Consider the following 72089-nt stretch of genomic DNA (forward strand, 5'->3'; position numbering starts at 1 on the left):
CTATATGCTTCGTGCAAGCATGAGAAACTAGGTTCCTGGCCAACTGTATACTGCTAATGTTGTCACAGAAAATGACAACTTGTCTATCCAACTTGTCTATCCACCACTGATAGACCCAAATCTGCAAGTAGCTTTCTCAACCAAGCTACCTCACATGCTGCCATAGCAGCTCCTCTGTACTCGGCCTCTGGACTGGATAGAGCAACCGTAGGCTACTTCTTGCTACTCCAAGTCACAGCAACACTCCCCAAAGAAAACATGAAGCCGCTAGTAGATCTTCTATCTGAGATACTACCAGCCCAATCAGCATCTGTGTACCCATGTACACATATCTCTGTCCCAGTCTCATAAAATAGTCCACAATGCAAAGTAGACCTCACATACCTCAGTATGCGTCTCAATGCATTCAAATGCGGTTTCCGTGGAACCTGCATAAACTGACTCACCAACCCAACAGCATAGCTCAAATCTGGTCTGGTGATCGTCATATAGATCAAACTTCCTACTATGCATCTATACATAGTAGGATCCTCCAAGATCTCTCCTGAATCTGCACTCAACTTGCCATTCTGATCCAATGGCACGGAAATAGGCTTACAGCTTGTCATACCATACTTGGACAACATGTCCAAGCCATACTCTCTCTGCAGTAATCCAATACCATGTGGTGACCTAATCCTCATTGCCCAAGAAATATCTGAGCTCCCCCAGATCCTTCATCTCGAACTTCTGTCTAAGCAAGATCTTTATATCAAAGATCTCTGCATCATGGTCCCCCGTAATGATCAAGTCATCTACATAGATGACAACAAGCACAACCCCTCTATCACCATGTCTCACATATAGCGAGAAATTTGCATTGGCTACATGAAAGCCAATAGTGACAAGATATTCAAAAATCTTGTCAAACCATGCTCTTGGTGCTTGTTTTAAGCCATACAAGGCTTTCTTCAACCTGCAAACATGCTCAGGGTGACTCACATCCTCATAACTAGGTGGCTGCAACATATAAACCTCTTCTTGCAAATCCCCATGCAAGAATGCATTCTTTACATCCATCTGATGTAAAGACCATTGCTTTGATGCAACCACTGCTATCACAACTCTCAGTGTTGCCATCTTGGCAACTGGGCTGAAAGTTTCCTCATAATCAATGCCATATGTCTGTGCATATCCTTTGGCTACCAACCTAGCCTTATACTTGTTTATGCTTCCATCACTGTTATGTTTTACTTTGTACACCCACTTGCATCCAATGGCTTTCTTGCCTTCAGGAAATTGCACTAAATCCCAAGTTTCATTTCCATATAGTGCATCCATCTCCTCATCCATAGCTTTCTCCCAACACACATTTCCAACAGCCTCATCAATGCATGTGGGCTCTACAACCTACACAACCTTTGCCATATATGCATAGTGATGTGCCACATAACCATCATAGGTAAACCTCTGCACAAGATTCTTCACTCTCCCAGATCTTCGTAGCTTTGCATTCATGGCTTCCATAGCCTTCTTTACACCAGGTGTTCTCATAGCTGGTATCCCAAGATCCTCATCAAGGCTCATCTCTGAGCCACTAGACTCTCCATCAACATGAGAATGCCCTGCAGAAATCTCAGGCATACCAAGGGGCTCAACCACTTTCTCTTTTCCTTTACGTGATGTACTAATCACATTTGTAGGACTGGTATTATGACGCAGCCTACCACTCCATGGTCTATCAATAGACGCACTAGATGAGGACTCTCCTGGTCCACTCAAAGACTGTGATTGCTCTGACCTGCATTCTGTGCAACCACACTTCCACTCACATCAGCCCCAACATCTTCTTTTTCAGCAGTATACCAGGCTGCTCATCTCATCAAAGACAACATCCCTTCTTACCCTCAACTCACGTGTAGCAGGGTTATAACACCTGTATCGCTTTTGCTCAAGGGAATATCCAATAAACACACATTTTTTAGCTTTTGGATCCAGCTTAGTTCTCAGCTCATCTGACACATGCACATATGCAATGCATCCAAAGACTTTCAGATGAGACAAATCAGGTTTTCTGCCAGTAAACCTCTCCTCTGGAGTTACATCATGTATGGCTGCAGTTGGAGTCCTGTTCATGATGTATACTGCTATAGAAACAGCCTCAGCCCAATAGCTATGTGGCATATTCTTCTCTTCCATCAATGCTCATGCAATCTTAGCAATGTGCATGTTTTTCCGCTCAGCAACTCCATTTTGTTGCGGAGTGTATCTGCATGTAAACTGTCTTCGAATACCATTGTTCATCAAAAATTCAGAGAACTCATTGGAGAAGTACTCTCCCCCTCCATCTGACCTTAGGCACTTTACATATTTCCCTGTTTACTTTTCAACCAAAACTCTGAAATTCTGAAAGTGAGTGAATACCTCACTCTTCTCCTTCATGAAATATACCCACACTTTCCTTGTATGGTCATCAATGAATGTCACATAATAATACGTGCAGCCTCCCATAGACATGGTCTTCGTAGGACCCCATACATTTGAATGCACAACATCTAGTGTATTTCTTCTCACATATCTGTTATGTGGAAATACATGCTTTGTTTGCTTTCCAAATTGGCATGCTTCACATATTCTCTGCATACCTTCCACTTTAAACTTTGGCAGCCCTGTCACAATTCCTTTAGTCTGCATAGACTTCATTCTCTGCATATTCACATGTCCAATTCTTTTAGGCCAAATGTCCGTGTCTGCAACAATTCCTGAACCATTTGCAAACATCGCAGCACTCATTTCAGGCATGTCTACATTTAACGTAAACATTCTGCCCACTCTGTTGCCTTTTGTAACCAATCTGCACTTGTCTTTAAAGTCTTCAACATAACAACCATCAGGGTTAAACCGAACCTGCAAACCCTACTCAATCATCTGGCCAACTGAAACCAAATTCTTTGTTATGTTCAGAACATGAAGTACATCTGCAAGGTACTTCACTTTGCCATCCTGCATAGACAATGGCACATCTCCAACATGGGCAATCGGATGAGCAGTGTTATCTCCTGTTTCCACAAAACCTGGTCTTTCAAGGTTTTTCATCTCCTTGAACCACTCCCCATGACTTGTCATGTGGTTCGAAGCACCTAAATCCACATACCATACATCATCTTTTTGTGCTGCTTCAACATTTTCAGACATGGCATTCACAACATGCTGCATAACAAACAACCTTTCATTATCCTAATTGTTTCTGCTTGAGGATGCATAGTTGTTCTGCTGCACTTTCCCATTTTGCATGTCACCTGCTTCTTATAACATTCAGCTTGCACACATGTCCAGGCTTACCACAATAAAAGCATTCACGTGCATCATTATATTGCCTTTGCCAATTTCCAGGTCCTCTTTGACTCCTCCTGCCTCTGAATTTGCCTCTTCCAGCTGTGTGTTGTTGATGTTATTGTTGTGTATTTTGGGACTGTTGTTGTTGCTGCTGCTGCTGGCCATAATTCTGATTACTTGTTTGGCCACCTCCTTGACCGCATCCACGGCCTCCTCTACCTCGTCCTCTACCTGAACTTGTGTAGAAGGCCTGTTGTTCTGAACTGTTTTTGTTTTGTGAAGACTGTTGGTCTTCACCCAAGCTCTTCTCTTCTATTATTAGCATAGACACCAAATCTGTAAAGTTGGGAATGTTTCCCCGAGTCTGAATAGACATCTTGAACGCCTTGTATTGTGGCCCGAGACCACGTAGACAGACTTCCACCTTATCATCATCATCTACTACTAACACACCAATAGATGCAAGGGATTCCACAATACCCTTTATCTTCAATGCATAGTCATTCACAGACATGCTCTTTTTCTCTACAGTATGAAGTTCATTCTTTAACTGTATCTTACGTGCCTTGGTATTTGTTTTATAGAGTTTTACCAAGGTCTCCCATGCCTCCTTGGGGGATTTGGCATCCTGAATGTACCCAATCATGGTGTCCTGTATACTAATGGAGAGCCAATACATAACTATCATGGCTCCTTGGTTCCAGTCTTTAAACTCTTTCACATCTGCAGCAGTCGGATTTATGTCCGGTATCTCCGGTGCCTCTTCATGCTCACCTTCTATGTAGTCCCAATAGCCCTTTCCCATCAGGAAATTCATTAACCTGAACCTCCAAGCATGGAAGTTATTCTTATCAAGCTTCTCGGCCACAATCTGTGTTATGCCATCATTTAACATCTTGCCAGACACACAATTTTACCAGAAACAGCACTCTGGTTTGTCCTGCACAAACTGCTATATTTCTGCAGCGGTATTGTAGTACTCTCAAATGTCACAATCAGTGACCTCAATGTGCATACATACACCCAATGGCAACTGTTGACCTCTTTGCAACACCCACAGTGTCTGCACAGCCAATTTGTCTTCCTGCAGTTCTTAAAACAGATATCTGTAGAGAATCGATGACTTACCCACAGCGCTCGAAATTGCCTGCTTTTTGAAAAACGGACGTCCAGATGCGCTTGAAATGCGTTTTCGGCCTAGAAAATATGGTCCGATAGGATAGTATAGTTGCCTTATAGCTTTACTCCCACGAAGAAAGCTCCTCAATCAGAAATCGTTTGCCGGTGCCTCCCGTAGAGCTCCCGGCAAGGGTGTAGTCACCAACACAAGTAGGGAAGAGTAGTTGAAGCTCTTATCCTCGTACCGCTTCCTGTGGTTCTCTTGTTTGCAGCTCAGCCCTTAGCACGAACCAGGCTCTGATACCATGAAAAGATGCAGGGGGAAGAGAGCTTAAGCTCTTGCAAGTACACACTCACTCACAAAACCCTAATAGAGAACACACAAGGTGAGAGGCTGAAAATCTTCTTCTTCTTCACTCAACACTCAACACACCATATACAAGATAAGAGTACACATAATATGAAAGGTACAACAAAATACATACAAGGGTTCTCTATAGTGTGAACCCAACTAAAATGAGCTGGCGCTATAGCTATGCCAGTCTCTAGAATGGCTGTCACACAGCTTGTCATCCCACTGGCCACATATCACCCAAGATCTCACCAACCATGCCAGTGGTGTAAGTGTGGGGCCTATCCTCTAGGCGGGTCATCAGTGTCCACCGCCTCACTAGACGAGCTCGATATCTCAACAGGAACATATATACATTGCCTAAAATTTCCTCAAATTGTAATACTTCACGCTAGCTTCTCCAAGGACAATGCAAGTTTTCCTCTGATGGCAATAAAGACTCTATCCAGGTATCTAGGTGGCTATCACCTAAGGCTGAATGCAAACAAGGCAATACTTCTAGAGCGGTAAGCAACTGTTCGATTTTTTGGGGAGGGACTAGGATTATATTCATTGAGATGTAAATATTATTTAACATATGCTGCTTACGGCTTGGCATGTGGAATCACAGATCCTAATCTGTTGAGTGATTGTGGGAAGAAGCATCTTCTTAGAATAGCAAGGCCAATGGTCCCTGTTGTGCCATTGATAGAGGAAGAAGAAGATGTAGAAACTTCATCAAAAAGGGCTTGGGGATATCTCTGCTCCACAACAATAGATTTAGATTGTTCCAGTTGTTAAGAAGTTTCTTCAAATTTCTCGATACTCTTCTTGCTTACCATTAAAAACTATGAAATGTATATATATTGAAAACATTTGTATGGGACATAGATGAAAGCTCTTGTTCTTTTAAAATCTTTTGAAGTTACATCATTGTTTTATAATATGTATTTCAGTGATCAATTTTCTTCCACAGCCTGCCTTGTCTTTGTCATTGTCTTAGCCATTCAGCATGATTCTGCCTCCCCTGTGAGGAGACATATATTGATCGTCTCTGTTCCCTGCATCTCTCTTATTGCACATGACACAGCTGATTTAGACTGTTTGATCTTCACACGAGCCCTCACTTGAATCTGCCTATACCACCACTGACATAGTTGCTTCATGGGATTACTTTTCTTCACTCCTCCTCCATATTGAGTGGCCCTTTGATAGGCACAACGTGCTTGCCAATGAGATCTTTCCATGCCTTGGGTAGACCAAATCCCAAGGCTTCCACACTCTTCCACAAAAAAGGGTCCATGTGCATGCAAAATGTGCTACAAATGCTCAACAACAACAAGACATTTAGTATCATGTTAAGGCTATGCCTTAACAAGGAATACACAAAGGAACACAAGCGACTCTCATTGGAGCATTACGCATAGAGACGAGAGAGAGAGAGAGAGAGAGAGAGAGAGACAAAAGTGAAACTGATTTCTTGATTCTTGATTTCTCACACACATTACAAGAAGACTCTGGCCGTTTAAAATACTCCTAGGCGACTCTTTCCATAACAACTAACAGTCTAACCGACTCCTTAGTGACTCTTCATATTCAAAATGACCCTTCATATTCCAACCTAATGACACTTCCGACAACAACTTAAATGACATCTTTAATGACACTTCTAATGACAACTTTTTGGACAAATGACACTTCTAATGACACTCTCTACACTTGGCACGCCCGAGGGAACAATTGCTGTGAGATCCCTGTTCCCACCGAGCAACCGATTCGGGGTACTAGCAGCGGAAGTAGCACTTCTCGCGCGGGACAGGGGTCCCACACTCGGGGCCTCGCCCACGGATATCCGGACAAGAGACTAATCCGTCGGTTTGTCCAAAACCGAAACCGGAAAAACTTCCTTTACCCGGAAAGCACGGGCGATTCCACCAGGATAACTCTTTACTCTAACGTAGTCAAGATCATTACTGATCAAACTGATCTGACTGCACCTTTAACGGTACTTGGTCAAATCAAGGAAGAACTTGCACTTGGATCATTGGGATCAACGCTTCTTTCCCCATCAAGAGGCACAGCCGTTGATTCCTATCCATAGAACAATTTCTATCCGGGATTTACTTCATCTATCGTAATAATAGAAATTAAATCTCGATTTACGGATCCATCAGTCCAGCCTAACCCCATCCGATCCCATGGGTTAGCCAACCGCCCAACCACTGTAGTGATGGGATCCAATTTGGAAATTGGTTAGGTTTTGTCCCGGGTACCAAGGAAAAGAGTTCCAAGGCCCCCTAGCCGGAAGTTCATGCAAACATAAAACTAGCCACACCACTTACACACCCAATATGAAATTGCCTTTTTCTTAGCATCAGCTAACTTTAAAACAATCCTTTAATAAAACCATAGTACTACTGATCACAATCTTCCAATTTATCCGGTTGATTCATAATTTCCCATCATTCCTTCATCAGAGTATCTATGGCATCATTGGTAACTAGAACGCTCACCACCTGTCCACATAGGGGCCTTTTCAATAGTTCCTAGCCCATAATACTCGACAATATAATCACTTATAAAAATCAGGATGGACTCTCGTTGAAGATCAGCAAGATCAACCAACAGATCCATATAAAGAGCCATGGACTCATCCATTGAAGACCAGCAAGGTCAATCAACCAGATCCATGCCCGGTTTCACAAAACAACTCTTACTCCTTGTTCCAATATCTTCCACGACGCACGTGTGGGTATCTTCGGCGACCCAGAGCCCGAGCACTGTATGGTCAGCACCCTCTAGGATCCTTCGCAGGTGACCTAGCGCTTCACTCATAGGCCGCTTCCTTGGTCCCTCATCCACCGTACCGGAAGCTCACCATTTAAATCGAGCCGAGGCTGGTCAAGACCTCGATCGACCTTGCTACGCGAGATGTCCTCCATTGACTCTCCGTCAGCAGTTGCAACTTTATCAGTTCAGTCTTCATGACCTTAATCCTCAAGACGGTCAAAATGCTTCTCCAGCATTCTTGACATAAAACAGTCATTTACAAACAGTCACAAATACAATTTCTATAACGACCACATTACTTATTCCACATTCCATTCACTCTCGTTCTCATCCATTCACTCATATAGACTACATTATCTCACATACATCTTCATATTCATTATTCTACATACATATCCATGTTCGTACGTCCACATCATACATCCAATTTCACATTCATACATACGCATCTACATGCATACATCCACATCTACATTCATACATCCATACCTCCATTTCCACATCCACACATCCACATTCATATTCATACATCCACATCTACATACATACATCCACATCTACATACATACATCCATACATCCACATCTACATACATACATCCATTTTCACATCCTCATTCATACATACACATCCACATACATACATACACATCCGTATCTACATCCATACATCCACATCCACATCAACATTCACATTCATACATATACATCTACATGTATACATCCACATCACATTCATACAACCATATTACATCCATTCTCGTCCTAACACATCCCATATACATCTTAACACATCCTAACTCATCTTAACACATTCTATCACATCTCATACACATCTTATCACATCTTTTTACATCTCATACACCTCTTATCACATCCTATCACTTTCCATACGCATCTTTATCAAATCTTATCACATCTCATACACATCTTATCACATCTTTTTACATCTCATACACCTCTTATCACCTCTTATCACTTTCCATACGCATCTTATCAATTCTTATCACATCTCATACACCTCTTATCACATCCTATCACTTTCCATACGCATCTTATCAATTCTTATCACTTCTCATACACCTCTTATCACATCCTATCACTTTCCATACGCATCTTATCAATTCTTATCACATCTCATACACCTCTTATCACATTTCATATTTTTTTTTAAAGAGAATTCTTATATTTGATATAAGATTTCTCTACACATTTATTTATACATAAATTCCATTTAAGGAAACTAACACTTTCAAATTTAAAATCAATCTTTTATGCATCTTCTTATGCATAAATTCAATTTGGTAGGAAATTACACTTTTAGAATAAAAGAATTTCTCTTATGCATCTAAGTTAAGCATAAAATCCATTTATGAGGAAAATCACACTTTTAGTATAAAAAGAATATCTTTTATGCATACCTATATGCATGAATTCCAATATGATAAAAGTAACACTCTTACAATAAAATAATCAACTTTTATGCATACCTCTATGCATGAAATTCAATTATGATAAAAGTCACACTTTTATAATAAAATAATCAACTTTTATGCATACCTCTATGCATGAAATTCAATATGATAAAAGTAACACTTTTGATATAAAAAATTTTCCTTTATGCATACTTCTATGCATGAAAATTAAAAATGATAAAAGTAACACTTTTGATATAAAAAATTTTCCTTTATGCATACTTCTATGCATGAAAATTAAAAATGATAAAAGTAACACTTTTGATATAAAAAATTTTCTTTTATGCATACTTCTATGCATGAAAATTAAAAATGATAAAAGTAACACTTTTGATATAAAATTTTTTCCTTTATGCATACTTCTATGCATGAAAATTAAAAATGATAAAAGTAAGACTTTTGATATAAAAATTTTTCCTTTATGCATACTTCTATGCATGAAAATTAAAAATGATAAAAATAACACTTTTGATATAAAAATTTATCCATTATGCATACTTCTATGCATGAAATAAAAATGGTAAAAATAACACTTTTGATATAAAAATTTATCCATTATGCATACTTCTATGCATGAAATAAAAATGGTAAAAATAACACTTTTGATATAAAAATTTATCCATTATGCATACTTCTATGCATGAAATAAAAATGGTAAAAATAACACTTTTGATATAAAAACTTATCCTTTATGCATGATATTAAAATTCAATTTCTCCATGATTGTAATGAAATTCTTTCAATTAATCTAGGATGATAATTCCTAGAATATGGTAGGAAGTCCTCTTTTTATGCTTTGAATGAGATTATTTTATGCATAATTTTTATAAAAATTTTGCCATAGCTCCGCTGCTATGACTGATAAATCTCAATTTTTCTAAGGGATAATGCTTATCATTAAGGAAATAAATAAAATGATCTCTAATTGGATTATTAATCCATAATGGATTGAATCATCAATATACATAAACTAAAAGCATAGAAAAAAGCCATTAATTTGGCCTCAAGCATAGCTTAATCTTGGGTTAAGAAAAAGCTTTATGAAAAGCTTGATTTGGATTGAGAACGGGTCATGAGTATGACCATTTCTTGAGTGAGAGAGAGAATTTACATAAAAATCATTAGAATTTAAACATAAATGAAAATTAACTTCAATAGCATTTATTAAATTATGTAACTCTTCACTACTATTCAAACTTCAATAGCATTTAAAAAAAAACCATACCAATTAAACTTCTCAAGCTTGAGAGGGGTTGAGAAGAGAGAAACATTGAGAAATTATAGAAAGATCAATATTCACTAATTACCTTACAACTTGCTTGATTCTTTGTTCACGGTAGAGGCCCCCAACCAATCAATTGGTTAAGTATGTTGATGGAGCCACTAATGGGGATTGAAGAAAGAGGGAAGCTCCAAAAACTAGTGAATTATTAAATGAATTCACAGTTCTTGGCTTAGGTGGAGTAGAGTAACGATGCATAAACACTATATATTTTTCAACAAGGGGGAGGCTTCTATTTATAGGAAAAATTGAGCTCCTAACCAAACAAACTCATTCTAGAATTTTCTAAATCAATTTGGTCAATATTTGACCATTTTTAGGTCAGTTAAGCTAACTTTTTGGAACTGGACTTAAATGAGGAGAGAGGAGAGATGAAATATCTCAATTTTTATGAGTTTAAAACTCATTCAAGCATGTGAAATATGCACCTCTTTTAAAGAACTCCCCTTCCTTACATATGTGTCATAATGAAATCATTTTAATATTGCTCATAGTTTTTTTACTAATAAATCTTGTACATTTTCAACTCTTCATCTTATGTGAAATATGCACCTCCTTTAAAGAACTCCCCTTCCTTACATATGTGTCATAATGGAATCATTTTAATATTGCTCATAGTTTTTTTACTAATAAACCTTGTACATTTTCAACTCTTCATCTTATGTGAAATATGCACCTCCTTTAAAGAACTCCCCTTCCTTACATATGTGTCATAATGGAATCATTTTAATATTGCTCATAGTTTTTTACTAATAAACCTTGTACATTTTCAACTCTTCATCTTATGTGAGCATTTACTCATTTTTGGATACCCAAAATATCTCATATTTTTAATATGGCTCATAGTTTTTTACTAATAAACCTTGTACATTTTCAACTCTTCATCTTATGTGAGCATTTACTCATTTTTGGGTATCTTCTTTTACAAATTGGATTTATCTCCTCCCTACACATGGATTGATGCTATTGGCCCATAGGAACCTTAATTGGACCATAATCCAAAAATTTCTGAAAATCTAGACCCTTAGGCTAAGGTCCTGTATACCCATTTCCAATTAATTCCAATTGCACATTGGAAAGTTCTTTTTGAATTTCTGTTTCAGGGGAACTTATTTTAATAAGATGAGATAATTTTCTATCCAAAAATATTAAAAATTTGAATATTCTCTCTCTAGAATATTTTCTCTCTCTAGGTTAAAACAGTTAGAAACAAGTCTTTTATATTTCTGAAGAGGGATTGATTACAGGGGAAGATACTAGACATCAAAAAGGGGTTGGGGGAGGAATCTTACATTCTACCCCACTTAAAAAATGCGAGATGTCCTCATCTCGCAACTTGTGATAATTTCGCAAGATTCACGAATATGAGACTTAGAGAAAAATTTTAATCAAGATTAACCACCAAGATAAGTCTTAAAGAGAGCAAGATTCAAAATACGAATAAGATTTAAACTTTATTCATTCTCGGAACTTATACAGTAAAGATAGAGGAACTCTTTACACTTCCATAAGCCCGTCCATCATATGGTCACAAAAGCAGTCCTCACAAGCTGCACAAGTATAAGGTAACTCATCTATGGGAATGATTCTGTGGGTTATTGCTGCGCCTATCTCAGTGGTATGAGGTGTTCTAACAAAAGGACCTCTGAGAGGCAAGCCAAAAACGGGGTAAAGGCATATCTTCTCATGAGGAAGAAAACACGCCAGTAAGAAGACCCGCTCAGAAAACCCAAGATGTCTTGATCTCATGACGCAGTAGTATCGAGGACCCAAACCCAAGGCTTCGATAACCATGGCCAAGCGGACATTGTTACGAAAGTGCTGCTGACCCCAGGGTGTTACCCTAGTTATGTCTTGATAGGTCCGCCATTTTGTCTGCGCTACAGAAGTTCCCAAGTGAGGGAAAAGTGAGCGCTCATACTGCTCTATAAAATCTTTCTTCACAGACTCCCTTGCGTCTTGAAGGTGAGAAATCATCATGGATAAAACTAATTCTTGTTGCCAAGCCATGAAGGAGATTAAGAAAGAAAGAAGATCGATGGAAGTAAGATTACTGTGAACGACAAGTAAAAGTTACGACTTATATAAAGGAAGGAGCTAGCGTAACTTAGAAGCCAACGGTAACTTGCCACTGAAGTTTTACCGTCTTTCCATGATTTGGGTTTGGCACATTTTTCTATAGAAGGCATTCAGAACTTTGAGATGAGGAGATAAAAGAAGTTCGTAAGCTAAATCACCTACTTTCTTTGGTCCACAATATCTGGGAGATAACTTCTTATACTTCCCAAGAGATAAAGAACTTCTTTTGGGCCGTACTCGAGACCAAAACCTTGATATCCAAAACATCGATTCTCACTTCTGAACTCATTGTTCTGAATCCTTAAAACAGGTGGGACTCTTGAGAAGTATTCAGGAAAAAGGTTCTTCCTTTTTTAAACAGAATCTTTCTTTTATTTTAGAGAGAGAATAATTATAAGATCAGAAAGGGAGATTCTTACTCCTGTATACCTCTAAGGCTGGGGGAGGAATCTTACATTCTACCCCACTTAAAAGGTGCAAGATGTCCTCATCTCGCAAGTAGAGGACAACTTTTTTGCTTAAGATCCAATTTATTCTGGGGTTCCTTATATTCCGGTCAACCCAACAGAATATGGGGATAAATATCCCTTATATAGAATTCATCATTAAATAACAATTCATTCAAATCATATCATTCATATCTTTAACACGATAATGGTCCATTAGACCGAAAATTTCCTTCTGAACATTCCTCCACGGAATTTAAGTTAAGCAAGTTCTCAATTTGTCATCCCTTAACTTGATCTACCGTCTCAAGTATTAACAGTAGCAATTTGACAACATAATCACTAATCTCATAGTGATTTGCTGAATCATTTTCATCATTTATCATTACAGGGACTCGTCCCAATCATCCACATTGTGATTTCGCTCAGCTTATTACATTTCAACCCATTTTCAAGGATCATCATTTTTCAATCAGAATCCAAATCAATTCATCAGTTCCCAAACAGAATTAAAAATCATATCAACCACATTCAAAATCATCATCTGGATAGCATTAACGCTTATAATTTCAAGTCTTAGATTTACTCGTATATACTGTCGGTAAAGAGCTACAGTTATACCCTCGGTATATACGGATAGTCATGATACTCGAAACTATAAGGTAAATACCATCATGTCTAGGTCTCAAGCAAGTCAGGGTTCCATACAATTGCGGTACTTCCAATTGAAGACCCAATTACTAATTTACGGATTTCAATTTGAATTAACAATTTGTATGAATTATATCAAACAATTACAACCTTTTTGTGCGTCTTGATAAACTTTTGACATAATTTGCTCCTCAATTGATCATATTGGAGATCTATGACTTAAGTCTGATAAATAGATTTTTCTTTATCCGATCGTACGTTTAAAAAAAACATTTGTATATTTATATACAAGTTGCAATAATTACATAGAGTGGCTCGGCTCCAAAATTCAAAATCTCTTCGAGAGACGCATAAGACGACGGTACTGGGCCATAGTCATGCCCTGTTACATAAGTTCTCTAACTGCGAAGGGAGTTACTATTTTCTCCTTAGGGATAAATCGACTAAGGAGTCTATAAATTCGACATGAAAGTCTGAAATTTCGAGGTGTCGAATGATATAGAATGACACCACGCACCATTTTCAGCTTTAACAGGATCATAGTCAATGAGAGATTCTGCCACAGCATTGTACGGCGATTGCAATGGGCGTGGACATATTGCCCTGCAAACCACTTATGTTGTATTCTCTCCGCTGGGGTAGGAAAATATAAATCCGCGAAATGACGTGCGAGTCTTGCTCGGCTTGTTTGAGTTGAAGCGGAAGAGATGAGATGCTCGAAGGCAAATGCAATCGTATCTTGAGACTGGGTGAGGTCGGGAATACCAGATAAATGGGGAACTTCCATCTATAAAAACAATTTCTTTGATTAAAATTTCTTCATTAAAGAAGCTTACGGAATGAAAATACATTATGAAAATGCTGTTTCTGAATTCTTATTACCAATTTCAGATAAGAATTTAATTATCTTTATTAGCTTTCAAAACCGGCTCTGATACCAACTGTGAGATCCCTGTTCCCACCGAGCAACGGATTCGGGGTACTAGCAGCGGAAGTAGCACTTCTCGTGCGGGACAGGGGTCCCACACTCGGGGCCTCGCCCATGGATATCCGGACAAGAGACTAATCCGTCGGTTTGTCCAAAACCGAAACCGGAAAAACTTCCTTTACCCGGAAAGCACGGGCGATTCCACCAGGATAACTCTTTACTCTAACGTAGTCAAGATCATTACTGATCAAACTGATCTGATTGCACCTTTAACGGTACTTGGTCAAATCAAGGAAGAACTTGCACTTGGATCATTGGGATCAACGTTTTTTTCCCCATCAAGAGGCACAGCCGTTGATTCCTATCCATAGAACAATTTCTATCCGGGATTTACTTCATCTATCGTAATAATAGAAATTAAATCTTGATTTACGGATCCATCAGTCCAGCCTAACCCCATCCGATCCCATGGGTTAGCCAACCGCCCAACCACTGTAGTGATGGGATCCAATTTGGAAATTGGTTAGGTTTTGTCCCGGGTACCAAGGAAAAGAGTTCCAAGGCCCCCTAGCCGGAAGTTCATGCAAACATAAAACTAGCCACAGCACTTACACACCCAATATGAAATTGCCTTTTTCTTAGCATCAGCTAACTTTAAAACAATCCTTTAATAAAACCATAGTACTACTGATCACAATCTTCCAATTTATCCGGTTGATTCATAATTTTCCATCATTCCTTCATCAGAGTATCTATGGCATCATTGGTAACTAGAACGCTCACCACCTGTCCACATAGGGGCCTTTTCAATAGATCCTAGCCCATAATACTCGACAATATAATCACTTATAAAAATCAGGATGGACTCTCGTTGAAGATCAGCAAGATCAACCAACAGATCCATATAAAGAGCCATGGACTCATCCATTGAAGACCAGCAAGGTCAATCAACCAGATCCATGCCCGGTTTCACAAAACAACTCTTACTCCTTGTTCCAATATCTTCCACGACGCACGTGTGGGTATCTTCGGCGACCCAGAGCCCGAGCACTGTATGGTCAGCACCCTCTAGGATCCTTCGCAGGTGACCTAGCGCTTCACTCATAGGCCGCTTCCTTGGTCCCTCATCCACCGTACCGGAAGCTCACCATTTAAATCGAGCCGAGGCTGGTCAAGACCTCGATCGACCTTGCTACGCGAGATGTCCTCCATTGACTCTCCGTCAGCAGTTGTAACTTTATTAGTTCAGTCTTCATGACCTTAATCCTCAAGACGGTCAAAATGCTTCTCCAGCATTCTTGACATAAAACAGTCATTTACAAACAGTCACAAATACAATTTCTATAACGACCACATTACTTATTCCACATTCCATTCACTCTCGTTCTCATCCATTCACTCATATAGACTACATTATCTCACATACATCTTCATATTCATTATTCTACATACATATCCATGTTCGTACGTCCACATCATACATCCAATTTCACATTCATACATATGCATCTACATGCATACATCCACATCTACATTCATACATCCATACCTCCATTTCCACATCCACACATCCACATTCATATTCATACATCCACATCTACATACATACATCCACATCTACATACATACATCCATACATCCACATCTACATACATACATCCATTTTCACATCCTCATTCATACATACACATCCACATACATACATACACATCCGTATCTACATCCATACATCCACATCCACATCAACATTCACATTCATACATATACATCTACATGTATACATCCACATCACATTCATACAACCATATTACATCCATTCTCGTCCTAACACATCCCATATACATCTTAACACATCCTAACTCATCTTAACACATTCTATCACATCTCATACACATCTTATCACATCTTTTTACATCTCATACACCTCTTATCACATCCTATCACTTTCCATACGCATCTTTATCAAATCTTATCACATCTCATACACATCTTATCACATCTTTTTACATCTCATACACCTCTTATCACCTCTTATCACTTTCCATACGCATCTTATCAATTCTTATCACATCTCATACACCTCTTATCACATCCTATCACTTTCCATACGCATCTTATCAATTCTTATCACTTCTCATACACCTCTTATCACATCCTATCACTTTCCATACGCATCTTATCAATTCTTATCACATCTCATACACCTCTTATCACCTCTTATCACATTTCATATTTTTTTTAAGAGAATTCTTATATTTGATATAAGATTTCTCTACACATTTATTTATACATAAATTCCATTTAAGGAGACTAACACTTTCAAATTTAAAATCAATCTTTTATGCATCTTCTTATGCATAAATTCAATTTGGTAGGAAATTACACTTTTAGAATAAAAGAATTTCTCTTATGCATCTAAGTTAAGCATAAAATCCATTTATGAGGAAAATCACACTTTTAGTATAAAAAGAATATCTTTTATGCATACCTATATGCATGAATTCCAATATGATAAAAGTAACACTCTTACAATAAAATAATCAACTTTTATGCATACCTCTATGCATGAAATTCAATTATGATAAAAGTCACACTTTTATAATAAAATAATCAACTTTTATGCATACCTCTATGCATGAAATCCAATATGATAAAAGTAACACTTTTGATATAAAAAATTTTCCTTTATGCATACTTCTATGCATGAAAATTAAAAATGATAAAAGTAACACTTTTGATATAAAAAATTTTCCTTTATGCATACTTCTATGCATGAAAATTAAAAATGATAAAAGTAACACTTTTGATATAAAAAATTTTCTTTTATGCATACTTCTATGCATGAAAATTAAAAATGATAAAAGTAACACTTTTGATATAAAATTTTTTCCTTTATGCATACTTCTATGCATGAGAATTAAAAATGATAAAAGTAAGACTTTTGATATAAAAATTTTTCCTTTATGCATACTTCTATGCATGAAAATTAAAAATGATAAAAATAACACTTTTGATATAAAAATTTATCCATTATGCATACTTCTATGCATGAAATAAAAATGGTAAAAATAACACTTTTGATATAAAAATTTATCCATTATGCATACTTCTATGCATGAAATAAAAATGGTAAAAATAACACTTTTGATATAAAAATTTATCCATTATGCATACTTCTATGCATGAAATAAAAATGGTAAAAATAACACTTTTGATATAAAAACTTATCCTTTATGCATGATATTAAAATTCAATTTCTCCTTGATTGTAATGAAATTCTTTCAATTAATCTAGGATGATAATTCCTAGAATATGGTAGGAAGTCCTCTTTTTATGCTTTGAATGAGATTATTTTATGCATAATTTTTATAAAAATTTTGCCATAGCTCCGCTGCTATGACTGATAAATCTCAATTTTTCTAAGGGATAATGCTTATCATTAAGGAAATAATTAAAATGAGCTCTAATTGGATTATTAATCCATAATGGATTGAATCATCAATATACATAAACTAAAAGCATAGAAAAAAGCCATTAATTTGGCCTCAAGCATAGCTTAATCTTGGGTTAAGAAAAAGCTTTATGAAAAGCTTGATTTGGATTGAGAACGGGTCATGAGTATGATCATTTCTTGAGTGAGAGAGAGAATTTACATAAAAATCATTAGAATTTAAACATAAATGAAAATTAACTTCAATAGCATTTATTAAATTATGTAACTCTTCACTACTATTCAAACTTCAATAGCATTTAAAAAAAAACCATACCAATTAAACTTCTCAAGCTTGAGAGGGGTTGAGAAGAGAGAAACATTGAGAAATTATAGAAAGATCAATATTCACTAATTACCTTACAACTTGCTTGATTCTTTGTTCACGGTAGAGGCCCCCAACCAATCAATTGGTTAAGTATGTTGATGGAGCCACTAATGGGGATTGAAGAAAGAGGGAAGCTCCAAAAACTAGTGAATTATTAAATGAATTCACAGTTCTTGGCTTAGGTGGAGTAGAGTAACGATGCATAAACACTATATATTTTTCAACAAGGGGGAGGCTTCTATTTATAGGAAAAATTGAGCTCCTAACCAAACAAACTCATTCTAGAATTTTCTAAATCAGTTTGGTCAATATTTGACCATTTTTAGGTCAGTTAAGCTAACTTTTTGGAACTGGACTTAAATGAGGAGAGAGGAGAGATGAAATATCTCAATTTTTATGAGTTTAAAACTCATTCAAGCATGTGAAATATGCACCTCTTTTAAAGAACTCCCCTTCCTTACATATGTGTCATAATGAAATCATTTTAATATTGCTCATAGTTTTTTTACTAATAAATCTTGTACATTTTCAACTCTTCATCTTATGTGAAATATGCACCTCCTTTAAAGAACTCCCCTTCCTTACATATGTGTCATAATGGAATCATTTTAATATTGCTCATAGTTTTTTTACTAATAAACCTTGTACATTTTCAACTCTTCATCTTATGTGAAATATGCACCTCCTTTAAAGAACTCCCCTTCCTTACATATGTGTCATAATGGAATCATTTTAATATTGCTCATAGTTTTTTACTAATAAACCTTGTACATTTTCAACTCTTCATCTTATGTGAGCATTTACTCATTTTTGGATACCCAAAATATCTCATATTTTTAATATGGCTCATAGTTTTTTACTAATAAACCTTGTACATTTTCAACTCTTCATCTTATGTGAGCATTTACTCATTTTTGGGTATCTTCTTTTACAAATTGGATTTATCTCCTCCCTACACATGGATTGATGCTATTGGCCCATAGGAACCTTAATTGGACCATAATCCAAAAATTTCTGAAAATCTAGACCCTTAGGCTAAGGTCCTTTATACCCATTTCCAATTAATTCCAATTGCACATTGGAAAGTTCTTTTTGAATTTCTGTTTCAGGGGAACTTATTTTAATAAGATGAGATAATTTTCTATCCAAAAATATTAAAAATTTGAATATTCTCTCTCTAGAATATTTTTCTCTCTCTAGGTTAAAACAGTTAGAAACAAGTCTTTTATATTTCTGAAGAGGGATTGATTACAGGGGAAGATACTAGACATCAAAAAGGGGTTGGGGGAGGAATCTTACAATTGCAAAGCTATTGAGAACCCACTTCTCCCTTGATAGAGAATCAGATGCCTTGTCCATCGTCCTCCAAGATTGTGCTTGTTGCCAGTTCCGCATCTCCCGGTAGTACATCCGATTCTTTGCCGGTATGCCTCCATCAGATTGCGTCAACCTTGCTAGAAGTCATCTACCTAAATCTGCCTCAAACAATCCACCTTGCGCTTCCATCCCCGAAGAAGAGTAATCCTCCTTTATGATACTCGACTCCCTTCCACAAGTTCATTTGTGCATGAGCGTCTTCTTGAATAACTGAAGAAAACAAACAGCCACCAAAACATTAATTGCATCTCTGAATAAGGCTTCTGCAACCATCCGAATCCTTGCTCTAATCATGCTTTCGGCAATTCCTATGTCTAGTCCCTTCTAAAACCTAGCAGCGTGAACCCTCTCCTGTTTAACCATAGCATATGGCATTAAAATAAACGAAGCTTCTTCTGCGTATACAGTTGAACCTCTGACAGTAAGTGATGCGCCGAGATTGAACCATTGATAATTGCCGTTATACAATTATGTGCTTCCCTTGCGTGACATCGGCCTTCATCTGCCCGTTGCGAGCCATGCGCTTCAGCATTCATGTTAAATTCGGCCAACAACGCCTGCCGTTCCTTTGCCTTCTATGTGAGACAGCCAATTCGCTATGATACCCCCACCGCGCAATGAATTTAGGGGTTCTAGCAGTGGAAGTAGCACTTTTACGTGGGGCAGGGTCTCACACTCGGGGCCTCGTCCACGCATATCCGGACAAGAGATTAATCCATTGGTTCTTCCAAAATCGATCCCGAAAAGACTTCCCTTGCCCGAAAAGCACGGGCGACTCCTCCAGGATAACTTTTTTCTAACGTAGTCAAAAGCTTTAACTAACTGAACTGATCTGACCGAACCCGTAAGTCTCAAGTCAGATCAGGGAAAAGATTGCACTTGGATCATAGAGACCAACGCTTTTTTCCTCATTGAGAGGCACAGTCGTTTGATTCTTTTCCATAGAACAATTTTTGTCCGGGATTTACTTCATCTATCGTACCATAACAGAATTGAGTCTCAATTTAAGGATCCATCAGTCTAGCCTAACCTCATCCAGTCTCGTGGGTTACCAACCACTGTAGTGATGGGATCCAATTAAGAATTTAGTTAGGTTTTGTCCCGGGTACCGAGGAAAAGAGTTCCCAGGCCCCCTAGCCGGATATTCATGCAAACCTAAATCTAGTCACACCACTTACACACCCAATATGAAATTGCCTTTTTTTTTAGCAGCATCAGCTATCTTTAAAACAATCATTTAATGAAACCATTGTGTCACTGATCACAATTCTCAAAATCTCTAGTTGAATCCTTATTTCCAATCATTCCTTTATCAGTGTACCTATGGCATCATTCGCAACCAGAACGCTCACCACCTATTCACTTAGGGGCCTTTTCGATAGTTCCTAGCTCATAGTAACTGGCAATATATACACATATCAAAATGGAATCTCCGTTTTGAAGATCAGCAAGATCAACCAATGGATCCATATAAAAGAGCCATGGACTCATTTGTTGAGGACCAGCAAGGTCAAATTCATGCCCGAATTCTGAAAACAACTCTTACTCCTTGTTCCAATATCTTCCCCGACGTACGTGTGGGTATCTTTAGCGTGACCCAAAGACCGAGCACCGTATAGTTAGCACACTTTAGGATCCTTCGTAGGTCACCTAGCGCTTCACTCATAGGCCGCACCCTTGGTCCCTCATCCACTGTACCGGAAGCTCACCATTTAAATCAAGCCGAGGCTGGTCAAGACCTCGACCGACCTTGCTACGCGAGACGTCCTCCGTTGGCTCTTCAATAGCAGTTGCAACTTTATCAAATAGGTCTCCACGACCTCATTCACAAGACGATCAAAATGCTTCCCCAGCATTCTTGACATAAAATAGTAAAAACAGATTTCACATACAAATACAGTTCCAACAATATTTCCATCTTTTCTCATCACTCCACATCCTTTCACATTAGTCCCTATCTTTTCTCATCTTCCCACAAATTTTTTTCCTTCATCGATCCCTATCACATCACATCATTCCCACATCAAATCACATCCAATCGCATCATCCACACATCAATCCACATCATCCATACATCCATCCACATCATAAACACCAATCCACATCATCCATACATCAATCCACATTATCCACACATCTTCCATACATCCATCCACATCAATCCAAACGTCAATCCACATCATCCATACATCCATCCACATCAATCCACATTATCCACACATCAATCCACATCATCTATACATCCATTCACATCAATCCACATTACCCACACATCAATCCATATCATCCATACATCCATCCACATCAATCCACATTATCCACTCATCCATCCACATCAATCCACATTACCCACACATCAATCCACATCAATCCACATTACCCACACATCAATCCACATTCATTTCATAAGTATTCCCATTATCATCTAATCACATCTTTTTCTAACTCATCACTTATTTCCTCATTTATCCTCATCAGATCACATCTACTTGCATCTACCCATACATCTCATCACTTGACATACATTAACATCTATCCATGTTACATTGCATCTTATCACATTCATTTCACATCACATCTCATTCATTCACATCCCAATTCACATGCTAACACATTTATTCACGTCCCTTATCGTTCATTCACATCCCGATTCACATGTTATCACATTCATTCACATCCTATATCATTCATTTACATCCTGATTCACATGACACCACATCTCATCTATTCATTCACATTTATCTAATTCGCATCACATATCATCACATCTATTTACCTTCCATTCTTATCACATCCATCCATCCATTCTTTCCCATCTATCTGATTCGCATCCCATCTCATCACATCTATTTACCTCTCATTATCATCACATCCATCCATCCATTCATTCCCATCTATCTGATTCGCATCACATATCATCACATATATTTATCTTTCATTCTCATCACATCCATCCTCTATTCATTCTCATCTATCTGATTCATATCACATCTTATCACATCTATTTACCTCTCATTCTCATCGCTTCTATTCTCATCACATCCATCCATCCATTCATTCCCATCTATCTGATTCGCATCACATATCATCACATCTATTTACCTTTCATTCTCATCACTTCTATTCTCATCATCCATCCTCTATTCATTCTCATCTATCTGATTCATATCACATCTTATCACATCTATTTATAGAATGAAAGAGAACTCTTATTTTTTATATAAATATTCTTTACGCAGCTATTTATGCATAAGATTAACTTTAGTGGAAAATACCACTTTTATAAAAATCCGTTTATGCATCTATTTGTGTATAAATTCAATTTTAAGGAGAATAACACTTTCAAAATAAAAATAAATCTTTTATGCATCTTTCTATGTATAAATTCCATTTTAATGAGAATAACTCCTTTGAAATAAAAATAAATTTCTTTATGCATCTTTCTATGCATAAAATCAAAATTGACGAGAATAACTCTTTTGAAATAAAAATAAATTTCTTTATGTATCTTTCTATATGCATAAAATTAAAATTGACGAGAATAACTCTTTTGAAATAAAAATAAATTACTTTATGCATCTTTTTATGCATAAAATCAAAATTGATGAGAATAACTCTTTTGAAATAAAAATAAATTTCTTTATGCATCTTTCTATGCATAAAATCAAAATTTGATGAAAGTAACGCTTTTATTTAAAAAAATTCTTTTATGCATCTATTTATGCATAAATTTAATTTTAATGAAAGTAACACTTTTATAATAGAAAAAATTCTTTTATGCATCTATTTATGCATAAAAATCAATTTTGATGAAAGTAACACTTTTATAATAAAAAATTTCTTTTATGCATAAAAATCAATTTTGATGAAAGTAACACTTTTATAATAAAAAAATCTTTTATGCATCTATTTATGCATAAAAATCAATTTTGATGAAAGTAACACTTTTATAATAAAAAAATTCTTTTATGTATCTATTTATGCATAAAAATCAATTTTGATGAAAGTAAGACTTTTATAACAAAAAAACTCTTTTATGCATCTATTTATGCATAAAAATCAATTTTGATGAAAGTAACACTTTTATAATAAGAAAATTCTTTTATGCACCTATTTATGCATAAAAATCAATTTTGATGAAAGTAACATTTTTGTACTCAAAATATTTCCAATATGCATCTTTCTATGCATAGAAATTAATTCTAATGAAAATAACACTTTTATTATAAAAAATATTTTTAATATGCATTTTTCTATGCATAGAATAAAAATAACACTTTTAGAATACACAAACAGTGGGGATTACTCTTTTTGAATAATAAAAGAAAAAACTTATTTCACAAAATTTAATAAAATTTTGCCATAACCTCCTTTGTATGGCTGACCATTTTTCAATTTTTTTCATTCTCAAGTTACTTAGAAATTTTTCCAAATGGTTAAAAGTATTCTAAACTCATCAAATTCCACTTTTTAAAGAGAAACAATATGAAAAGTTTAATTCTAGCAATTTGATTACACATCTAGGATAAAGAAAGGTTGAATTCAAGAATGAAGAGAGGAGGAAAGCCTTTCCAACAAGGCATAGCATCATTTTTCATTTTAAAGAAAACAAAAATTAGAAAACCATTAAATGGAATAAAGAAAAAGTAGGATTTCTAGCTTACATGAATTTTTGTGAGCTTTCCTTTGGCTTGATGGTTTGATGGATCTACTCTTGTTTGCAACAAGAGTGGCCACCAATTCTTTTGAAGAGAAAATGGTAAAAAACTAATGAATTATCAATAAATTCACTATTTTTGGCTCTGGGGGGAGGAGTAGAGTAGCAGTGCATAAAACACTATTAACCATTTACAAATGGGGAGGCTTCATTTATAGGAAAAAGTGAGCCTCTAACCAAGCAAACTGATTCCAAAATTTTTCAGATCAGTTTGAACAATTTTTGACCATTTTTAGGTCAAATTAGCTTACTTTTTGGATCTAGTTGAAGCAAGAGAGAGGAGAGATGAAAATATCTCATTATTTGTGAGTTTAAAACTCAACCACACATGTGAAATAGGTGCCTCCTTCATGAGGGGAATTCCCCCACACTGAGGTGTCAAAAATGCATCATTTCTTCTAAATATCTCTTCTTTTTTTAACTAATAACCAAGTGTTCTTAGTCAACTCTTCATCTTATGTGAGTATTAACTCATTTTTGGGGGGATTTCCTTTTATTCTTCAATTTATCTCCTCCCTACATTTGGATTAATCTAATTGGTCCATAGGAACCTTAATTCAAAAATTTCAGAAAATCTAGTTTATTCCAATTGCACATTGGAAATTTCTTTTTGAATATCTGTTTTAGGGGAAACCATTTTAGACACTAGGAATATTTTTATATCTGAAAATATCTCAATTTTGAATTACCTCCCTCTAGACATTTTCTCTCTCTAGGCCAAAACAGGGTAAAACAGTATCTTTCTTTTATTTCAGAGAGGGGAATAATTATAAGATCAGAAGGGGAGGTTTTTACACCTGCACACCTCAAAAACCGGAGGGAGGAATCTTATATCCTACCCCACTTAAAAAATACGAGATGTCCTCATCTCATAAAGTTAGAGGAGAACTCTTTTCCTTAAGATCCAATTGGTTCTAGGGTTCTTTATAGTCTGGTGGTGAACCCACCAGAATCTTGGGATAAAGATCCCTTATATAAAACTCATCATCAGATAATAATTCACTCAGATCGTATCATTCAAATCCTTATCACAATAATGGTCTATTAGACCGAATTTTCTATTTGAACAGTCCTTCATGGAAATTTTCAATTATATAGATTTTTAATTTGACATCCCTTAACTTGATCCACTGGGTCAAGTGTTAATAGCAGCAATCTGCCAGCACAATCCAGTAATCTCATAGTGATTTGTTGAAGTCATTAACATCATTCCAGGGACTCGTCCCATTCATCGTCATTGTGGTTTTGCTTAGTTTATTACATTTCAGCCAAAATTCAGGAATCTTTATTTTTCAATCAGAATCCAAATCAACTCATCAGTTCTCAACCAGAGTTTAAAATCATATCAACCACATTCGAATTCATCATCTAGATAGTATTAATGCTTATAATTTCAAGTCTTAGATTTACTCGTATATACTGCCAGTAGTAAAGAGCTGCAGTTATACCCTCGGTATATACGGGTAGTCACGATCCTTGGAACTATAACGTAAATACCATCAGGCCTCAAGCAAGTCAGGGATTCCATACAATTGCGATACTTCCATCTGAAGACCCAATTACCAATTTATGAATTTCAGTTTGAATATCAATTTGTATGAATTTTTCCACACAATTACAACCTTTTACTGCTTCTTCATAAATTTTTGACATTTTTGGCTTCTTGGTTGATCCTCATTAGCCAATTCGCTATATGATACCAGCTGTGAGGTCCCTATCCCCACCGCGCAACGAATTTAGGGATTCTAGTAGCGAAAGTAGCACTTTTGCGTGGGGCAGGGTCTCACACTCGGGGCCTCGCCCACGGATATTTGGACAAGAGACTAATCCATTGGTTCTTCCAAAACCAATCCCGAAAAAACTTCCCTTACCCAAAAAGCACGGGCGATTCCTCCAGGATAACTTTTCTCTAACGTAGTCAAAATTCTTAACTAACTGAACTGATTTGACCAAACCCGTAAGTCCCAAGTCAAATCAGGGAAAAGATTGCACTTGGATCATAGAGACCAACGCTTTTTTCCTCATTGAGAGGCACAGCTGTTGATTCTTTTCCATAGAACAACTTTTGTCCGGGATTTACTTCATCTTTCATTTAAGCTCATTGAATGATGGATGTATCAAATATTCTGCTATGATTGCCAAGCCAACGACATCGTAACAAAAAACCAGCTACTAAGAGTCAGTACATGGGCCTTTAAATTCTCATAATGTGCAATAATTAATATTTCATTTATGTTCATTCAGTAAAAAAGGTCGTCCCAAATATTAGTTGTTTTGTTATGATTTCCAGAACATGTAATATCAATTTGAGTTCAGCTAGCTAAATTGCAATTTGCATTTTGAGTACTATACAAATTGCTAACTTATTTCATGAATTATTAAAGTATTTACTATAGCATTATTATATTTTGAGTAAAGATATGGCATAAATATAATCACAATTTGGAAAAGGTATTTACTAAGGCTTTATTATATTTTGTGTAACATTACAGGCTTCATTACATACAACAAAAAATATTTTGCATCTTATGCATAAAAGGTTATTATACTAGGAAATTAAACAGCTCTACTAGGCGTGCTCATAATTCTTTATTTATGCAGTCTTAAACTTGCTTCCCCTAACTTCATCATAATTTTATGTTTTATATTTTCTCTTATACCCTACGACACCGAGAGAGAGAGAGAGAGAGAGAGAGAGAGAGAGAGAGAGAGAGAGAGAGAGAGAGAGAGAGAGAGAGAGAGAGAGAGAGAGAGAGAGAGAGCTACTAGCAAAGTGGTTCCTCCACTTTTTGCTTGCCTGCGTGCATGCCCTAATCATCACTTGCCCTAACCTGGAAAGAGGGGACAAATCCAAGCGCCATCTCCTTCTTCTTTGAGATTTCAGTCAGTCCGTCGCCCATTGCCTTGTAACTAGGTTGACATTGAATTTTGGTTCGCATTGAATTTTGATTGGCGTTTTATTATGTTGTGGGGCTTGGACACTAAGAGTAATATTGGGAAGTAGCCCACGTCGACATGGGATTCTTCTCAACAGTATTGGGCCAGCCAATGGTTTTAATTCTTATTATGTGTTATGTGCTATGTCAATTATGCTTTCAATTATGTCAATTATGCTTGTTATCGTTTGTGTTGCATATGTGATGGTCTTCATGGACACCTTCTTGTTGCATATCCTGGAGTCCATGTGTAATTAATTTCAAGATGGCATATTGGGCTTGGCCATGTGTTGGCCCCAGTATAGTAAGAGATCAAAGCCCTTGTTTTATCCCATAATGAAGGCTACCATCGGCTTGATAGGGATGAAGGTTTGCCCACTACAACTCCCAAACTAGATAGGGGTGCCACTAAGAGGGTATGATATCAGCTAAGCTATGTAGCACTTTATGTAGGTAAAACCCTATGTGTGCAGAGGATAGTAGCTTATGTAGGTAAAACCCTATGTGTGCAGAGGATAGTAGCTTCAATTGGCCTAAACTCACTGCTACCTCCTGTTAATAGCATGGTAAGAAACTTGGTGTGTGCTTCCATGGTCAATAGCATGGTAAGAGAGTGGATCATAAGGATAATCATGTGTAATTTATTTAAAGATGGGATATGGGGCTTGGCCATGGCCAAGCCCCAAATGCTATTGGGAAGCTGCCCGCATTGACGTGGGCTACTTTCGAACAATATTGGCCTTTGCCAAGCCATGGCCAAGCCATGTGTTGGCTAGTATATTGGCCTTTGCCAAAATCCATGGCCCTTAAAGAAATATATTTTATAAAACCTTTGCTTACTTGCTATTTTGAAGCTTTTTACTTTTTTCATAAATCTAGCACCAAAATCATCATCCAATTTCTGATTTTTAAATTAATTCTCGATTGCACTGAATCAATCTTCCTCGCGTTTTAGTTTTCAAGTTGTCCAAACTATTATTTTCTATAAGTTGAATATTCCTAACTTTTATAATCACAAGTATAATACAAGAAGCTTTTACCAAGCATGCATGATATCTTGAAATACTATTGTCCATGCAACACAATGCCCTCCATGCAATGGCCAATAGTGTTGGGAAGCAGCCCACGTCAATGCGGGCTTCTTCCCAACACTACTGGACATTTCTTGGAGATAATTGTAAAGCTTGCTCATGTATAGTTTACACATTGAGTTGGAGGGCATTATGTTTCTTGCTCTTATGTGGCTTGCACATATGCACATTGCATATGTGGTTTTCTAGTGTTGCTTGCTCAGTGTGGCTTACGTTTTTTAGGTCCACCAAGGTTAATGCCAAGGCCAAGCCACAGTCACTTCTACGAGCATTAAGTCTTGAAATAATACTGTCCATACAACATAATGCCCTCCAAGCAATGGCCAATAGCATTGGGAAGCAGCCCGCGTTGACGCGGGCTGCTTCCCAGCGCTATTGGCCATTGCTTGGAGAGCATCGTAAAGCTTGCTCATGTATGTCTTGACGCGGGGTGCTTCCCAACACTATTGGCCATTGCTTGGAGAGCATTGTAAAGCTTGCTCATGTATGTCATCTTGCACATTGAGTTGGTTGCACATTGAGTTGGAGGGAATTGTGTTGCTTGCTCATATGTGGTTTACACATATGCACATTTCATATGTGGTTTTCTAGTGTGGCTTGAGTTTTTTAGGTCCACCAAGGTGAATGCCAAGACCATTCCACAGTCACTTCTATGCTTGTTAATCACTTCTATATGAGTATGTGATGTTAATCTTTAAACATGCTTACAATTACTTATATTCCCAAGCCATGGTCAAGAAATGGCCAATACTGTGAATTGTTTTGTCATCATGACTTTTTTTTTTGTATGGAGTCTCTTTTAGGTTCTTATGTTGTAGTTGTTTTGATGCGGAAGGTGGGTTTCATGTTCTCCATGCGTCATTGAGTCATTGAGTGGTATTTTTGTTTTGTGTTCATAGGATGGAGAGAAACATTGGTAGGAAACAAAAACAAACGGTAAGAAGAAAGAGAAATCGAGTGTTGCTCAAGGATCACAACAAAGAAATTGTGGAGAAAGTTAGTCCTTTGACTATTGATGAGTTGAAAGAGGCTTCTAGAGATGGGAGTGGGATGGATGAAGCAGGGGCGGAAGAGCAAGTTGATGAGACTAAAATTGTAATGGAGGCTTTCCTTCAAATCGTGCCATATGTATCCACCTCTGATGAGAATGAGCCAGGGGCCAGTGAGGAAGGTGACATGACCATGATTTGTGTGGTGAGGAAATCATAAGGAGGACAAAAATTATGAGCTCTACAGTCTATCCACCTATTCCTTTATGTTGCCTGATTCCACATGCCAAAGTCTATGGACTGCGAGATGATGTTTCTTCTCTTAAAAGGTAGCCTTTCAACATGATGGTTACATGGAGGAGAAGGGGGTTTTTATAGTGTCCTTGTGTACATCACTTGGGGAGGAGAGCATGGCCATTGATGACATTGAGCAGAGTTGGGATGAGCACTGGAGGGTTGTCAATACATAGTTTGAAAATGACATCGCGCATAGTGACGAGCTAAAAATCTTATCTAAACACATGTTTTATGTCTAGGAGGGAAATCATAGGACACTGGCATGGTCATCAATCATAATAAAGAAGTTATCTAACAAAAAGAGTGAGTAGTTTTTTGTACAATCATTGATCCTAGGAAGGTTAGTGAGATTGCTTTATTGATGGGACTTCAAAGAATGAATATGTAAGTCTCTTGGCATAATATTTTTTTTGTTTTGAAATATTTTGAGAGTGTGATCTATTTTCAGGTTGCTTGTCAGAATTTTACCTTCCTTTCTTGTTTTTAGATGTAGTCTCTCAGTGCATGCCATTGTGGTGCCCTCTCTCGGAGACAAGATTGTCAACACTGCAAATATTTGCTTGGCTAACTCTCAGGGTTTTTTGAAAGAGCTTCCCGATTTAGATGTGAAGACAATAGATGCCATCCATTGGAGAAACACCAAGGGAGTCGAGCCATGGTTCCCCTTCACATGGGGATACCTTGGAAGGCCTGTTTATAATGTAGGTTTCCATGTACATGTTGGATAGCTAATGTAGTGTTGTGCTTTTTTTGAGTGTGTATGTGTGGTCTAAATATCTCTCTTTGACTTTCCCTATTCTGAGGCAGAGGTCTTGCATTACTTTGTATTGAAGTTGATGAGGGTTGATTAGGGGGTCTACCTTTGGGGTTTCCTTGATGTTGACGGGAAGGACCTTGGCCCCAAAAACCTTGATCCAAAAAGAGTTGGGCAATCCATACTGTGATATCCGTATCCTTGACTGTTATAGCATTTGACTTCTTTGTTCAAGGGTGGAACTTATGAATTTGAATTCGAGGGGATTGTGTTCCGAGAAAAAGACCTTTCTTCCATTCTGGAACTTCCCATATCCTGAGTTTGACCTTGTTGTCTCTTAGGCGGTGGAAAGTTAGAATCACCTTCCGGAGCTAGCAATCTTTTGAAAGATAATGGTGCTGGCTTTGGCGGGATCTTAACAACAAAGGCCTTGGCAAAATCCTTCACCATCCGTACGGCTTCAGCCATAGAAACTGGCTTGGCATTCTTCGCCATCCGTACGGCTTCAGCCATAGAAACTGGCTTGGCATTCTTCACCAGGGTATTCAAGGGTTCGTTCATTCCCCGAATGAACCTAGCCGCCAGCTGTTCTTCATCCAGCGGTGTGGCGAGTAATTGAGGAGGAGAGTGAATGCTTGATGATACACTTCAATAGTTCTACTCCCATGGGTTAACTCTAAGAATTCGTTCATCTTGGTTTCCAAAAAGCCGGGAGGACAAAATCTCTTCCTTAGGTAAATTTTATGATCATTCCATGTTTGGGTGTTCCGATCTAGATGGTTTGTCTCGTAGTGGTTTCTCCATGCCATGCTGGTTGTTTCTACTATCTTCAACCTTGCAAGAGCCACTTTATTCTTCTCGCGTTATACCCGATGACATCAAATTATTCTTTCATTGCTTTGATCCACTTCTCCATAGCCTCACCCAAGTTTTTCCCTTCACCTTTGAAAGGTCCAGGCTAAGCTCTATGAAGAGCTTTACGAACATCTGGGTCGAGCTCTTCCTCTTCAAGTTGGGGGTTAACATTCCTACCACGAGACGACCTCAACCCATGATCCTATCAATACGAAATTTTTGTTAAATCCCTTTTTCCAAATTAACCAAGGCGCTCGAGTGAAAAGACCACTTTATTTAAAATTCGAATCCGACTTTAGATCCAACTGATTCTAGGGTTCCTTATAGTCTGGTCAACCCTCACAGAATCCTGGGATAAAGATCCCTTCTACAAGAAGAACATACACAACTCATTATCAGAGAATAATTCATTCATATTCTTAACACAATAATGGTCCATCAGACCGGAAATTCCACCTACACATTCCTCACGGGAATTTCAGTTATGCAGGTTGAAAGATCCATGTCCCCTCCATGCAACGAATTCAAGGGTGCTAGCAGTAGAAGTAGCACTTCTTATGCGGGGCAGGGTCCCTCACTCGGGGCCTCGCCCACGGATATCCGGACAAGAGACTAATCCATCGGTTCTTCCAAAACCGAGCCCGAAAAAACTTCCCTCACCCGAGGCGATTCCTCCAGGATAAATTTACTCTAATGTAGTCAAGAGTCTTAATTAATTGAACTGATATGACCGAACCTGTAAGCCCCCTAGCCAGATCAAGGAAAAGACTTGCACTTGGATCATAGAGACCAATGCTTTTTTCCTCATTGAGAGGCACAACCGTTGATTCTTTTTAATAGAACAATTTTTATCCGGGATTTACTTCATCTATCATACCATAATAGAATTGAGTCTCATTTTAGGGATCCATCAGTCCAGCCTAACCCCATCCAGTCTCGTGGGTTAGCCCAACCACTGCAGTGATGGGATCAATTTAAGAATTTGGTTAGGTTTGTTTCTTGGGTACCAGGGAAAAGAGTTCCCAGCCCCCTAGCCAGATATTCATACAAATTTAAAACTAGTCACACCACTTACATACCCAATATGAAATTGCCTTTTTGACAGATTCAGCTGTCTTTAAAACAATCATTTAATGAAACTATAGTATCACTGATTATAATCCTCCAAAATATCTGGTTGAATCCTAATTTCTAATTTTTCCTTCATCAGTGTACCTATGGCATCATTGGCAACCAGAACGCTCACCACCTGTCCACTTAGGGGCCTTTTCAATAGTTCCTAGCTCATAGTACCCGGCAATATATTTACTTATAAAAATCAAAATGGAATCTCCGTTGAAGATCAGCAAGATCAACCAACTGATCCATATAAAAGAGCCATTGACTCATCCGTTGAGGACCAGCAAGGTCAATCAACCAGATCCATACCCGACTTCAGAAAACAACTCTTACTTCTTGTTCCAATATCTTCCAGACGACGTGTGGGTATCTTCGGTGACCCAGAGCCCGAGCACCGAATGGTCAGCACCCTCTAGGATCCTTCGCTCGCAGGTCACCTACCACTTCACTCATAGGCCGCTTCCTTAGTCCCTCATCACCGTACCGGAAGCTCACCATTTAAATCAAACCGAGGCTGGTCAAGACCTCGGCCGACCTTGCTACGCGAGACATCCTCCATTGACTCTCTGTCAGCTGTTGCAACTTTATCAGTTAGGTCTCCACCAGGACCTCATTCACAAGATGGTCAAAATGCTTCCCCAGCATTCTTGACATAAAATAATCATTTAAAAACAGGTCATAAATACAGTTTCTATAACGAACTCTCGTCTTTCCACATTGTTCCACATCAATCCACATCCATTTCATATGTATTTCCATTCTCATCCAATCACATCATTTTCATCTCATCACATCTTTCCTCATTTATCCTCATCAGATCTCATCCACTCGTATCTACCCATATCCACATCCTCATCAGATCTCATCCACTCGTATCTACCCATATCCACATCTCATCACATCACATTCATTCACATCTCAGCCATTCCTATCTACCCCGATCCACATCACATCACATCACATCCATTTCACCTCATATCTCATTCATTCACATCTATCCCGATTCACATCACATTCATTCATATCCATGACATTCATTCTCATAACCATCCCATCACATACATTCTATCCACATAACATAACATCACATTCTTCACATACACATTCACATCCATTTTCACATACACATTCACATCCGTTCTTTCACTTACACATTTTCCATTTTCACATACACATTCACATCCGTTCTTTCACATACATCCACATCCATTCTTTCACATACACATTCATATCCATTTGCACACACATTCACATCCATTCTTTCACATATATATCCACATCCATTCTTTCACATACACATTCACACCCATTTTCACATCTATTCTTTCAGATACATCCACATCCATTCTTTCAAATACATATCCACATCCATTCTTTCACATACACGTTCACATCCATTCTTCACATACACATTCACATTCATTCTTTCACATACACATACTACAATAATTAATTAGCATATCAAAAGTCAAGGGGTACGCGAGCTTAGATATATATGTACATGAAACACATTAGTAAAAAAATGCATACCTGCTCACATTGTTGTGGCAATACGAGCCTATCTTTCTTTGTTTGCCAAAACTTTGTAGAGTCAATAGTTACATAGCCACTTGCATGGCGTTTTATCGTTGCATCAGGCCCTTTTTCCACCACGTTCATTTGCCATTTGACATCCAAAACATACACAAAGAAGCGACGAAAGTCAAGCCTAAATATGTCTTGGATTGTGCCACAATAATCATCCATTTTTCCATTAGCTCCCTCAAAGCTACTAATGACACTGCAATCTTGTGTATTCCTCTTTTCATCAATTCTTTGTGTTCAAAAATGCTTGCCTTCACACCATATAGCATTGAACATAGTGCACTGGACCAAAATAGAAGCAATATTTGTGTAAGCAATGTGAATAAATATTAAAAGCAAATCACTTACAACTAATGCAAAACATTAGTTCTATGTACCTTTAACATGCATCCTCGTGCATACTCCCATTCTTCCGCCATGATATGAAGTTAGAATGCTTACTTCAATAATGCATCAAGACTTGCATTGCTCCATCCATAAACTGTTTGTAAATTGAGTAGTTCAAGTGAAGCACGTAAAATAGAGAATGTGCACCCTTCAAAAACCGGTGTCGATGAAGCCTTGTAAAGATGCTCTTGTTCCATATCATCTTCGTCCATACCTTTGGGATCATCCTTAAAAAGATTCCGCACCATATCATCAAACACTTCCTCTTCCACAACTTCGTGGGGTGCAGGGCTATTGTCATCCCTTTCCCACTCATCTCTGACAATAGATCCCAAAGCTCCAGCATCATCTCGTCGACGCTTTGCATGCTCTCGTCGCGCGTAGGGCACCATGTTAGGGTGTGGTACTGCATCTTGCTTCAATTAGAGTTTATATATTACAACTCTATTAATTTAATTTGGATACCATGAGTCATTTGAATACCATCAATTTACATCTACTCACCTCTAAACCTGTTTGATTCCATTCTCCATACATGGAGATGTGATTCAAGGTAATTCGACGTGCTCGTACAATGCATCCTTGACATCGATTACACATACATTTGATCCGTTGTCCCAACCACACATCGCGATTACGATGACGCATTGTCTCATCTTCCCCAGAACTGCTTGAGGAGGTTGATAACATCCTATGTACAAACCAGAAAACACAAAATCATAATATGTTTTTAATGAAAGTATAAAAATCGCGTGTATTAACGCGGCTATTTCCTAAAAATTGCGTGTATTAACGCGGCTATTTCTTAAAAATTGCGTGTATTAACGCGGGTAATTCTTGCAAAATGCGTGTATAAACGTAGCTAAGTTATGATACACGCGAACATACACGCGTCTATAAACGCGACGATCTGTTTAAACTAAAAATAGCCCGCCTTCCCCAAATAAAGATTTTGAACTAACATATCTGTTCTTTTTCGTTTTCGCCTCTTCCAACAGAAACGAAACCTAAGTGCAAGGAGGGAGCAGAGAAGAAGCACACACGGGAGGAAACCGACCAAGAAAGAAGACTCACTTTTTCAGAGGTGAGTCAGTTTGTCCTTTGCCTTGTCTCCTTCCTCAGATTTGTTTATGCTATTTTCTCTTTGCTTTTTGGGTTTGCCTCCGTCCTTTTGCTTCTGTGCACACGATTTTGGGTGAACGATTCTGACAGGGGCGACAGTGGGCCTTTTATAAGGACACATTGTCGGAGGTCGGTCGCTTTCAAAAATTTTTTTGTGCAGGTCGCGTGTAGAAACGCGTGTATAAACGCGTGTATCCTGTCTGCACAGACTGTTCACGCGAATATACACGCGTTTCTGGACGGGTGTATACACGCGTTTTTTGACGGGTGTATACACGCGTTTTTGGACGGGTGTATACACGAGACTGCGTTTCCTGTTTCTATGGTTTGTAGGCTGATAGGTGACTTGAATGATGATATTTGTGTGAGTCAAGAGACAACCCATGATGTACATGAGGATTATTTTTGCAGATTCTTTATGGATATTCCAGGTTCTTCATCTGATCCATTTGAGTACAGCAATTGGCTGATGGAGATGCTAAATCATTTTGGGCGCCATCCTGGTCCAGTTGAGCTTACAGAGTACATGTATGCCCATACCCCTCCTTCCATGCCTGGTGTCTATACCCCTACCGCGAGTATCCAGGGCACTCCAGTGCCGTCTATGCCTACGAGATGGCATGCAGCTTCTCCTCTTCCACGTCCACCGAGGAGACATACCTCGTCCCAGACACACTCATGCACACCCTCACAGCCACCGTCACGTCAGGGCTCACAGCCACCGTCACGTAGACAATCCCCCAGTCGTGACTCCACCCGCAGCAGTAGGAAGAGTGGGAGTGGAGGATGCGGCGGGTGCTTTGGTGGGGGAGGTGGAGGAGGTAGTAGGGCACGCGGTGAGAGAGGAGATAGAGGGAGAAGAGTTAGAGGAGACAGTTCGGAAGAGGAGGAGATGAGAGAGGTGGAGGGAGTGATCTGCTATGATGTGACAGATAGGGGCGGGATAGTGATGGATGCGAGGGGGAGGGAGGTAATGGAGTACATGCGTGGGGTAGTATCAAACTTGTATAGAAATTATTTTATTAAATTTAAAGATCAAAATAGCCGATTAGTTGGGAAGGTGATAGAGGCTGTACATAGTCGGTACCCCAATCCCCCACATGCTACATTCTCGGATGTATGGGGAAGGACGCGAATAAGGGAGATCTTAAGTAATAAAAGATCTCACCTTAAAAAACTCGCGTACGATGATGGGCTAAATGTAGCTGCGGGTGGCTATCCTGCCGAGAAACCTGCCACCACTGCGCACAAACGTGAGTGGAAGGAGGCAAAGAAACGAGCAAAGGGTGGCGTGAAGAGCACGCAGCATGTGGAGGCACGACGGATCCAGATGGAGATCATTGGATCTTCGCATTTCGGATCTGGCGACGTCGAGTCATGGGAGGCAGAGTTCGTAAAGTATCTTGCCACTTTATTTGATTGTTTACTTAATTCATTGATTCTATGATTGTTTTAATCTTACAAATTGTGTTGATTATGATACAGCGACGGGTTACGGGGAGGAAGCCCGCAACCCACGATACTGTGTATGCTCGCCGGCATAGCAGACGTGACACGTGGGCCATCTTCAGAGCCGAGGGACGTATTACGGACGCACAGTTTGAGATGGCCATGAGACCATACGGTCAACAGGTACTTGAAAACTCTAAACGAATGATTTTGGTTTATTGAATTACATATATATATACTTATATACTATATATTACTTGAACAGGCACAAGCTGGTGATGATTCACCCGCCGCCACTGCAGAGGGTGGACGTGAGTACTACTCATCGGACATTCCGACCGATGTGAGCTCATCTGAGCATGGAGGGAGCACCGAGTCATCATCTGGGTCTGAGTAGTACTCAGACTTATAGTATCACATTCCATATCGAGGATGTGGTTGTATATATTTTTTTGTAAACTGAAGCCATGGGCTTATAGTAGTACTCAGACTTACAATATCACATTCCATATCGAGGATGTGGTTGTATATATTTTTTTGTAAACTGAAGCCATGGGCTACTTCGAGATATGGACTCCCTTGTATATATGTGTGAAATTTTGATAGTAATATTGAATCGTGAATTGATAGTATTACATTCATGATTGTCTTGAATCGTGTATTGACAATGTATGCATTCATGTCGTTCTTGTCTTAATCTTCCTCGTGGATATGTTCTTCGTGGATGGTCTAATGCACCAAAAAAAAAAATCCAGAGAGTGTTATTGGGTGCTGGAATGCTGGAACAGCATTCAGGTATCAAATAGCACTCTTTGGATTTTTTTTTTTGCTCTCTGTTCGCGTGTATAAACGCGTCAGAACTGCTAAAAGTCGCATGCATATACGCGGAAAATCTATAAAACACGCGTGTATAAACGCGTCAAATCTGAGAAATACGCGTGTATAAGCGCATCTAAAGTAACAAAACACGTGTATAGACGCTTGTATCAACGCGTCTAAATGCATCTGAACTAACAGAATGCGTGTATACGCCCGTGTATGAGCGCGTCTGAGCAGTCCTATACACGCGCTTTTACACGCATGTCTCTGGCCACGATGATACACGCGCTGATACACAGGCCCGCTACTTTTTTTCACAAGAATGTTATGGGCTACCACACCTCCCAAGAAGGAACTCTAAGCATTCACCTTTGGAAGAAGTAATATATCACAACCGTCGTAGTAGGGAACTTACCAATGCTCTGAGCTTGTGTCCCTTGAGGCCTCCAAGCTCACTTCAAGAAGCTCCAATCCTCCAAGCTTCACCTCCATGCTATCATCGTAGCGTCACTCACACCACCACACAACGAAATCTCTCTCTCTCTCACTCCTCTACACATGCATACAAGCAGAGAGAAGGCACATGTACTAGAGTACACTCTCACACTCTCTCTCAAGAAAAGACAAGGCAAGAGCTCTCATAGAACAAAGGGGGATTGTGTCCATTCATTATGAAAAAATGACTTGTATACAACTAGCCCTTATTCACACTTGGACGCCCAAAACTTACTAAGGCCTTGGGTGGCCATTGTCTCATAATGTTACAACTTTTATAGTGCCTTTACATGACACCTATTAACGTCCTCAAAATGGATGAGCATACTTGTTAATCCAAGCTGGGTTTCACATTCCTAAAGATCATTTATATCATCGGTGGTTATATAAGGATATTCTATATGCTCTTTATCAAAATTAAACATCACAGTAGTGAGCATAGCCTCCAAATGTTTATGGATATTTAGGTAAAGCTTTATAATACCAAAAGAATGATATAAATTAGATTTGGAGAGATTTAAATGCTAATGGGTATTATATACTTCAGTTCATCCATCGCCAATAACCCATTGATAACTTTGTGTAACCACCTCATAATTGGCCAATGTCATTGGGATATCATCTGCTGGGATAAACAAGTTAAGTTTATGGACACTATCATCCAAGATGTCTGATTGTTGGAGCACCCGACACCAACTATGGAGGTTTATCACTATGGGATGTAAGGGAAAGAAAAAGATATTATCTGGGACAGTAAGCACTATATCCCCCCTGATTCCAATTATGATTGTGGGATGTGCATCTCTCTCCATGTTCTGATAAATGAATCAATGTAAGGTCTCCTAGATTGAGCTATTATGTGAGGTTAATTTCATATTGAAGGAGATAGAGGGTTAGTGTAGATAAAAACAATGTTAGTGTTTGAGGAGGGGGTGTTTGAGGAGGGGCCCAAGGAGACACTGGCAATGAACCTATCTCCGAGGCACGTTCAATGAGGAATCCTAATTGATCAGTTTATTCTATCCTCTGAGATCTTTCTTGAAGGGAAAGCTGGTGTTCCAATTCGTGGATCCTTAAGTCTTTGGTGGTGAGTGTAATGAAGTAGATTTTGTTGCACATGCACATGGGGAGTGGGGCCGAGGCACTTGGGATAAGGGACATTTACATGTGTTGGGCCTTGGGCTATATTAGTTATAGGGCTCATGGGAATTGTACCTTTTGGATCATATACATTTTCATGAGTACACTTACTCTTTGGAGCTCCTTGGGCTATATTAGATATAGGGCTCATGGGAATTGTACCTTTTGGATCATATACATTTTCATGAGTACACTTGGAGCTCTAAGTTTCCATGGTGAACTTCTCTCTTGAGAAGCTATGTGTATACTCCATTATGAATGCAATAGGTTCTACTCCCTCTGATGAGTGAGACATGTATGTACTCCATGATGCTAATGAGTGCAACCCTCAGGTTTCCTTCATTGCATTGGTATCAAAGCTCTTGACTTAGATCCTTTCTTAGGAAGTGATTAGTGGTAATTATTTTTGGATTATACTTAATCTAATTTTGAGAATGTATTTTCTTGATCTTGGTTAATGATAATTATTTTCGGATTACTATTAATCCAATTATTGGAAATGTATTTTCTTAATCTTGATTAGTGTGTGCCAATCATTTTTAAAATTGATTTTTACATAGTTTTTAGATTTGCTAATTTCTTGTTTTGATAAGATTAGCAAATGAAATTTGTGTTAATCATTTTTAAATTTGTACATTAATCCCTATTTTTAAAACCCTAATCCTTACTATTTGATTTCTTGAACTTCTTGATCTTCTTGATCTAATTTTCTTGAAAATTTTCTTGATTTTTAAAATTAGGGTTTGCAAAGATTTTAGCAACCAATTTTGATTGATTTTCTTACATTATCTTGATTAGAGACCCTATAGTTTCAAATATCAATCCTCAAAGCCCTTATTTCTTCAAGATCAAACCTTAGATTGCCAAATCTTATTCTTAGAGAAAGATTGCAAGAAGAAAATTATGGTGTAGAAAATCAAGGTTGCTATGTTGAGTTTTGAGATTGCTGTATAGATTTCAGATTGCTATTTAGAAATTTGGTGCATTTTCAAGAAAGTGTGCAGAAATTTGATGCAGTTTGTGTGCAGAAGTGTACAAAATATAGTTTACCATGTAGATTCAAGAACAGTGTTGAAGATAACAGTGTAGACTACAATTCTATTGCAGATCTACAGTGCAGATTTAAAGATTATGCAAAGTTTATTGTGCTAAAATCAAATCTTGATGTGAAATAGAGCAGTAAGTGATTCTTGATCAAATCTTTCAATTCTTATCACTTTCTTGCAAAGAAGTTAGACAAAGATTATAAACCTATTATAGCAATACAAATCTACATAGATTAGTATAAATCTTGATATATTACAAGTAAAGACAGCAAGATAAGTGCTAAAGAAGACATTGTTTTGCAAGCACATATCTTGGAATACAACATTTTAACACATTTTCATCAAGAAATGTATAGCATGTTGTTCTATTACAAATCTGAGCAGCATCAGTATTATGCAGAGAGCATGTTGATGAATAGTTTATACAAAATTGTAAAAGCTTTACAATTTTGAGTGTAGAAATTTAAAAAAAATTATTGGTTAACACTGTGTTTGCAAGTATGGCCACTAGTGTGAACCAATGTGCCCCATACACCATAGGGTTCTACTAACTTGCATACAAGACTCCTTGAGTGTGAAGATCTTGCAGATTATTATAGATCTTCAATCTACAAACTTGGTGTACAAGCTATAGTGCAGAGATTCAAAGAGAAGACAAACAGTTGGAAACTTGGATCTTGGTATCATAGAGCCTTAAATGGCCAACTCTGCAGAACATTATCATGCACAAGACTGAGCAGTCTACTTAACACCAGAGCAGCAACAAGTTCTCATATAATCTCTTCATTGAGTGCTATAAAAACTCTCAAAAATAGTGGTTTATAGCACCATTTGAGTGCAACAAGAGCAAGCATCATAGCCTTGTGGGGCTCAGCAAAAGCAAGCAAGAGATGTTGAATAGTAGTTAAGGACAGACATGGCATGCATCTCATGTTAATTTGACACTCAACGAAATCAGGATGAGAATTAATACTATGTATGAAGACTTAAAGACCTTGTTATAGACAATACAAGCTTCTCAAAAGTAGCCAATTGTGAAGCACATGCTATTGTGCAAAGGAGAAGAAGCTAGCAGCAAAGAAAGATGAGAAACTCGCAACCTCTACAGTTGTTGTGGTGAAGACAGCAAAGGTTGACCCCCCTCCACTGACAGAGGAGGAGAAACGGAAGTCAAAATGTCATTGGAGTTGCAAAGAGTAGTATGTAAGAGTGTGGGGAAATTTCTTGGTGTACCTCTTACAGTGGGCGAATCGGCTACTATAAGGAAGCAGCAGATGTCATAGGGTCTGGAGGGAAACTAGAGGTAGCCAAAAAGCCTGAAGAAGCTTAGAAGCCTGAAACTTTGAGTTTGCTGAAGAAGAGAAGGAACTTGAAGAGAAAGGGTTAAAGTCCTTCTCTAAGCTTCTTGAAGAAAACCAGGGTCTTCGCAAGCTGTATGTTGACAAGTTGTAATGGGTGACCTGGTCTGTACAAATTAACGCCGCGAAGAGTCACAACCAGTCATATTGGAATGTCAAGCGGTGCTTGTAAGCTTGCTATAAATTGTATGGAATACATGAATAAATCATTGAGAAGTTATCTTGTCTATGCGTTTTATCTGTGCAATCTTTGCCATGTTCTGTGTTTACAGCACTTCATTTTCAGTGCAGGACAACCTGTGTATGGGAGTTAGTCCAAGAATATAATTAATTCAAGACTAGATGGGCTCATTGGAGTTCAAATTTGTATCTAATCTTAGTAGGAGAATCCCATACATGTTTTTAGAAGAATATTATCACTTAGCCTCGCTGGCCAATTGTGGCCTCATTTCCATTCTTGATGCTCATATTAATACAATGATGAAGGATTTCTCTCTCTCTATTACTCTCATTCTCGTTCTTATCCTTGTTGATTATATTAAGTTCTTGCTTATGTGTATGTGTAAAACTTGAGAACCCTAAAAGCTTCTCCCTCTTTCTTTAAGCTTGCTTGAATAGTTTATGTGTACAATGATGAGCTTGTATGTGTGTATGCAATGCTAGTTTGAGTATAGTCCTTGCCAATCAATGGTTTGAATGTTAACATGGAGGGGTCACGAAGCAAGGGTGTGAACTATTCAGTCACGATTTCGGAGTTCCCTTGTTGCACTTGTGATGAATTTCAAAAGAGAGAGAGAAAACACCTTACTTATGTACCTTGTAAACACATATACTTTGTGTTCCTGGAAGGTGCTAAATTTAGATGCACGGACTCATTCCTTCATGCATCAGGCTGCTCTAAGGTGGAGCTATTCCAAGCGTTGTGTCAAGATGTAGGTCTCACATGAAACCTTAACAATATCTCTTGATGCTGGATTTGGCTTCATAATCTCTTGTTGTGGAGAAGGTTATTAGGACAAATGAGTCCAACTTTGTGGTGTTGGATGGAAAGTAAGTTTTGGTTTTTGGTTGTTTGTCCGTGGATTGGTTGTTTGAAATCCTCCTAGACTATTTATGCAGTGTATTGAGGTTGAATGTAGTAGGTTTTGAGGTGTTCCACAAGAGTGGATTTTTATTTATATCAATGAATCTTTGGCTAATATGGAGCTATAAAAAGCTACTTCTAGATGATATTTTTTTATGCTTTCTTAATGGTGGAGTTGAGCTCCGTTGGGTTCTTGTATATTTAACACAGAGAGAATGTATGCTTTGATATCATCATTGGCAAAAAAGTTTGCCAGATTTTTTGCACTCACGCAGAGATAGTGCCTGCTTTGGCTTCGGTCGCGCTCGAAGTGTGTTAACCCCCCAATATATGGAGAAGCTTCCAAAATTTGGCCACATATCCCTCCACCATTAGGTTTTTGTGATTCATCCAACACAGCTTATCAAGCACATTCATGGAGGCCTTGTCATCCTTAAATCTTTGAAGGAAGGCATCTTTGATGGTATCATAGGTGGGAAAGTGGGCATACTCATATTAAGCAACCCAGATAGCGGAACTCTTTTGTAGTGTCAAGACAAAGTCTGCTTTTTTGAGATTTTAGTCCATCGAGCTGGGCACGTTCACATGCCAAGCATTGTCAAAAAGAAGAATGTGAGCATCCATATCCTCTGAGGATTTCCTGGAGAACTTGGGATACTTCATGGTGATGGTGGTTGGTCGGTGAAATCGTGTTGTAGTTTAGAAGGCATGGTTAGGGTGTTGGGGGCATGAACAACGGCGGTGGGGTTGGGGTTGTGGGGGGGGACGGTGGGGTTGGGGTTGTGGGGGGGGAAGGTGGGGTGGGGGTTGTGGTATGAATAGTTGTGGGGGTGGGGTTACCAGTTCTTCTTCAAATTTGGATTCCAGGTCTTCGGGTTCAGGTGATGTGGGGGCTTCTGGTGTGGCAAACTGGAGTTACTGAGCTTCAAGCCGCGCCAAGTAGCGCAATTCACGTGTAGACATGAATGATTGATTTGAACATAAAAACAATTAAGCCGCAAGCAAAATAGCACAATCAAGAGGCATCAAGATGCATCATGGTTGCCAAAGTGTTGTCAGGTACTAACCACTATCCCGAGCAACCTGCTGAGCGGCTTTGGTTAAGCACGTAGCATACACCAATCAGATACAGATTAGGCACAAGACAAACGGTCCATACCCTATCGGCGACTATAGGAAACTGTGCAACGGAACCGACAAACTACTTGACTTGTGCAGATGATCCCAATCATTGCGTAAAAGAATACCGAAAGACTTAATAGATAGAATCACCAAAAAGTTAAATTGCGATAATGTGATGAGCTATGGTGGATCAAATGCAAGGATCAACATGATTAGTACATAATTAGGAGGTGATTAAGATGAGATTAGTGTACAATTAATCTAATAGCTTAATGTAGGCATGGATACTCAAAAACTAGTAATTTCTCATTAGGCCAATGCCTCAATTTATAGGTTTTACATCCACAAGATGCCAAGCATCTAATTCCACTGATTTCTCCTTGATTTGTGCCACCTCCCCTACATCTGGGGGCATCTTTTCCTAGAAGCTTTCCATACCCCTATATTCACTCATGCTACCCTTGATTCTCTCATCAGTAGATTCTTCTCACCTTTTCATTGCTACCCACTTAATTAAAGACTCCCTTTTACGATCTCTAGCTAAGGGCTTGTTTCCGCACATACCCATTCACTTACATATTTTAACACCTCCCCTCAAGTGAATAACTCTAACACACCTGGGCCCGCGACCAGTGCCTCAAGTCCCTAACTCATAGTCCTTGACACTCTCTCTCTATGTGTCTGAGGCTACTACAAGTGCCCGTGACCTTGACTAAAGTGCTCACACATACATCTACCACATGGCCTACATCATCGATGGCTCTTAGAGGTGGTTTTACTCTATTGGGGAAGGTTACATTGGGTTGTGGGGATTTCTCTCTCTTTCTCTCTCAAAAAAGATGTCCTAATTCCTCTGCCTTAGCAATCTCCATGAAGTTTGCCAATGTTGATCCTTCTTCATTTGGTTTGTTGTAACAGTCTCTAGCCATATGTCCTGGCTTCCCACAGTTGTGGGTGAAGGTCCTTCCTCCTCCCCTGCCTCTTCCTCGTCCTCGTCCTCGTGCGAGTCCTCCTTGGTGTAGAGTGCTTTCTCCTCTCCAGTTATTGGTTCCAATCCTTTCTTCTCTTTGACCTTGTTCTCTTGCGCTAGTAGAGCTCCTTCTATCTCATGCAGCTTCAAATCTAGTGCATTCTTTAAGGTTGCCACAATGTTCTCATACTCTCCCTTGTCCACACTCTTTAGAAGCACTGCTAGTGCCTTGTCATCTTCTACTTTCTTCCCAATGGTGGCTGCCAGTTATTGCTTAATGCGTTTGTATTTGTTCAAGTGTGTGGTTAGAGGTTCACTTTCCTTCATGTCAAGTTTGTAGAATTGAAATTGCAGATTTATCTTTGAATTCTTTGCTTGAGTGCCAAATAATTTGTTAAGTTCATCCCATGCATCTTTAGCTTGTTGTATCCCTACAATGTGGTGAATGATTTCATTATTTAAACTAAGTGCAATGAGCCCTAATGCTTTCTAATTTCTATGTAAAAGGTTAACAGTGTTTATGCACTGTTACTCAACTCCTCCCCAGAGTCAAATACATTGAATTCACTTGATAATTCAATTATTTTTGACTAAATCCTCTCCAAAAGAATTGGTGGCTACTCTTGTTGCAAACAAGAGTAGAACCTCTTCATCATCTTTGGATGCGGGGTTACCAAATCTCGACATAGTGGTTGCACCGCTAATGTCCACATCTAAATTTTTCTCTGTCATTCCTCCTGGACCTCTTCTGTTAACACCGCCACTAGTCCATATTTATTGCCACTGCCTCCGCACCTGGATTCTAGCTGAGAACCTTGCATTCTGCACCTGGTAGACCCCAATTTCTTGAGTAATCCCAGTTGCAAAATCTTCCTATGGTGTGGTTTGCTAGGGCTGACTGCAAAATCTTCCTATGGTGTGGTTTGCTAGAGCTGATTGCAAAATCTTCCTATGGTGTGGTCTGTTGGGGCCGACTACAAAATCTTCCTGTGGTGCGGTCTACTGGGGCCGACTGCAAGTTGATCCGGGCCACCCACAAGGCTTGTGCCCTTCTGTTCTAAACTTTGATATGTACCCGTACTCGGACCAGTTCAGCCTCGAGCTCTTGAATTCTTTGATTGGCCGTCTTTGTAGGCCATTGTTCTGCCACTCTGAATAGGAACTAGGCGCATGCCCAAAAATGTTTTGCCTAAACCATAAAGTCTGGGGCTTCCCACTAAAATTCCTTGCGGGTTGTTTGGTTGTTGTCCCCATCCGCACACCGAAACTTTTGCCACTGACAACTGGCAAGGCCTCCACCCTTGGCTAAATACTTGGTGCCGGCACTACTGCAGGTACAAACCCACCATCCAGCATAACACTTGATTAATCAGATGTCCTCTATACTTCATTGTAGTTACCGGAGTACAAGTGTCGAATAGCGGTACCACATCCACCGGACCTCTCATCTACTGAACTACATGGCTTGCGGGTTCTTCCGTATGTTGTTTCCTTTGGTTAGTAATCTGATCTCTGAATGCGGGTACCAGCTCCAAGAGCTACCCCAGTGGTATAGTGATGGGATACTACAATAAAGATGGGATTTTTAGAGTCAAGTCGTCAGACTCAGTACCCTGATAGTCTCATTGCTCAATCCCCTTTGTTGGCTAATGTTTTCTAGATGTCCACTCCCGTTGGTGGTACTTTGTCTACTAGTATTACTTTCTCCAATCTTCGGACAGGAATCATACTTCGCCCCACTTCAAAATATACTGGCAGTTGGTTAGCAAACAAGCTGACAATTCATGCCTCATCGCCTCCTACTGTGGCCAATCGATAGGATCCTTGTCTATGACATCTTGTGCCTTCACCTTATTAGCACTGGATCTGGTTATAATATGGACCGTCGGGGCTTCATCTAATGCAACCAACTGCACCATATTGACACTCAGTGCCCTTCCTGCTAACTTTGATTCCTTTTCGACCTTGTGGTCATCGTACGTTGTTGCCTCCGGACATTCTGACTGCCTATGGCTCTCCTCCAAGAAAAACAGACAAGTTTTAGGGCGTGCAGTGGCACCACAACCTCGGCCTCTTCCACCACCTCTTCCGCCCCTCCTGAACGAGCTGCCCTAGAATTCCTGCTTTGTTTGGGCAAAAGATATGGTCAGGTTAGATGATTTTGTACCATGCCATCCACCTCTGCCCGCCTTCCGTGCTCTACCATTATAATGGAAATCTTTCATATTATGGGTAGAAGATTTACAAATCTCACACCAGCGCTGATTCAAGGCACATTCGTGTGCAGGGTGCCCCAGATTCTTGCATGTAACTCACCAAAGACCCTTATCTGTGTTCTTTCCAGTCTCACTTTGACTCAAGGAGCTTTGCGAGTGCTCCGCATGGTGCTCATGTGTATGGTCTTTCCCCTTCTTCGACCCTTTTTTGTAATTGTGGGTTTCTTCATCCCTCTGAGTCCTCACGGTCATCATAATCTGCCTCCAAACCATCATCAAAATCTTCACTATCACTTTCCTTACCGTTTCCTTTTCCAGTCTTCCTCCGTGTTTTACTACCCTTGCCTTTCCCATATGTGTCTAATGAGCGACCCACTTGCATAGCTTGCTCAATGAGATCTTCCAAGAGTACAATTTCCATATCCACTGTTGCCATTGCCATCCGCAGATCCTTTGTGAGACCTGTCACAAAGTATGAATTCAGCGCCTCCGAGGCTGGTCGTTGTTGAGAAAAACAGGTAGAGGGAGAGGAGACACACACACAGGAGCAAACCCTAATGTATATTACAAACCCTAACCATAGAGGGAAGCCATCTCCATTCTCACACAATGCAAAAGCCATCATCCATAATACACAACACACACTATGTGTCGTGTCCACACACAGCTAACCCTAGCTAATGTCCACACTATGACTAGCTGGACGCGGTCATTTATGTCTTGCTACTTAACATGCCAGCACATAGCACGGCTGGCACAAGCTGACATCGAGCTTGAATCTCAACAGTCCCTCTCAAGCTCATGATGTACTGCCATAGATGAAGATGTAGATGAGCTTGGGCTATCAAAGCTCTCAACACTCCCCCTCAAGCTCATCCCACGTACTCCCAACATAGTACGGAAGTATTCAAACTTCTCCCTGCTAAGTGGCTTTGTAAAGATGTCGGCCACCTACTCTTTAGTCTTCACATACTGCAAATCCACTGTACCATCCAGCACTTTCTCTCTAACAAAATGATAGTGGACCTCTATGTGTTTGGTCCGCGCATGAAAAATTGGATTCTTGGCCAATTGTATGCTGCTCATGTTGTCACAATGAATGACAACCTTGCCATCAATAGGCTCACCCAAATCAGCCAAGAGACTCTTTAACCATACTCCTTCACATGTAGCAATGGCTGCACCCTTGTATTTAGCCTACGTACTAGATAAAGCAACAGTAGGTTGCTTCTTGCTACTCCAACTCACCACTGCACTTCCAAATGTAAAGGCATAACCACTAGTAGACCTCCTGTCATACGAGCCACCTACCCAATCTGCATTTGTGTAGCCATGTACGTCCAAGCCTTTAGCCTAAGGGTCTAAATTTTTTGAAATTTTTGAATTAAGGTTCCTATGGACCAATTAGATTAATCCAAATGTAGGGAGGAGATAAATTGAAGAATAAAAGAAAATCCCCCCAAAAATGAGTAAATACTCACATAAGATGAAGAGACTAAAGACAAGGTTATTAGTTAAAAAAGAAGAAATAATGCTTTTTTGACACCTCTCAGTGTGGAGGAATTCCCCTCATGAAGGAGGCACCTATTTCACATGTGTGGTTGAGTTTTAAACTCACAAATAATGAGATATTTTCATCTCTCCTGCTTTAACTAGATCCAAAAAGTAAGCTAAATTGACCTAAAAATGGTCAAAAATTGGCCAATCTGATCTGGCTAGATGGATTATGAGAATGAGAGGTAAATAGATGTGATGAGATGGGATGCAAATCAGATAGATGGGAAAGAATGTATGGATGGATGTGATGAGAATAGAAGTGATGAGAATGAGAGGTAAATAGATGTAATGATATGTGATGCAAATCATATAGATGGGAATGAATGGATGGATGGATGCGATGAGAATAGGAGTGACGAGAATGTGATGTGAATAGATGTGATGAGATGTAATGCGAATTAGATAGATGGGAAAGAATGGATGGATGGATGTGATGAGAATAGAAGTGATGAGAATGAAAGGTAAATAGATGTGATGATATGTGATGCGAATCAGATAAATGTGAATGAATAGATGGGATGTGATGTCATGTGAATCAAGATGTAAATGAGTGATATAGGATGTGAATGAATGTGATAACATGTGAATTAGGATGTGAATGAACAATAAGTGACGTGAATAAATGTGATAACATGTGAATCGGGATGTGAATGAACGATAAGGGACGTGAATGAATGTGTTAGCATGTGAATCGGGATGTGAATGAATGAGATGTCAAGTGAAATGGATGTGATAAAATGAGATGTAAATTGGATAGATGTTAATGTATGTGAAGTGATGAGATGTATGGGTAGATGCAAGTAGAGGATAAATGAGGAAATAAGTGATGATTTAGAAAAAGATGTGATTATATGAGAATGGGAATACTTATGAAATGAATGTGGATTGATGTGTGGGTAATGTGGATTGATGTGGATGGATGAGTGGATAATGTGGATTGATGTGGATGATGTGGATAGATGTATGGATGATATGGATTGATGTGTGGGTAATGTGGATTAACGTGAATGGATATATGGATGATGTGGATTGGTGTGTGGATAATGTGGATTGATGTGGATGAATATATGGATGATGTGGATTGACGTGTGGATTGATGTGGATGGATGTATGGAAGATGTGGATGGATATGTGGATAATGTGGATTGATGTGGATGGTTGTGTGGATGATGTGATTAGATGTGATTTAATGTGGGAATGATATGATGTGATAGGGATCGATGAAGAAAAAAAAATTGTGGAAAGATGAGAAAAGATGGGAACTAATGTGTAAGGATGTGGAGTGATGAGAAAAAAATGAAAATATTGTTGGAACTGTATTTGTATGTGAAATCTGTTTTTAAATGACTATTTTATGTCAAGAATGTTGGGGAAGCATTTTGACCGTCTTGTGAATGAGGTCGTGGTGGAGACCTATCTGTTAAAGTTACAATTGTTGACGGAGAGTCAACGGAGGACATCTCGCATAGCAAGGTCGGCCGAGGTCTTGACCAGCCTCGGTTTAATTTAAATGGTGAGCTTCCAGTATAGTGGATGAGGGACCAGTCTGGTTGGTTGACCTTGTTGGTCCTCAACGGATGAGTCCATGGCTCTTTTATATGGATCCGTTTGGTTGATCTTGCTGATCTTCAATGGAGATTCCATTTTGATATGTGAATATATTGCCGGTTACTATGAGCTAAGAACTATCAAAAAGGCCCCTGAGTGAACAGGTGGTGAGCGTTCTGGTTGCCAATGATGCCATAGGTACACCGATGAAGGAATGATTGGAAATAAGGATTCAACCGGAGATTTTGAGGATTGTGATCAGTGACACAATGGTTTCATTAAATGATTGTTTTAAAGAGTGTGATCAGTGACACAATGGTTTCATTAAATGATTGTTTTAAAGATAACTGATGCTAAGAAAAAGGCAATTTCATATTGGGTGTGTAAGTGGTGTGACTAGTTTTAAGTTTGCATGAATATCCAGCTAGGGGGCCTGGGAACTCTTTTCCCTAGTACCCAAGACAAAACCTAACCAAATTCTTAATTGGATCCCATCACTACAGTGGTTGGGCGGTTGGCTAACCCACGGACTGGAGGCTGGACTGATGGATCCTTAAATTGAGACTCAATTTTGTTATGGTACGATAGATGAAGTAAATCTCGGACAAAAATTGTTCTATGGAAAAGAATCAACGGCTGTGCCTCTCAATGAGGAAAAAGCATTGGTCTCTATGATCTTTTTCCTGATCTGACTTGGGACTTATGGGTTTGGTCAGATCAGTCCAGTTAGTTAAGGCTTTTGACTATGTTAGAGAACAGTTATCTTGGAGGAATCGCCCATGCTTTCCGGGTAAGGGAAGTTTTTCCGGGATCGGTTTTGGAAGAACCGATGGATTAGTCTCTTGTCCGGATATCCTGGGCGAGGCCCCGAGTGTGAGACCCTGCCCCGCACAAGAAGTGCTACTTCCACTGCTGCTAGAACCCCAGAATTGGTTGCACAGTGGGGATAGGTGCCTCACAGCACCCATATTGCACAGTGGGGATAGGGGCCTCACAGCACCCATATTGTCATATTGCCCCAGTAATAGCCTTATGCAACTAGAAAATCTTTTTGAACCCATTGCTTTTGAGTGCTTTGTGGATGATGGCCTCGTTTGTAATACTGCTGTGGCTAACATTGGAGGGCCATCTCTATCCCTTGTCTATAGCTCAAACATTTTTCCTTGATCCCCCAATTACTCCTTTTTCTTCATAGTATTTCCGGGCTCGAAGTTGGTTCTTAGTGACCCACTGCTAAATTACTAGAGACTTTGGTTGTTTTTGTGTAGGGGTTGTGATGTTGATGCCTTCTTTGATACGACAGCTACTTTCTTTGGCATTGGTGTTTCCATGTCATCTATGATAGCCTACTTTCCCTTGTTTATTGGGCTCCATAATGGCACGTTAATGATATCCTTGTCCTCGTCGAGTTGTGTAGCTCTCTTTTCCCACCGGATATTATAATTACTGGCACAAATCGAGGATTATCTAAGGATAATTTCTTTCTTCATTGATCCTACAGGCATAACAAACACCTTTCCAACCAAGGGATTATCTCTGATGGAAATATTAACACTTCAAAATCCCACAGCTTTGGTAGTTGACAAATGCACACTTCGTATTTGTGCATTGGTGGCCTCAAGGTGAGGTTAGTCTAGAGCTCCCCATGTTTCACAAGAGATTAGATTATCACTTGATCTATATTCTTCTTTTGAGTAAAAGGTTCATGGGATTTACAAAAATCAATTCTACCTATACTTCCCAATAAAATTAATAATGCTCAAAATTTCACTTTTGATAAATACTCATAATTTGAATTATGCCAAAAATTACTCTTTTACCATTTAATTACTTGGATATCAAATATCATGGGAATTCCTCTTTTTGCATAAAAATAAATTTACCTTAAATTCCTCTTTTACCATTTAATTACTTGGATCTCAATTATCATGGGAATTCCTCTTTTTGCATAAAAATAAATTTACCAAAAATTTCTCTTTTATCATTTAATTACTTGGATCTCAATTATCATGGGAATTCCTCTTTTTGCTAAAAAAATAAATTTACCTTAAATTCCTCTTTTACCATTTAATTACTTGGATCTCAATTATCATGGAAATTCCTCTTTTTGCATAAAAATAAATTTACCAAAAATTTCTCTTTTACCGTTTAATTACTTGGATCTCAATTATCATGGGAATTCCTCTTTTTGCATAAAAATAAATTTACCAGAATTTATGCTTTTCTCATAATCAATTAATTATGCATAATTATAAAAAAATTTCTCATGAATATGATGAAAATCATTCTTTTTGCATAGGATGTCCAATCCTAGAATATGGTAGGAAGTCCTCTTTTAGTATTTTACATAAAAAAAAGATATGTATTATTTTCTAAAAATTTTACCATAGCTTCGCTGCCATTACTGATAATTTTTATTTTTCTCTTAAAGAATAAAACATTGTAATGCAAATATGATAGAAGATCTATTCTTAAGCTTAAATATAAACTATGAATTTAAATCATAATTTTAATCATAATCATAAACTTAATTATGATTATTCTACTAGATTAAGCTATTTCCATGATTCCTCTTTTCCCAAATTGATAAGATTATCTCTTTCCCATTTTAGAATCAATTAAAGTAGTTTTTAACTACTTATAAATAATTTAAAAGAATTAACCATTATTTTGTTAACATAAAAGCATAAAATACCATTTTCTTATTCTCTAGCTTAACAAGCTTAGAGTTTTGAATTAAGAATTTATCAATGAGAAGCATTCTTTTGCTAGAGAATTAGTCATAGGAATGACTATTCTTTTTGAGAGAGATATATACATAAGAAAGCATTCTAAATAAGCATAAAGATTAACTTTTTCCTGAATACACATTAAAATTCTTAGGAAAATCTTGATTTGGATTTAAAACAACCAATTAGAAACTTCTCAAGCTTGAGAGGGGTTGAGAAGAGAAGTCATTTGAGAATATTAACAAAAAAACCTTAAAATTCATTCTTACCTCAAGGATTAGCTTGCTTCTTTTTGTAGAAGTGAAACCCCCAACCAATCAATTGGTTTAGCAAGTGGAGAAGAGAGCTCCAAGAGTTTTTAAAGTGAGAGAGAAGCTCCAAGCTCCCCAAAAGTAGAAGATTTTTAAGGGATAACAGAAAATATGATTATTTTAATGTAATACTAGCATGGTATAGCTCACAAATTTTTTACAAGGTGACAGAGGCCACTAACCAAGTCCAACTAGGTTCTAGAATTTTTCAGGTTCAGTTTGACTCAATTTGGACCAATTTGGCTCCCTTTTTGATTTAGTTTGATCCAGGAGAGAGGAGAGATAATAAATATCACAATTTTTTTGAATTAAAAACCCTTTCACACTTGTGAAATAGATGCCTACCTCAAGAGTCCCCCTCTCCTTTACCAAGGTGTCAAAAATGCATCATTATTCTAAAATATCTCATTTGTTTAGTAATATCTCATAATTTTTAACTAATAAACCTTGTACTCAGTCAACTCTTCATCTTATGTGAGCATTTACTCATTTTTGGGTATTTTCTTTTATTCTTTGGATTTATCTCATCCCAATACTTGGATTAATCCAATTGGCCCATTGGAACCTTAATTGGACCATAGTCCAAAAATTTCTGAAAATGTAGACCCTTAGGCTAAGGTCCCTTATACCATTTTCAATTAATTCCTAATGCACATTGGAAAGTTCATTTTGAACTTCTATTTTAGAGGAATCCATTTTAGACACTAGGAGGATTTTTATATCCAAAGATATCTAAATTTTAGATTATCTCTCTAGATATTTTCTCTCTCTAGGCCAAAATAGGTACCTAAAACAAGATCTTTCTCCTATTTTAGAGAGGGGAATAATTTCAAGAATAGAAGGGGAGGTTCGTACACCTTTACACCTCAAACGCTGGTGGGAGGAATCTTACAATATTTGGGCCTTCATCACTTCCCATTGAGTTAATTTGAGGCTATGATGACTTGTAGATATCTTATATTGAGGACAAAATCTTTGGGAAGGGATGGTTTGTAATGTGGCAATGCTAAGGTCCAAAAATATGTAAGTAGTGGACCATGGGCAAGGCTACTATAAATAGGTCCTTGGGTGTATTTTAGGAACCTTTTGTCATTTTGATATATTGGACATTACATGTACCTTGGCTTCTTTATTGGAGATTTCCTTCCATGGTCTAGAGCTTATGGCTAGCTTGAAGCCATCCTCATGGGTGAGAGGTTAAATCAATTGGCCGAGATATGGATGGATGTGAATGGATGTTATGTGGTGTGAATGGATGTGACGTGATGTGGATGGATGTGATGAGATGTGAATGGACATGATGTGATGTGATGTGATGTGAATGGATGTGATGTGATGTGGATGGATGTGAATGGATGTGATGAGATATGGATGGATGTGAATAGATGTGATGTGATGTGATGTGGATGTGATGTGATGTGGATGGATGTGAAGAATGGCTATGATGAGATATGGATGGATGTGATGTGGATGTGGATGGATGTGATGTGATGTGAATAAATCTGAATGGATATGAATAGATGTGATGTGAGGTGAATAGATCTAAATGGATGTGAATAGATGTGATGTGAGATGAATGGATCTGAATGGATGTGATATGATGTGATGTGATGTGAATGGATCTGAATGGATGTGATGTGAGATGAATGGATCTGAATGGATGTGAATAGATGTGATGTGAGATGAATGGATCTGAATGGATGTGATATGATGTGATGTGATGTGAATGGATCTGAATGGATGTGATATGATGTGATGTGATGTGATGTGATGTGATGTGAATGGATCTGAATGGATGTGATGTGAATAGATCTGAATGGATGTGATGTGAATAGATTTGAATGGATGTGATGTGAATAGATCTGAATGGATGTGAAGAGATGTGATGTGAGATAAATGGATGTGATGTGAATAGATCTAAATGGATGTGAATAGATGTGATGTGAGATAAATGGATCTAAATGGATGTGATATGATATGAGTGGATGTAAATGGATGAGAATGGATGTAGGACGATGGGAATGGATATGAATGGATGTGGAATGTGCGATGTGAATTAATGTAAAAGAATGTGGAATAATGAGAAATGACCTAGAACGATGTGGAAAGATGGGAGTTGTTGGAAACTATAATTTTTAAAAGATTGTTTTATGTCAAGAATGCTGGGAAGCATTTTGACTATCTTGTAGATTAAGGTCATAATTGAGGACCTACGTGATAAGGTTGCAGCTAGCTGATAGAGAGTCAATGAAGGATGTCTCGCATGGCACGGTCAGCCGAGGTCTTGACTAGCCTCGGTTCGATTAAAATGGTGAGCTTCCGGTACGGTGGATGAGGGACCAAGGAAGCGGCCTATGAGTGAAGCGCTAGGGGACCTGCGAAGGATCTTAGAGGGTATGGTGCTTGGGATCTAGGTCACTGAAGATACTCATGAGTGCGTCGGGGAAGAAAAATGAGCTGGAGTTGTTTTCTAACCACGGGCATGGATCTGGTTGATTGGCCTTGCTGGTCTTCACAACGGATGAGTCCACGGCTCTTTTATATGGATCTTGTTGGTTGATCTTGCTGATCTTCAACGGAGAGCCCATCTGGATTTTCTTATATGATTTTACTCGTGGGTATTATGAGCTAGGAACTATTGAAAATGGCCTGAGTGAGCAGGTGGTGGGCGTTTTGGTTGTTGCCAATGATGCCATAGGAATATCGATGAAGGAATGATTGGAAATTGGATTTCAAGCTAGATATTTTGGAGGATTATGATTAGTGATACTATGGTTTCATTAAAAGATTGTTTTAAAGATAGCTGAATCTGTTTTAAAGATAGCTGAATCTGTGAAAAAGGCGATTCATATTGGGTGTGTAAGTGGTGTGACTATCTTGAATTTTGCATGAAGAGCTGGCTAGGGTGTTAGAATTTCGTGGTGCTCATGCTAGATCAAATATGTGGAGGAGAGAGACTCACAAAATACAAGAAAAGATCTTGCTTATTAAGTTGCTCAAAATACAACTAAGCTTCATGCTTCATACAATGTCTTCTAGCTCCACCTTTAAATAGGTGAGCTGGTGGACCATAAATCCATTCACACACACACCCTTCTCCTCCCGTTTTACAAAACCTTAGTCTCTTAAGACCCCCCCCCTCAATACCAACTATAAAAGAAAATTAGAATAGGTGGTATTGGACATAGGTTGCCTTTATAACATTAGGCATACAAGGTAGGAATATAGGTGTGGCCCTGCATTGAGATTTAAAACAATTTCTCAATGGAGTTAGAGGCTAATACAAAGTTAGCCTTTGACTCTTTGTTAGGACATTGAGAAGTGATATTTCCCATTTGTTTACACTTGTTATATTTCATTTTGTTGGAATATTTGATCCAACAATTATTTGCCAAATGACCCACCTTTTTGCAATGGACACATCTTACTTTGATCACTTGATGTGACAAAGCTTGTTCGATATTCGATGAAGTTGTTGCATTTGAAGATTCAGCTCCTCCCTTTGGCCTCTTTTCTTCATCAAGACAAGATTGAATGACTCCTTCAAGGGTGGGATTAGATATGTTCTTCAAGGTGGTGACTAAGGTGGGGTACACCTTCTTGACTGCTTTTAGCAAAACAGCCAAACTGCATCATCTTCATCCATTCTTGCATTCACTGATGCAAGTTGAGCCATAAGGCCCTTCAAGTGAGAGATGAAAGTTCCAATGCCATCTCCCTCTTTCAGTTCCAAGCTGAAAAATTCAATTTTAAGTGAGATCTTGGAATTCTTACCACGAGCTCCATAGAGCTTATCAAGCTCATCCCATTTCTCCTTTGTAGTTGGAAGCTGGTCTACATGGTGAATGAGAGCCTCATCAAGATGAAGCATGATGATAGCTTGTGCCCTCTCATCATCTTCAATATCTTCAGCCTTAGTTCGATCAATAACCTTAGTGCCGAAGATGAATGGCCAAAAACCTTTAGACATCATCTTGTACTTGACAAGAACTTGCCAAGTGTGGAAGTCCTCTCCTGAGAACTTCTTAATTTGGGTGTTGTCCTTTGACATTGGGTATTGAAGGAGATTACTAGAGAGTAATGGGCTGATTTATGAAGAAGAAAAAAACCAAAAATTTTGATATTTTGGCTTAAGTAGAAAGAGAAAGGCTTATGAGAGTGCAACAACCCTTAATCAAGTTAAGGATGTTGCATAAAAAAGGAGATTAAGATGGTAAATTTTATGGTTTAGCACTTAGGGTTTTTGCCCAACTACTAATTCTAATGGAGATTAGCTTCATTAGTGTCAAAGAACACTTTGTTTGGTGATTAAGATTACCATTAGTGTTTAAAAATATGATTAGTGCTTAAGAGCACATTTCTAGCATCTAATGACACTTGCATTGGTAATTAGATTCACCATTAGTGTTTAAGAACACTCTTAGTGTTTAGAAACACTTTGGAATGACTCCCCTTTTCTAGATTAGAAGCCTCATTAGTGTTAACACTATTAGTGCTTATAAGCATACTTTGAGAAGCTTTGTGCACTTGAAGATGTTGATGAAGCTTGATGACGTTTTGAGATGAATGAGACTTATGAGCACCTCATAGTGTATGCCAACAACTTTAGAGGATCTGGAGCAAAGCCCTTGCAAGAGGCACTTGAAGAGATTTAGAGCTAAGAAGAGGAGATTAGTGAAAAAAACATTATTGTGAAGCTTTTATGCAAGCTTCCATGGCTTCCTCACAAGGGCAGCTTGGCTTTTTTTGCTGTAGCGTGCACGTCAGGCTGCCATTAGGGCTGAGATCCTAACTGTAGACTCTTGAGACCATGGGCTTCAAAAGCCCTAAGCCCCCTTAGCCTACAATTGCCTATACACAGCGTATGGCTATATGAAATACTGCGTTGCAAAAACAAGCGCCGTCTTTGAGCCAGGTGCAATGCCACGGCCAGGAGAAGAGAAATCGTCTAATTAGCTGTACGTTCCTGAGCGCCCGGACCTCTTCTACACTTTCCCAGTTGAGAGCACACCAAGTTCTTGCCTCCACAAGCTCCTAGAGCTGCTCCACTGGCAGCAGGAGGTTTAGCTCCACAAAGAAAAAGAGAATAAAGTTGACCTATTCTACACCACAAAAAATGACCTAATCTTGCCAAGCTCTAGATACCATGTTAGAATTTCATGGTGCTCATGCTAGATCAAAGTGGAGGAGAGAGACTCACAAAATACAAGAAAAGATCTTGCTTATTAAGTTGCTCAAAATACAACTAAGCTTCATGCTCCATACAATGCCTTCTAGCTCCACCTTTAAATAGGTGAGCTAGTGGACCATAAGTCCATTCACACACACACCCTTCTCCTCCCCTTTTACAAAATCTTAGTCTCTTAATATAGGGGGCCTGGGAATGCTTTTCCCTAGTACCTGGGGCAAAACATAACCAAATTTTTAAATGGATCCTATCAATACAGTGGTTGGGCGGTTGGCTAACCCATGGGATTGGATGGGGTTAGGTTGGACTGATGGATCCCTAAAATAAGACTCAATTCTGTTAAGTTACGATAGTTGAAGTAAATCATAGATAAACCTTGTTCTATGGAAAAGAATCAACGGTTGTGCCTCTTAACGGGGAAAAAAGCATTGGTCTCTATGATCCAAGTGCAAGCTCCTCCCTTGACCTGGCCATGTGACCTGTGGGTTTGGTTGGAAAGAAAAAGGGTAATTTAAAACTCTTGATGACTACATTAGAATAATTTTGCCTGGAGGAATCACCTATGCCTTCTGGGCATGGGAAGTTTTTTCGGGTTCAATTTTGGAAGAACCGAGAGATTAGTCTCTTATCCAGATATTTATGGGTAAGGCCCCGAGTGGGAGACTCTATCCTGCACAAGAAGTGCTACTTCTGCTACTAGCATCCCTGAATTCGTTGCGTGGAGGGGGCAGGGATCTTTCAGCTGGTATCAGAGCGAATTGGCTAAAGTTGATTAACCAAGAAGCAAGAAATGTCAAAAATTTATGAGTTACCAGTAAAAGGTTGTAATTATGTGATGAAATTCATATAAATTAATATTCAGAATGAAGATTCATAAATTGGGAATTGGGTCTTCAGATGGAAGTACCACAATTGTGTGGAATCCTTGATTTGCTTGAGGCCTAGATATGATGGTATTTACCTTATAGTTTCAAGGACCGTGATTACCCGTATATACCGTGGGTATAACTATAGCTCTTTATTGGCAATATATCTAAGACCTTGAAATTATAAGCAAAAATGCTATCCGGATGATGAATTCGAATACTAGTTGATATGATTTTAGAATTTTGGTTAAGAATTGATGAATTGAATTGGATTCTGATTGAGAGATGATGATTTTTGAATTCTAGTTGAAAGAAGATAAGTTGAATAAAGCCACAATGAGGATGAATGGAGAGAATCCCAGTACTGATGTTAGTAACTGGAAGACAATTATGACTTTCAATAGATCACTATGAGATTAGTGGATTGTGCTGACAGATTGTTCCTGTTTGATCTTTGACCCAGTAGACCTAATCAAGGAATGTCAAATTAAGAACTTGCATAACTGAAATTTGAAAAGATGCAGGGGGGAAGAGAGCTTGAGCTCTTGCAAGCACACACACACACTCACAAAACCCTAATAGAGAGCACACAAGGTGAGAGGCTGAAAATCTTCTTCTTCTCTACTCAACACTCAACACACCATATACAAGAATAAGAGTACACACAATATGAAAGGTACTCAACCAAATACATACACGGGTTCTCTATAGTGTGAACCCGACTAAATGAGCTGGCGCTATAACTATGCCAGTCTCTAGAGTGGCTGTCACACAGCCTGTCATCCCACTGGCCGCATATCACCCAAGATCTCACCAACCATGCCAGTGGTGTAAGTGTGGGGCCTATCCCCCAGGCGGGTCATCAGTGTCCACCGCCTCACTAGAGCTCGATATCTCAACACTCCCCCTCGAGCTCAACTCCATCTCATGTACACCAAGCGAAGCCCTGAATCTGCGGAGCTTCTCTTTACCCAATGCTTTGGTGAAGATGTCAGCTACCTGATCCTCTGTGCTGACATAAACAAGGTCAAGGTCTCCTGTCAAGACCTTCTCTCTGACGAAGTGGTAGTGGACCTCTATGTGCTTCGTACGAGCATGAAAGACTGGGTTCCTGGCCAACTGTATACTACTAATGTTGTCACAGAAAATGACAACTTGTCTATCCAATGATAGACCCAAATCTGCAAGTAGCTTTCTCAACCAAGCTACCTCACATGCTGCCATAGCAGCTCCTCTGTACTCGGCCTCCGTACTCGATAGAGCAACCGTAGGCTGCTTCTTACTGCTCCAAGTCACAGCAGCACTCCCCAAAGAAAACATAAAGCCACTGGTAGATCTTCTGTCTGAGATACTACCAGCCCAATCAGCATCTGTGTACCCATGTACACATATCTCTGTCCCAGTCTCATAGAATAGTCCACAATGTAAAGTAGACTTCACATACCTGAGTATGCGTCTCACAGCGTCCAAATGCGGTTTCCATGGAACCTGCATAAACTGACTCACCAACCCAACAGCATAACTCAAATCTGGTCTGATTATCGTCATGTAGATCAAACTTCCTACTATGCTCCTGTACATAGTAGGATCCTCCAAGATCTCTCCTGAATCTGCACTCAACTTGCCATTCTGATCCAATGGCACAGAAATAGGCTTACAGCCTGTCATACCATACTTGGACAACATGTCCAAGCCATATTGTCTCTGCAGTAATCCAATACCATGTGGTGACCTAATCACCTCAATGCCCAAGAAATATCTGAGCTCCCCCAGATCCTTCATCTCGAACTTCTGTCTAAGCAAGATCTTTACATCAAAGATCTCTGCATCATGGTCCCCCGTAATGATCAAGTCATCTACATAGATGACAACAAGCACAACCCCTCTATCACCATGTCTCACATACAATGAGAAATCTGCATTGGCTACATGAAAGCCAATAGTGACAAGATATTCAGAAATCTTGTCAGATCATGCTCTTGGTGCTTGCTTTAAGCCATACAAGGCTTTCTTCAACCTGCAAACATGCTCGGGGTGACCCACATCCTCATAACCAGGTGGCTGCAACATATACACCTCTTCTTGCAAATCCCCATGCAAGAATGCATTCTTTACATCCATCTGATGTAAAGACCATTTCTTTGACGCAGCCACTGCTATCACAACTCTCACCGTTGCCATCTTGGCAACTGGGCTGAAAGTTTCCTCATAATCAATCCCATATGTCTGCGCATATCCTTTGGCTACCAATCTAGCCTTGTACCTGTTTATGCTTCCATCACTATTATGTTTAACTTTGTACACCCACTTGCATCCAATGGCTTTCTTGCCTTCAGGCAATTGCACTAAATCCCAAGTCTCATTTCCATATAGTGCATCCATCTCCTCATCCATAGCTTTCTCCCAACACACATTTCCAACAGCCTCATCAATGCATGTGGGCTCAACAACCTGCACAACCTTTGCCATATATGCATAGTGATGTGCCACATAACCATCATATGTAAATCTCTGCACAGGGTTTTTCACTCTCCCTGATCTTCGCAGCTTTTCATTCATGGCTTCCATAGCCTTCTTTACACCAGGTGTTCTCATAGCTGGGATCCCAAGCTCCTCATCAAGGCTCATATCTGAGCCACTAGACTCTCCATCAACATGAGAATGCCCTGCAGAAATGTCAGGCATACCAAGGGGCTCAACCACTTTCTCTTTTCCTTTATGTGATGTAGTAATCACATTTGCAGGGCTGGTATTATGACGTAGCCTGCCACTCCATGGTCTATCAACAGACCCACTAGATGAGGACTCTCCTGGTCCACTCAAAGACTGTGATTGCTGACCTGCATTCTGTGCAACCACACTTCCACTCACATCAGCCCCAACAGCTTCTTTTCCAGTAGCATACCAGCTGCTCATCTCATCAAATACAACATCCCTGCTTACCCTCAACTCACGTGTGGCAGGGTTATAACACCTGTATCCCTTTTGCTCAAGGGAATATCCAATAAACACACAATTTTCAGCTTTCGGATCCAGCTTAGTTCTCAGCTCATCTGGCACATGCACATATGCAATGCATCCAAAGACTTTCAGATGAGACAAATCTGGTTTTCTGCCAGTAAACCTCTCCTCTGGAGTTACATCATGTATGGCTGCAGTTGGAGTCCTGTTCATGATGTATACTGCTGTAGAAACAGCCTCAGCCCAATAGCAATGCGGCATATTCTTCTCTTCCATCAATGCTCGCGCAATCTCAGCAATGTGCCTGTTTTTCCGCTCAGCAACTCCATTTTGCTGCGGAGTATATCTGCATGTGAACTGTCTCCGAATACCATTCTTCTTCAAGAATTCCGAGAACTCATTGGAGAAGTACTCTCCCCCTCCATCTGACCTTAGGCACTTGACATATTTTCCTGTTTGCTTTTCAACCAAAACTCTGAAATTCTGAAAGTGAGTGAAAACCTCACTCTTCTCCTTCATGAAATATACCCACACTTTCCTTGTGTGGTCATCAATGAAAGTGACATAGTACCTGCAGCCTCCCATAGACACGGTCTTCGTAGGACCCCATACATCTGAATGCACAAGATCTAGTGCATTTCTGCTCACATATCTGTTACGTGGAAACACATGCTTTGTTTGCTTCCCAAATTGGCATGCTTCACAGATTTTCTGCATACCTTCCACTTTAAATTTTGGCAGCCCTGTCACAATTCCTTTTGTCTGCATAGACTTCAATCTCTGAACATTTACATGTCCAATTCTTTTATGCCATATGTCTGTGTCTGCAACAACTCCTGAACCATTTGCAAACATCGCAGCACTCATTTCAGGCATGTCTACATTCAATGTAAACATTCTGCCCACTCTGTTGCCTTTTGCAACCAACCTGCACTTGTCTTTAAAATCTTCAACATAACACCCATCAGGGTTAAACCGAACCTGCAAACCCTGCTCAATCATCTGGCCAACTGAAACCAGATTCTTTGTTATGTTCGGTACATGAAGTACATCTGCAAGGTACTTCACTTTGCCATCCTGCATAGACAATGGCACATCTCCAACGTGGGCAATTGGATGAGCAGTGTCATCCCCTGTTTCCACAAAACCTGGTCTTTCCGGGTTTTTCATCTCCTTGAACCACTCCCCATGACTCGTCATGTGGTTCGAAGCGCCTAAATCCACATACCATACATTATCTTTTTGTGCTGCATCAACATTTTCAGACATGGCATTCACGACATGCTGCATAACAAACAACCTTTCATTATCCTCATTATTTCTGCTTGAGGATGCATAGTTGTTTTGCTGCACTTTCCCATTTTGCATGTCAGCCTGCTTCTTATAACATTCTGACTGCACATGTCCAGGCTTACCACAATAATAGCATTCACGTGCATCATTATATTGTCTTTGCCAATTTCCACGGCCTCTTTGACTCCCCCTGCCTCTGAATCTGCCTCTTCCACCTGCGTGTTGTTGTTGTTGTTGATTCTGGGACTGTTGTTGTTGCTTCTGCTGCTGGCCATAATTCTGATTACCTGTTCGGCCACCTCCTTGACCGCGTCCACGGCCTCCTCTACCTCGTCCTCTTCCTGAACTCGTGTAGAAGGCCTTTTGCTCTGAACTGTTTTTACTTTGTGAAGACTGTTGGTCTTCACCCAAGTTCTTCTCTTCGATAATCAGCATAGACACCAAGTCTGTAAAGTTGGGAATGTTTTCCCGAGTCTGAATAGACGTCTTGAATGCCTTGTATTGTGGCCCGAGACCACGTAGACAGACTTCCACCTTGTCATCATCATCTACTGACACACCAATAGATGCAAGGGACTCCACAATACCCTTTATCTTCAGCGCATAGTCATTCACAGACATGCTCTTTTTCTCCACAGTATGAAGTTCATTCTTCAACTGTATCTTACGTGCCTTGGTGTTTGTTTCATAAAGCTTTACCAAGGTGTCCCACGCCTCCTTGGGGGACTTGGCATCCTGAATGTGCCCAATCATGGTGTCCTGTATACTAATGGAAAGCCAATACATAACCTTCCTGGCTCCTTGGTTCCAGTCTTTAAACTCTTTCACATCTGCAGGAGTCGGATTTATATCCGGTATCTCCGGTGCCTCTTCATGCTCACCTTCTATGTAGTCCCAATAACCTTTTCCCATCAGGAAATTTGTCAACCTGAACCTCCAGGCATGGAAGTTATTCTTATCCAGCTTCTCAGCCACAATCTGTGTTATGCCATCATTAGACATCTTGCCAAACACACAATTTTACCAGAACCTGCACTCTGGTTTTTCTGCACAAATGTTGTATTTTCTGCACAGCGGTACTGCAGTCCACTCAAATGTCACAACCAGTGACGTCAATGCACATACATACACCCAATGGCAACTGTAGACCTCTTTGCAGCACCCACAGTGTCTGCACAGTCCATCTGTCTTCCTGCAGTTCTTAAAACAGAGTTCTGCAGTGAATCGATGACTTACCCGCAGTGCTCGAAATCGCCTGCTTTCTGAAAAACGGAGGTCCAGGCGCGCCCGAAACGCGGTTTTGGCCCGAAAATTGTAGTCCGTAGGACTGTATAGTTGCCCTATAGCTTCACTCACGCGAAGAAAGCTCCTCAATCGGAGATCGTTTGCCGGTGCCTCCCGTAAAGCTCCCGACAAGGGTGTAGTCACCAACACAATAGGGAAGAGTAGTTGCAGCTCTTACCCTCGTACCGCTTCCTGTGGTTCTCTTGCTTGTAGCTCAGCCTTAGCACGAACCAGGCTCTGATACCATGAAAAGATGCAGGGGGGAAGAGAGCTTGAGCTCTTGCAAGCACACACACACACTCACAAAACCCTAATAGAGAGCACACAAGGTGAGAGGCTGAAAATCTTCTTCTTCTCTACTCAACACTCAACACACCATATACAAGAATAAGAGTACACACAATATGAAAGGTACTCAACCAAATACATACACGGGTTCTCTATAGTGTGAACCCGACTAAATGAGCTGGCGCTATAACTATGCCAGTCTCTAGAGTGGCTGTCACACAGCCTGTCATCCCACTGGCCGCATATCACCCAAGATCTCACCAACCATGCCAGTGGTGTAAGTGTGGGGCCTATCCCCCAGGCGGGTCATCAGTGTCCACCGCCTCACTAGAGCTCGATATCTCAACAAAATTCCCATGGGAAATGTTCAGATGGAATTTTCGGTCTGATGGACCATTATTGTGTTAAGAATATGAATGAATTATTCTCTGATAATGAGTTCTGTATGTTAAGAATATGAATGAATTATTCTTTGATAATGAGTTCTGTATGTTCTTCTTATAAAAGGAATCTTTATCCCACGATTCTGTGAGGGTTGACCAGACTATAAGAAACCCTGGAATCAGATCTAAAGTGGGATTCGAATTTTAAATAAAGTGGTCTTTTCACCTAAGCGTCTTGGTTAATTTGGAAAAAGAGACTTAACAAAAATTTTCGTATTGATAGGATCATGGATCAAGGTTGTTGTGGTAGAAATGTTAACCCCCAACTTGAAGAGGAAGAGCTCGACCTAGATGTTCGTAAAGCTCTTCATAGAGCTTAGCCTAGACCTTTCAAGGGTGAAGGGGAATACTTGGGTGAGGCTATGGAGAAGTGGATCAAAGCAAGGGAAGAATAATTTAATGTCATCAGGTACAACGAGAAGAATAAAATGGCTCTTGCAAGGCTGAAGATAGTAGAAACAGCCAGAGTGGCATGGAGAAACCACTACGAGGCAAACCATCTAGATCGGAACACCCAAACATGGAATGATCACAAGATTTACCTAAGAAAGAGATTTTGTCCTCCCAACTTTTTGGAAACCAAAATGAACGAATTCTTAGAGTTAACATTAGGGAAAATTTGGACTCAAAAAGGGGCCTTGTAACAGATCCCTGGGGATGGTGATGTGGACAAAGCAAGCCAATAAACCCACATATAATATTGGAGGGTAGGTGCATCATTTTTGAGTTCTTTATTCCATTAATTGACATGTGGGGTGTTTTTTAATTCAAAACAATGCCTCTTAAATATAGTTTTTTATTCCCACTATGGTGCCTTATTTTATTGAAAAAACTCTCTTTCTTCATTACACTTTTTAATGAAACCAAGCCAACTTTGCTTACTAAACTTGAACTAAACTTCGTCCCTGTAACCCATCATCTTGCATTGTCTTCCTAACCACAACCACAACCACAACCACTCCAAATCCGAATTGTTTTGAGCGGGAAGTTTTTGATTTTCTCTTCCTCTCATTCACATTCCTTCCATTTTGGAAGCTCATAGCCTCCCGCGTCTTTCTCACGCCACAATCTTCCTCTCCATCTCATGAGTGCCTGCCTACTTCCAATTTCATGGCACATTCAATGGAACATTGATTCATCATACATCAAGGTCTGAGGAGAGACTGAGGTGGCAAGTTTTGAAAAAGGATGGAAAAGAATTTGTTCTTCATGTGCCATACCTGCTTGTGCATGAATAACAATCCCATTTCTTACCTTTTTCAAGTGAGGGTTGTACTTACAAGTATTGTGTACATTTTGGTGCATTCAAGATACCAACAAGTTTGTTTGATGGACAAGGAGGTATTATTTAGTGATGTTGTCTTTTGGTTTTAATGAAGCAATCTTCTTCATGGGAGATAATTGTAATATCTTTGGTTTCTTTTGGTTAAAAGTGTGAGTTCATGATGGTTTTTGGTATTGTTAAAGCATGAAACAATGCAATGGAACCTGTGAAACAAAAGAGGACTCAAAAGGTGGACATCCACTTCCAAGTAGAAGCCGATTATGCTCCCTGCTGTAAGAGAAATTGGTCTAGGCCAGCATGCAAAGCCCACATTATTGAGCTTCAAAATGAAGGAAAGAAAAATATGGACCTATGGTTGGATGGTAGTATTTACCCACCAGATCCAACCTCCTCTCAATCTCCATCATTCTTTGGGTTGACAAGTTTCTTCAAGTTTTTGTGTGAGGGTGAAAATGGATTGCTTGGATATTGCAAAAGTTTGTTTGGCCAATGTCAAAGTATCATTCAATGTAACTTTGAAAGACATTTGAGTGATAGAGATGCTAGAATAAAAATGCTTAAAGGTGTAAATTTTTACTTGGCATCGATCACAACAGCTTTGCAAGTTTCATATGAGGACAAAGCAAAAGTTTGTTCTGGGTTACAAAAAGAGATTGATCATTTGCAACAACAGACTATTCATATTGCAGGCCACTATTAAAGAGAAGAATGAAATTTTGGCAGTTTGAGAAATCAATAGTTTCACTTTGGAGAGTGAAAGACATTTCATTGGGTGCTCGATTACGCAAGAGACAGTTCAAACCATTGGAAGAACTCAATGTTGGAGGTGGCCAATGGAAGCGTCGTGTAAAAGCTTACAGGTATTATGGGATCTATAATTTCTTTGAGCACTCTTTTCATTTTCATCTTTAGTTCCTTTTTGGAGATGGGGGATTGGGTGTGGGGGTGGTATAGTTAGATGAATGATGGACTGCAATAGCTATCATTGTTGCTTCAGGATGGTCACATGTTGTGGGTCCAAAAGAGCAAGGTTCTGATATATTTAGCAAAGTTCTGACAAAAGACATCGTGGAGTCAGCAATAAATCATCCTAAGTTTGCAAGACCTTGATCATACATAGCAAAGCAATCCTTGCAGAAGGTGAGTGAAGCATTCACTCCTGCAGATGCACAAGGTATATGTGACATGGCTGGCATAAGCACAAAGTCTTATAGGATGCTGTTTAATAAAGTTAAAGAAGGTTTCAATTCTAAGCTTGGGAAAAAAACAGTAATTCCCATTCCAAAACCATTTCATGTGAACAAAGCTCGAAATATTCTAAAATTGGGAATGGTCAAACTTGTTGGAGAGCCTTGTCACGTGTCTAGTACATTGACAGTGACTAAAAAGAGCGGGGAATAGAAAATCATAGAGCTTACAGAGTTCAACAATTTCATTATGGATGTTCAAAAATTACAAATGGCTATGGTGAAATTTTATGACATTAGTGTTCATGAGTGCAATGGAAGGCTGAAATTTGTTTTAAAACTTGATGAGAGTGAGGTGATCAAAGAACAGAAGCTGGAAAGGGTTAGCTTGACTTTAATGAATAGAGCTTTGGATGCAAGTATGAGTAATGCTGATGAGAGGCACTTTAGTGTACAATCCGAAAATGAGATTTGGTGGCTGGCTGCATTTGAGGTGAGGTGCTATCCATTTTTAAAAAAAGTATATTATGTTGCTATCCATTACATGTTGTAGACAATTTAACTGGCCTCTTGTTAACAGGTTCCAACAGAGACCTATGAAATTCTAAAGTGGTACTTTAACCAGACTGAGCTTCCTTCCACTATCCAGCAGCAATCGAATGGCGAAAAGCTTTATGTAGAAGGATATGGTGAATATGAGGTTGAATGGCACCTGGCTGCTTTTTTTTCCCCATCTACAAATATGATAAAAGAAATAATGCCTTTCACACAGAAACCAGGGTGCGTTCTTTGTAAATAAATGCTCCAGAAGTGGATCCTAATTGGGGTCCAATTCTTGCTATCCCTTTGATCGGAGTTCATATTTGTGTTTTGCATGCGCTGATTAGAATAATTGAGAAACTAGTCTACATGTACATCGAATTTGCATGGATTATGAAACCAACGTTAGAGAGTGAAATAACTATTAAAAAAATAGAGCAAGTGCTTTTAGATGCAGGTTTACATTATGGTCAAGTGAAGATTGAGAAGGACTTGAAAAGATCAGGGAAGACAGGAAATGTTCCTAGCAAACCATGTTTTGGAGGTGCAAAAGCCAAAAAGTTCTTATCTAATCATACCCAGAGAGGTCACCTGGGTATAGATTTTGAGGTGTGGAGAAAGCTTCATGCAGCTGTACCTGATCGAGGCTCTTCAGGACAAGCAAGGGTGGCAAAGGCCAAAGTGTGGTTGGCACTTGATCACCTAGCACCTTTGTTGCAAAAATCCAGGTTTGAAGGGGGGATGTTGAGAAATTTGAGGCAGTTGTGATAGAGTTCTACACTAGCTATGAAAAGGCATGGGGTGCGACAAACTTGACACAATACATGGTTATTACTTGAATACCTACAGCTTTGAGTTTTTATTGTTGTTCAAAATATATTGTACGATATGTAGAGAGTGTCATTAGAAGTGTCATTTGTCCGGAAAGTTGTCATTAGAAGTGTCATTTAAGTTGTCGGAAGTGTCATTAGGTTGGAATATGAAGGGTCATTTTGAATATGAAGAGTCACTAAGGAGTCGGTTAGTCAGTTAGTTGTTATGGAAAGAGTCACCTAGGAGTCTTTTAAAGGGCCAGAGTCTTCTTGTAATGTGTGTGAGAAATCAAGAATCAAGAAATCAGTTTCAGTTTTCTCTCTCTCTCTCTCTCTCTCTCTCTCTCTCTCTCTCTCTCTCTCTCTCTCTCTCTCTCTCTCTCTCTCTCTCTCTGTGTAATGCTCCAATGAGAGTCGCTTCTGTTCCTTTGTGTATTCCTTGTTAAGGCAGAGCCTTAACACTTGGCGATAACGGTGGGTGTCCTACTTTCTTCTGTTAGAGGTGGAGGTGTGTGCTGAATTAGGCAAGTTGGCAGAGGTTAGAAGACAGAAGCATTGAAGCATTTGCATGGCGAGTTGTAGAAGGCGGTTGGGTGGTCGAAGTCAAGCAAGGGCTGCAGATGAAGAAGAAGCTTCGCTAGCGAGGTTTCAAAATGGACGATGATGTAAGGCATTTGCTGGAGGTATGATAAAGCACTGATGCAAGTCTTTGACGAAGTGGGCTACTGCCCATCAAGGGCTAGAGCAGCACAGGTCACAGAGAAATCCAGTAGGCGCTATTGGAAGAATTTACTCAGGGTTGAAGTGCGTGGAGGCCGAATTGCAGTACAAGGCTGGTGTGAAAGAATCCAAGCGAGGGCTGGTATGATGGCAATCATGGACACTACAATAAGCGTCGCATCTGTCGTGGGTGTATCAAAATGTCAAAACTTTATGAAGAAGTAGTAAAAGGTTGTAATTGTGTGAAAAAATTCATACGAATTGATATTCAAACTGAAATTCGTAAATTGGTAATTGGGTCTATAGATGGAAGTACCGCAATTGTATGGAATCCCTCACTTGCTTGAGGCCTAGACATGATGGTATTTACCTTATAGTTCTAAGGACCGTGACTACCCGTATATACTGAGGGTATAACTGCAGCTCTTTACTGGCAGTATATACGAGTAAATCTAAGACTTGAAATTATAAGCATTAATACTATCCAGATGATGAATTCGAAAGTGGTTGATATGATTTTCAATTCTGGTTTGAGAACTGATGAGTTGATTTGGATTCTGATTGAAAAATGAAGATTCCTGAATTTTGGTTGAAATGTAATAAACTAAGCAAAACCACAATGAGGATGAACGGGACGAGTCCCTGTGATGATGTTCGTAGCTAGAATGACGTTAATGACTTCAACAAATCACTATGAGATTAGTGGATTGTGTTGGCACATTGCTGCTGTTAACACTTGACCCAGTGGATCAAGTTAAGGGATGTCAAATTAAAAATCTGTATAATTTAAAATTTCCATGAAGCACTCTTCAAATAGAAAATTCGATCTAATGGACCATTATTGTGATAAGGATTTGAATGATACGATCTGAGTGAATTATTATTTGGTGATGAGTTTTATATAAGGGATCTTTATCCTAGGATTTTGTTGGGTTTACCAGACTATAAAGAACCCCAGAATCAATTGGATCTTAAGGAAAAGTGTTCTCCTCTAATTTTGCGAGATGAGGACATCTCGCGTTTTTTAAGTGGGGTAGGATGTAAGATTCCTCCCTCCGGCTTTTGAGGTGTGCAGGTGTAAAAACCTCCCCTTTTGAGGTGTGCAGGTGTAAAACCTCCCCTTTTGATCTTATAATTATTCCCCTCTCTGAAATAAAAGAAAGATCCTGTTTTGGCCTAGAGGGAGGTAATTCAAAATTGAGATATTTTTGGATATAAAAATCTTCCTAGTGTCTAAAATGGTTTCCCTTGAAACAGATATTTAAAAAGAAATTTCCAATGTGCAATTGGAATAAATTGAAATAAGGTAAAAAGGACCTTAGCCTAAGGGTCCAGATTTTTTGAAATTTTTGAATTAAGGTTCCTATAGACCAATTAGATTAATCCAAATGTAGGAAGGAGATAAATTGAAGAATAAAAGAAAATCTCCCCAAAAATGAGTAAATACTCACATAAGATAAAGAGTTGACTAAGGACAAGGTTATTAGTTAAAAAAGAAAAGATATTTAGAAGAAATGATGCATTTTTGACACCTCAGTGTGGGGGAATTCCCCTCATGAAGGAGGCACCTATTTCACATGTGTGGTTGAGTTTGAAACTCACAAATAATGAGATATTTTCATCTCTCCTCTCTCCTGCTTCAACTAGATCCAAAAAGTAAGCTAAACTGACCTAAAAATGGTAAAAAATTTGACCAAACTAATCTCTTCAAAAGAATTGGTGGCCACTCTTGTTGCAAACAAGAGTAGATCCCTCATACCATCAAGCCAAAGGAAAGCTCACAAAAATTCATGTAAGCTAGAAATCCTACTTTTTCTTTATTCCATTTAATGGTTTTCTAATTTTTGTTTTATTTAAAATGAAAAATGATGCTATGCCTTGTTGGAAAGGCTTTCCTCCTCTCTTCATTCTTGAATT

The sequence above is a fragment of the Cibotium barometz genome, chromosome 23 (genome assembly GCF_041138505.1).
Source record: "Cibotium barometz isolate CiBa-2024 chromosome 23, ASM4113850v1, whole genome shotgun sequence".
Taxonomy (NCBI): domain Eukaryota; kingdom Viridiplantae; phylum Streptophyta; class Polypodiopsida; order Cyatheales; family Cibotiaceae; genus Cibotium; species Cibotium barometz.